This window comes from Zingiber officinale, chromosome 8A, assembly GCF_018446385.1.
Source record: "Zingiber officinale cultivar Zhangliang chromosome 8A, Zo_v1.1, whole genome shotgun sequence".
Lineage (NCBI taxonomy): Eukaryota > Viridiplantae > Streptophyta > Magnoliopsida > Zingiberales > Zingiberaceae > Zingiber > Zingiber officinale.
The window spans coordinates 22,963,687-23,035,775 of NC_056000.1; the positions used below are offsets into that span (position 1 = coordinate 22,963,687).

The 72,089-nt window shown below is 38.8% G+C and overlaps 1 protein-coding gene and 1 pseudogene across 2 annotated transcripts; both read right to left on the reverse strand.

Annotated features, from left to right (window-relative positions):
- Nucleotides 1-11,937: 11,937 nt before the first annotated feature.
- LOC122007979 (STE20/SPS1-related proline-alanine-rich protein kinase-like) lies at nt 11,938-41,260 on the reverse strand. Of its 2 annotated transcripts, XM_042563529.1 has the most exons (23): nt 40,883-41,260; nt 38,464-38,718; nt 38,262-38,386; nt 38,112-38,156; nt 35,552-35,633; nt 32,916-32,984; nt 32,639-32,809; nt 32,485-32,550; nt 23,810-23,878; nt 23,388-23,459; nt 23,199-23,260; nt 19,552-19,650; nt 19,369-19,470; nt 18,978-19,114; nt 18,771-18,865; nt 18,660-18,698; nt 18,499-18,558; nt 15,449-15,655; nt 15,281-15,332; nt 15,148-15,185; nt 14,332-14,396; nt 13,252-13,303; nt 11,938-12,510 (listed from the first exon to the last, which is right to left on the reverse strand). In XM_042563529.1, exons 1-23 carry the CDS (start codon nt 41,054-41,056, stop codon nt 12,439-12,441), a joined length of 2,208 nt encoding a protein of 735 aa, XP_042419463.1. In that variant the 5' UTR covers nt 41,057-41,260; the 3' UTR covers nt 11,938-12,438. The 2 variants fall into 2 exon arrangements, with proteins under 2 accessions (XP_042419463.1, XP_042419462.1); XM_042563528.1 differs by having other exon boundaries at nt 19,369-19,650; nt 40,883-41,259.
- Nucleotides 41,261-64,415: 23,155 nt separating this feature from the next.
- Nucleotides 64,416-65,229, reverse strand: LOC122008139 (annotated as a pseudogene).
- Between the last annotated feature and the right edge of the window lie 6,860 nt (nt 65,230-72,089).

The window sequence follows — 72,089 nt, forward strand, 5'->3', positions numbered from 1 at the left end:
TGTTTAGTGAGCTTTTCATCTTCCTTGGATTAACAACCTCCCCGGTTGTAACCAAATAAAATCTTTGTGTCTCTTCTTTCTTTGATTAGTTTTCTTTTAGACAAGTGTTTATGTTAATATAGCTATAAAGTCGAGAAGGGTTTATTTTTATTGTGCAAGTTATTCACCCTCTCTAGTCAGTTGTCAAGGGATCAACAAGTGGTATCAGAGCGAGGTCGTTTCAGAAGGACTAACCGCCGACTAAAGCACAAGAAATGGCCGGTGCAAGCATCTACCCACAGTGTTCAAGGGGGAGTTCACATTTTGGAGACATCGAATTGAGGTATATTTTAAACTGATTTCAATAGTTTACTAACGATAAAATATGGCTTTGATATGCCCAAAAGCGAAGAAAGAAAAGACCTTGAGGAGCATCGATGGACTGAAAAGCAGCGCAACGATTGCATGGCAAATGGTAAGGCTGAGTTCCACCTTCTGAGTGTTTTGCCTGCCAAGGATCTTGACAAAATTGGTAAATACAAGAGTGTAAAAGAACTTTGGGAAAAATTTTTGAAGCTCTACGAAGAACCAGAAGAAGCTGAATCCAACTCCTCAATAGACACCGAGTCGTCATCAGAAGAACCCGAGACCGAGAAAATTATCGGAACAACTCTCATAGCCGAATATCTACCTGGAGACAAAGAAAGCTCATCCAAGATAAGCATCGATGAAGGGGGAAAGACCTCGGAAAAAAGCAGCAACGAAGGGGGAGCATCGGACAACGAAATAACGGTAAGTAAGGCACCTTCCCAATCCCTTAAAGAACTATTTAAGTTTATCAAAATACATTCTAAAAGTATGGCTTATTTTAAAAAAGAAAACACAAAGCTAAAATTGACTTTAGCAAATGTATGCAGACTAGAAGATTTTGATAAGTTGAAAATTGAAAATAAAAAATTAATAGCACAAATAGTCAAATTGAAAAATGACTATGCATGTTCGAATATTCCACAAAATTTCAAAGATCATCGAAAGCTTAACTGGTATTTTAGATATCATAAGGGTCAAATTGTAAAAGTAGATAAATAATTAATTCTTAAAAAATTTTTAATAGACTCAGTTTGAAGGAACATATATTAGGTTCCAAAATCTTGTTTAAATTAATTCTTTTTGCATATTGAACTTTAAATTGATTTATTTTTGTTACTTGCTTAGAATTATCAAATACATTGTTTTACATAATATCTATAGAAATTAATTGGAAATTGATTTTTACGAGAAAGAGAATTTTTTTCATCACTCATCTATAAGAAAAAATTTAAATTTTTCTGACAGTTAAATTATTTTTTATAAATTTTTTTTTACAAAAATTATAGTTAACAATTTAAAATAATTTACAAAGTAATTTTTTTTGCAAACTTTATTTTTTTGTGAACACTTATCATGTTATCAACCAAATGGAAGAATTTTGAATTTTTTTCAGTGTATTATTTTTTATGATTTTTACAAAATCATATTTTAAAAATAAAAAAAAATATTTTTGTTTAATTTTTGAAAAAAAAAATCTGTAAAAATACTTGCTCTATTACTTCTTCAGAAAATTTCCCACAATTTTTTTAGGCTAGAAAGTATTTTTAAATATTTTTTTTTGAATTTTTTTTAGAAAATAACTTATTACTGATTAGATCAACTTCATAATTTCGTAAAAAAAAATTTACATCATTGGATATTTCTGCTTCACTGTTGAAAAAAACTTTTCAAAATTTTTTTTTGAACAATTAATATAATTCTAAAATTATTTTTTCTAAAAATTAGTGTATATATTGTACAAATCCAGATTTTTCAAAATTTAAATAGCTGAATTTTCTGGATAATAGTCATAATAATGTTTTCCCTTAAACTTTTTATTTTAGACTTTTCAAGTAGTATTTTTAAGTACCTTATTTTTAATGTGATCAAAGGTAGAGTAGTGAAGATTAAGTCTAGGGGGAGGGTAGTATAATTTTTTTATAATTTTTGTACTTACAAATATTTATAAACTGTTATTTGTTTGTAATTTACCCTAACTTAACTTAGAATTGCTCACATCAAAAAGAGAGAGATTGTTAATATCCCAAGGTAGTTTTGATGCAATCAACCAAGTCAGGTTAAGTCCTGTTGGTATTTAACTCATGTGTGTAAGTGTGTAGGAACTTAGGAGCACAGGAAGTCGAGCGAAAGACGCAACTAGCGAGAAGAACGGCACGTGAGAGAGTCGACGGGCTCGGTACATCCGAGGTACGAGGTGCTATGGAAGAGTACACGGGCAGACAAGAAAGAGACGCGCGACGTTTCCAAAGGATGAGAAGTTGGAGCGGAAGTTTGCTCAACAAGGCCGGAAGTTGGGTTCGAGTGAGCTCTATTTCAGATGGCCGAAATCACCCAAGGGAGTGGAACCAGAGTGGAAGATCTAGACCAATGCGTGCGGAACCGGAACAAAAGATCGAGATTGAAAAGTCAACATCAGCTTGACTTTTTGGTCCATGCGCCTAGACCGCTCCGGGACAGCCCGGGCCGCCTTGTTTCAGAGGCTTCGCAGAGTATGTTTCAGTCGGTCCGGTGCCCGAAACTAGTCTAGGCGCTCGGATCGAAAAAGTTATTGACACGCCAGGTGTCACGAGCTTTTACTGTTGGTTGCTACTCGAAATATCGTCCTAGTTCCCCTATACAAAAATTTGTACAAGCATAAAACTATCCTAGCTACCAATGTGTTCTACTAAAGTTAAATTTGGATTGCAAACGATGCTTAACATTATTAATCCAAATTTTCCCTTTAGAAGTTAAACTTGATTTGGGAACGAAACTTAACATTCTTACTTCAAGTTCAACCAATGTGATCTTCCTAAATTAAACCATATTTGTAACGCCCGAAAATTCTCAAATTAATTTTAGAAATATTCTATGATTTTTCTGAAATTTTAGAATATTTTTATGAAATTTTTAGAATGGCCGAAGTAGCAAAATTAAATAAAAACGTAAAATAGCCTAAGCGGGAATCGAACCCGAAACCTACTAGACTCTACACCTTATATATGACTCTAGTAACCAAGGGGCCCCAGCAGGGGTGTGCTGAAAGGAAAGGAGAACAATTATACTTAAGGTTTAGTAGGGGGTATTAATCACTTAATATAAATAGGGAATTTAAGTGGGGAGTTATTATTTTTCCAAACGACAACTCTCTTTTCCCTCACCCTCACCCGGCGCCTCTCTCCTTCCACACCCTCTCGGCACGCTAACCTCAAGGAGACCTAGGGTTCAATCCTTAGGGTCGTAGGAACACTTTCCGGCGACAACTCCGGCACGAGAGCGTTCCCCTCGCGAGAAGGAAGCATAGACGCAAGAGGATCGCCAAAACGGTCATCTTCTCCGGAAACCTAGCGATCGGATCGTAAGAAAAATTAGCGCAGGATGTAAGTAACCCCTCACCTACAGTATAAGTAGCTAACTGTATGTTTCTATGCCCTTAGTTCGTATTTATGTTCTCAGTTTAGCCATATCCAGAATTAGAGCACACTAAGTGCTCGATAAGATGCCTAGAATCGTTAAATGCTAAAGTAAGCATTTTCATAGCTCAGTTAAATGCCCTAGATGCATTTTAATTAGCAAATATAGCCTTCCTTCAGTGATAAAGGACTACGGTCCAAAGGGTGGGCTCCCATAGTCGCCTCTAGGTTCAGATAACCTAGCTCTAGGTTTAGATAACCTAGTAAAAGCAAGATATGATAAATCAGTTTATAAACAGTATTTTACTTTATCAGTGGCACTGTACTGGACTTCAGTTGTCCTTGGGTTGGGCTCCCATAGTCGTCCCTAGGTTTAGATAACCTAGTACCCTACTAGATTCGAGACTTGCTACCTCGGGCCTAGTAAGGGATGTGCGCACAGCAAGTACAGTTGTCGGGCCCATCAGCAGCATGTTTAGTATTTTTACCTATTTATGAAAATAGTTTTCAAACTTCACAAAACAGATAAGTGAATTCAGCTTAGCTTCAGTTCAGTTTTCTATTGATATAGCAGATAGCTCTATGTTTAGTTCTTGATTGCCATGATTTACATGTTCATGTGCCATGTTTTAGCATTTCTAGTATGATTCTCAGCTTACATATCAGCATAGCATCTTTAAAAAAAAACATGATTTCTGCAAATGCATGTTTTTGTGAGGTAGATGGTTTCTTACTAAGCTCCCAAGCTTACAGTTGCATTTTCCTTATACTGCAGATAAAGGTAAAGGGAAGATGGAATAGCGGAGGCTGGAGGCAATGTGATGAAGGTGTGTGTGGGCAGGAACTTGGAATGAAGATCCTTGGGGGAAACTAGCAAATTAAGAACTTAGTATTTCTTATAGTATTACTTTTCTGCACTTTTGGATGTTAAGTGTCTTGATTCATGAGAGTATGCACTATGTTATGCTTAGATTGTTATTTGTCATGATAGTAGATAGCTAACCATGAGTAATGGCATGCCCAGTAGTAGTGTGGTGGTTGTAGTTTAATTTCTGAAAATTCTGTATGAGGTCGGATCTGATTTCTACAGAAATCAGAAACCCAATCGATCAGCAATCGATTGAGCAGTCCTCAATCGATCAGCCGATCGATTGGGAGAAGTCCTCGCGTACAGAACACTAGTGAATCGATTAGTTGATCGATTGGGGAGCCCCGATCGATCAGCCGATCGATCGAAGCGCAATCTGTCGCGAACAGAGAGCTTCTGAATCGATTGACCAGATTGGATCAATCAGCCGATCGATCCAATTTTGACCCCGTGCACAGTAGCGAGTTGAATCCAACAATGGATCGATCAGACAACTCCAATCAATCAACCGATCGATTGGAATGTCTGATTTCAGCCAAAAGTGCCAAAAATTCAGATTTTGACCAAATAGAAAGTTAAGTCTCCTCCTTTAGCATGTGTACAACTTTAGAAGTATACTCTAAGAATAATTTCCAGAGTTCATAGTAAATAGTGGAGACTTTTAATTAGTGCAGTCTTTTCCTTTTCCGCACAAGAATAGTTAGCATAATGTAACCCCCGGCCTTACAGCTTAGTCAGTAGGAAGCGGGGCGTTACAATATTACAGAAGTTGATCAAATATCTATTTCAATGATCAGCTTCCATGTCAAACGTGGCGAGGCACTAGGCCTTCTTGGGTATGGAATCTTCCACCACTGCCTAGACAAAGCCTTTTAAAGAAATCGGATATTTAAACTTCTCACGGTAAACAAGGTTTAACAATAGAGACCTCAATAGAAACACATTATCGAAACATGAAATCGAAACGAAAATCGATAACAAAAATGATAATTAAAATTGATAACCTCTTGTGTTTGGTTTTTCAAGATCTATACAAAAGATGGACTCGTTATGATACGGAAACTAATAACTAGTTATACCTCTTGTAACTTATAGACCTATTGATCTTCTATTGTATTCCTTTTCTTATCTCGGACGTCGTGTGGGCGACGATCTACCAAGACGAGAATCCACCCAAGCCTTCTTCTTCCTTTCAAGTTTCGGTCACCAACTTTCTCTAAGAGATGATGAAGTTCGGCCACCAACTTTCCTCCAAGGGATGCTAGACAAGAGAACCTCCTTCTCTTCTTCTTCTCCTTCAAGCAACCTACCATCAATGGATCTCCACACCAATATGCCGTCGGCCACCAAGAGGGAAAACAAAGGAGAAGAGAGAAAGAGTAAGGGCCGGCCACCACCAAGGAAGAGGGGAGAGGAATAGAAGATGTATTGTTGTGAGGTGAAGCACCTCTACCCTCTCTTTTATATTCCTTGGTCTTGGCAAATAAGGAAAGTTTTAAATATAATTAAAACTTCCTTATATTCCTTGCCAATGACTAAAAAGGAAAGTTTTAAAACAAAAAAAAATTAAAACTTCCTTTTCTTCTTGTCATAGCCGGCCACATGCTTATTCTCCAAGCAAGGAAAGATTTTAAACAAAAATTAAAATCTCTCTTTTAAAAATCTCTTTTGTGGATAGTTCTAAAAGAAATGTTTATAAATTAAAATCTATCTCTTTTAAATCCTTTTATGGATATCTATAAAAGATAAGATTTAAAATAAAACATGGTTTCAAGAAAGAAAAGTTTTATCAAAAATTTAAAATCTTTCTTTCACATTATAGATAACTACAAATAAGGAAAGATTTCAAATCTCTCTTTTATTTCTTTGTAGAAAGCTATAAAAGGAAATATTTTAAAATTTAAAACTCTCTTTTAAAACCAACATAAAAGGAAAGTTTTCAACAAAATAAAAACTTCCTTATATTTCCTTTTATGACCGATCTAAAAAAGGAAAGTATTATATTAAAATCATCCTTTTAAATTCTTTTAATGGATCTCTATAAAAGGAAAGATTTTACAAAAAAAACTTCCTTTTGAATTCAATGTGGCCGGCCACCCTTGCTTGGGCTCCAAGTTAGGGTCGGGCACAACTTGAACCCATCTAACCTTGGTTTGGCCGACCACCTTAAGGTGGGTAAGAAGTTGGATTTGGGTGGATATAAGACTTTATAAATAAGAGGCTACAATAGGGACCGAGAGGAGGAATTGGTTTTGGTCTCCCGATAAGCTTGAGCTTCCCGTGTTCGCCCCGAACACCCAACTCAAGTTCATCAATAATATCTCATTCCACTAAAGAGTTATTATTGCACTACCGCACCAATCCCATATTACTATATGGGCTCCTTATTATCATGAGTGTGTTAGTCTCCCTGTATTTAAGATATTGAATGTCCACTAATTAAATGAGTTACTGACAACTCACATAATTAATATCTAGCTCCAAGAGTAGTACCACTCAACCTTATCGTCATGTCGGACTAAGTCCACCTGCAGGGTTTACATGGAAATTCTTATGAGCTCCTCAAGGGGACATCATCAACCTAGATTACTAGGACATAGTTTCATTCTATAATCAAAAACACACCATATAAATAATAACATTTCCCAACTTATCGGGTCTATTGATTTAACGAGCTAAATGGCACCCTTTGATAAATCAAAGAAATAAATACTAAGTATATGTGCTTGTTATTATATCATGATTAAGAATACACACTTCCATAATAACAATGGTATTATTATTTTATATAGTCAGTATAAAAAGATACTATCTCAATTGGTCCTGCTCAATACACTCATAGTGTACTAGTGTAATTTATTAGTCAAGATAAACTAATACCTAATTACACTACAACCACTCCAATGGTTTGTCCCATTCAATCTTGGTTGTGAGCAACTGTTTATAATTTATAAGGATCTAATAATATGATCTTCTGTGTGTCTCCTCACACCATGTTATCTACAATATAAATTAAATATGCAACTACACTTAGCATAAATGTAGGCATTTGACCAATGTGATTGTTATATGTTCATACAAAAAACTAGACTTTTAGTATACACTCTAACATTTACGACGGGGATAAAAGTTTATCCTCCTCCAGGTGCCTGAAACCTTTCCAGGCACCCCGACCAGGGCTATAAATATAGCCCTGGTCATAGAAGGTCAGAACAACACTTGTAATTGTTTATTCTTTAGTCTTATTTTGTAATTGAGTGTTTCAACTGCTTTAAAAGACTTCTCCGCCTAAAGGAGATTGTTTAGTGAGCTTTTCATCTTCCTTGGATTAAAAACCTCCTTAATTGTAACCAAGTAAAATCTCTGGGCCTCTTCTTTTTTTGATTAGTTTTCTTTTGTACAAATGTTTATGTTAATATAGTTATAAAGTTGAGAAGAGTTTGTTTTTATTGTGTAGGTCATTTACTCTCCTCTAGTCGGTCGTTAAGGGACAATAGGCTACCCATGACTAACCAATCTTGGGGTAGATACATACCAAATGGAGCTAGGACGACGTTACTTGGATTAGTCAAAAATTTTTTAAGAATTTTGGGAATTTGAGAAATTTGAAGGATATTGCGGAACATATGAAATATTTTAAAATTTTGGAAGGTATTGTGTGTGAGAGAAAATATGAGGATATTGAATATTTTGAGTAATATGAGTACTTTAAGAAGATGTATTTGCTTCCGTATTTGAAGAATTTAAAAGATTTGTAAATGAGGTATTGAGATTTTCATCCATCTCGAATATAAATATGGAATGAAAGGAAGGAATAAGTAGAGAGCAAAGATAACAATGGGATGAATGAAAAAAATGAAATCAACCCTATATTTATAGATTTTTTTTAAATTAAAAAAAAATAAATTTTAACCATTGAACAACAGATAAAAATTAACCATTTTTCAATAGCAAACAACGACTATTGTCTGTTCTCTATTTTTTTACAATTATTAAAAAATATATCTTAATATAAAAAAAAGTTGAAGAAGCAGCTCCGTGATTACGGAGCCGCTTTAATTAAATCGAAAAACCTCCCTTTACTATGGGAGGGAGATTTTTAAAGAGATGTCAACTCACAGTGGGAGCTCTTAGCACTAACATTCTCAATGTGTTGACTAGTCTCCCGACGTTCTCCTTATCTCTAGCCCTGCGCTAGTAGTTGAGTCTTACAAAGAGTTCTATATCAGGCATCTCAATTACGTGACAACATGAGATTATCAACTCAAGTTATACCGACAAATAAGTTCGTCATCAATTTTATATAATTTCAATTTAACACACTTTCTTGTAGTTACCTTCCTATCTCACTTGAGCAAGTCACAATAACATACAATCCACATTCATCAAAAAGAGACAAGTTTCAAACAGAGACATCCCTAAATACAAAGGCAAGAAACACACAAGATAACCAAAAATAGTTGCTAATAAATGATGAAATAAAATTAAAAGAGTTGTAAGGACATCTCCAATAATTAGAATTTTACAAAAGTTTTTTTTTATGATCTCAATATGTCACATCATGCCACACAACATTCTAAAAACCTATTGAAACATCTCCAATAGTTAAAGATTTAAATGATTTTTTGTATACTCCATTTTATAATATGTAATTACATCAATTGCAACACAAAAAAAAAACAGCTTTAAAATTTCACTACTGTTATTTAACAATAAACTTTAAACCTTACATCCACAATCGTTAGAACTTTTTTATTTAACTTTTTTATTTTACAAACCTCTTTAAAAATCTTACATTGGAGATGCTCCAAGAGTTGGGAGGTTCTTTTAATCTGCCTTCTTGGAGTCAAGAAGCTCATCCTAGACTTATTGCAGGCTTAAATAGGAAATATTCGCTCCTCTGGGTATTAGCATTTTTTAACACATTGGCTGAGGGCACTCATGAACCCATGCATTAACATGTCATTGGTTCTATTAGACAATGGCTCATAAAATTCAGGTGAGGTCAGAAAGATTTTCTTTTGTTCTGTTAACTGACTTTCCACATCTTCTGTATAGTCACTTATCTCTTTCTGAGCGGCTTCCAATTATGTGTTCATGGCCCTCTCTTTCTCTACAGCAATTCCTAACTCCAACACCATTTGAAACTTAAGGGCCTCTAGTTCAGAAGTCATCTTCATTTCAGGCCTCTGGCTTCGGCTAGTTCTAGCGCCCATTTCTCCTTGGCTAGTGTCTCGGAATGAAGATCACTTTAGAGATGTAGTATTTGAGCTTCTGCAGTAGTGGACCTCGCCATTGAAAGACAAGAGGGAGAAGTTACTAGACAACCCATCAATTTTCGAGACAATGCATGCGTTACCATTGGATACAGAAATTGAAAAAAGAGCACCGACTCACCCATCATCAAATCTAGGATTGCATCAGTAGCATCCTAGTCACACACCACCGCAATAATTGCGGCAAGGCGCGCCTGCAGCCCGAGGCAAATATCACACATCGTTTATTATACGGTGGTACGATGGTCCAATTAGCAGTAAGATATGCAACTTAGCGTATCATGTTCATTTAATGTCCTCTCTCCTTAGAGAAACCAAGCAACTGTACCGAGGGATTACTAACACCTCAACCCAACATTCGGGGTAGAAAATAAAAAAATAACATAACACAGTCTAATCAACCAGACTACACCTCTTTCAATTAGATTTAAAGGAAATGTGTGATACAGTATGATGTAATACCCACATATCCGGGTCTAGAATCATACAAACTATCAATCAAAGTCAAGCTGACTCTCAAAAGCATCAAACTGGGCCTAGATGAGATCCAAGTCTCATCACACTCGCTTGTTTCCCAAAGATTCATGTTTGATGCAAAGGTAGGTCTCAATGACCCCTTTTTTCAAGTGGCCTCCAATAATTATAGGTCTTGGCAACCCTTTCCATTCTAAGGCGCATGCCCCTCTCAGTGATCTCTCATAATCTTGGATCTCAGCAACCTCTCGACATCTTAGTCTCAACGACCTCTTAACATCTTGGGTCTCAACAACCTCTCAGTGTCTTGGGTCATACCGACCTCTCAACATCTAGGGTCTCAATGACCTCTCTTAGATATGGGTCTCAGAACTTAACATTATTTATTCTAAGGTCACTCCACATCCACTTCATCTTTGTTCACCCTAGGACGTCCTACACAGGCCTAGTTGATAGTGACTACAAATATTTTGGGACAAGTTGTAATCCGAGAATAGAGGAGCGGTTAAGAGGTTGTCAAATCTGATCTCCTAGATACTTCCCTATTGACACGTTGCGATGGATAATTGGGGAGGTGCCAACGATTGTTGGATCTAGTCTCTGTTTTAGCTCTCACAATGATAGTTTTCTAGTTGACGTGGAGATACTTTCTGGACGACCATATAAGCACCCACCAAGGTAACGACAAAGGAGGATTTTTTTTTTCTCTCAATTTTTGGTTAACTCCACAGGATTCTATCTCCTTTTTCATTTTTTCACACATCATCTTTAGTAAACCCTAACTTGATTCGTCCCACGGTAATCTAACTCTCCATCTGAGTGTATTTCAAGTCCTCTCATTTCCTTCCTTTCGATCCCCAAAGAGTATGTGCATGTGTCAGCATGTTCGATTGATTGATAACTTGACCGTCTGAACAAAGACTTTTACTAAAACCAGTCAAGTGGAGCATCTAGATGTCTGTTTTGACAACTTGTTATTGTCTGAACAATATATTTGAAGAAATAAAAAAGTTTGTGGATCAACTAGTTTAATTTGGCTAAACTGTCCAGAGTTCGATCCAAGTGTGTCGAGAATGAACTAATTGATGGCGGGTTAGGCCATTTTGGTGTTAGTAAACACTTTCAATCCAAGCAAAATGCAAAATTCTTCAATGTTTCAAATAATTTCTAGTTCACTTCTTCCCTTCGGTTCTACATTCAAATGATTAAACATCTTCCTTCTTAATTAAGTAGCTTTTTATGAACCTCTAGTTCCTTTTAGGATCTCAAGACTTCAGTGAGATGACTCAAATACTATTATAATAATAATAATAAACATCCAGCAAAGTTTAGTGGCGATGCTGATGCTTGATTATCAATATACAGCCATCGAATCTGATTCTAGATATTAAAAAATTTCTTGCAGGGCCAAAAAAGTAGATCCACATGCACTGCACATATTTGCACAGCAGGCTCAATTGTACTTGTTCATCATACAGCGTGGTGCTTTGGATTGACTCGTTATCAATGCTCAAGGATGGGTTCCCATCAACATGATACTTCAGCTTGTCATCTTGTACTTGGTATATGATAAAAGTCCTCACTTTCGATGGGATTTTGATTGATTTTTTTTTCTGAGTGATATATATTTGTATGGCTTTCAGTCTCTGATAGGTAGGTGATCAATTAATTGAAAAGTAGCATCACAAATACTTGTGTGGACGCCTGTAGTGATGTGTACATGAGGCCTTGTCTTCCAGCAACAGCCAGCAGTGGTGTAGGTGCTAAGTTAGTGATTGGCATTGGAGAGACGATGTCATTGAGTTGAAGAGAAAGTTGAGAGATGAACAGAGTAACACAGTTCTTTGCAAATTCGACAAGGCAAACGAATATGAATATGATTATTATGATAGCATTAAGTTTGAATACAATAAATAGGAGTTGCGAGAGCAGCTTCATCTGCTTGTTGATTTTCAAACTCCTTCGGAAAACAATGCACATACAGCCAAAGCATCAAAGAACCTGAACCAAGAAAAGGAGCCTTGCGGCACGGTGCAAATACAAGTAGACGCCAAGCATGCCAGCAACAGAGGTGGTAACTACAAAATCTAACAGCTTAAATTGTACATCATGATCATGATCATGATCGGTTTGTAGCGTTGAACAGAAGAAATGTCTGGATTGCGTTAGTGACAATATGATCTCCCAACTATCCGAGCAATATGCCATTGTGAGAACTGAGAAATCGATATCTCAGTTAGCTCCTTTCCATTAGATCTTCTTAGAGGGGTAACAAGAAAGTACGTGGAAGATCTCAGACAGGAATATCTATATTTCTGGCATGACAATGATCTAGAATCTCTAGAAAGTAGGAACTAGATCAAGATTCTGCTATTTCTTCATTCCTCTTGTTTTCTTCTCGGCTATACAATCCATTTAACTCTTGTTGTAACTGAAATATGAAGGAAATAGATTGGTTAAGCTAAGCAAAATATAAATATATATAAGCATCCCATCACAGGCTCTGCTTTCCTCTTGTCATATTATGCTACAATTCTTAAAATTCATTCATTAAAAGTAGCTATATGCACGGCCAGAATAGGCAATCATAAAACTGACTTATAAACCAAATCTGGATCACTAATAATGGTAAGTTTAAGTGGTACAAACAGAAACTGCCCTTTGTCTAGAAATGCAACTCTCAACATTTTCCTGAAATCTAGAATTGTAATTTCTTCTGCAATGTACTAAGAATCGGAGAAGAAACACGCTGACATTACATTATTGGAGATATGGCATCCCTGTTTAGTTCTATGACCTGTTAAACTGGCTTGCTTGGTGCTAGATCTCAAGATATATATTAGTGTTCCTACAATTTTGCTTTCTAGAAGGTAGAAAGAGTATTGAGAAAGAAAAATTACTTCTATAACCTTGTTTCTAAGCATCCACTTCTCTTCTTGATGGAATCAAACCAATAAAATAATATAAAACCAGTAAACATAACTACAATCTATTTTCAGGTACTTTTTCATAAGTGACAGCAATAACTATACTATTTAGCCTTATAGCCAACATGGATTGGTAAAAATTGCAAGAACAGGACTTTAGGTAAAATAAAAATGATTAGATATGTGTATTAGCATTATCAACTCGTTCCTAACATCTTATTGTAGTATCAAACAGTTTCGCTTGCCTGAATATGTTGCAGCTTTGCTGCAGTAAGCTCATCAGTTAGAGTAATCATCCTGCAACAGGAAGAGATAAATTAACTGGTTACAAGGCACCTCAGAAGTACAACACTACTATCGAATTTTTTTAATGCATATACCAGCTTAGCATTCAAAACATATATAAATTTATGAATGTGAAACCGACTTTTCCAGTAACATGCGCCTCTTTAAATAAGGTCTGAATTGAAACCTAAATGATAGGCATAGTGGTTAGGTTTGGTAGACAATTCAATAATGCAGTATATAGCAAGTCCACGTTATCTGAAGGGACATGCATCATAAATTATCTTTCCACTATGTCCCATGTGTTTGTTAATGGATAATTTGATCATTTAATCAATTAAAATGATAACAATGATCAGTATTTACTGGCCATTTCCACTTGAGCTAAAGCATAAATATTTGTTAACAATGCAAAGTCTACAACTATTAACAATGCAAGTGAGAAATACATTTGTTATGCTTCTTGATAAACATCATTAAGTTGCAATGCAAAAGTAAATATTTGTTAACAATGCATGTCTACAACTATTGAAATTTGGAAAATATGTACCGTACATAACCTACCTGAGATGGTTAATGAAACATATTTAGCCAAGGAAGATATTGATAGAAATTAATAAAAAAGAATCTCAGATTCTGTTACCGATTCAAGCAGAAATATCTCCACACAAGCACAATGTGTGACAAATTAGGTGCCTAAATAGCCAGAGTATTTAACAAAAGGTGTCTCTGATAATCTGAAAATTAGAGAAGTCGGTAGGGAGTACCTCTTTGTTTTTTCTAATTCAATAAAAAAACGCTTTTAATTTAGCTACACAAACAGCGGCACAAACATTGATTATCCATGAGGTCCATAATAAAATATTGGGTTCAGTTGCATATGATTTTTGAAAATCACGATTTTTTTTAATTTCGGTTTAAAAATGAAATCATAATTCATCATTGATATTGGAGCATTTGACTATGTTTTTGTAAGTCCAGCGCTGGTTGTTGATAAATGTCTTTGATTTATAATAACCTACACTGGAGAGAAATATTACCTGGCTTGCAGCTCTGAGATTTTAATCAGTAGTATACGTTCTCTTTCACTGTTCACAGCATCCAGCTATTAAAAAAAAAATCTCACTCAGTAGTAGACCATACTTTACATTATTTCTACTCAATTGAAAGTGAGAAAGGGATGATCAAGTCCTAAATTAACAGCAAAAGAATAGTATGATTCATGAGTATGCCTCCAGTATAACCAGAATGAATCGTCATTTATCTGTATATAGTGATAGATTATTTATTATATCTCTCGATCTCTATTTTAAGAGATTTATTCCCCAACATAATGAAGAAAAATGAGTATGCTGCCAGTAGAGGAATAAAATTTAGCCTAGCAAAATAAGTCACCATAGAATTTCTCTTTTCTTTCCTCTCTTCAATCTTTCTTGTGATTCCCACACTAAAGGTGGTAGGGAAGTAAGTTGGCCATAAATAGACAAGATTTGTTGGCTTTACATTTTGTTCAAAGTAACTGCAATTCTGTAATAGCAACTGCATTTGCAATGAATTATCAAATGTAAAATTTTAGTAAACTAGTAATTTTGTTATTTACCCAAAAACCATGTTCTCCGGCAAGATTAACATAGTTGGATCAGGAGATAACCCAAATGTTTCTCCTGGAATCTGATAAACACACAACTATTTGACATAATAATACTAAAGTTGATATAACCCGAATGTTTCTCTTGAAATCCAATAAACACAACTATTCAACATAATAATACCAGAGTTGACACTCAAAGGTCAATATAGGCCAGCAGCATATAATCATGCAGATAGAAGAGTATGAAGTATTGCATACTACTTACCAAGTTCTCATTCCTCATATTTTGAGTTAGGTAAGGCACTGTAGGAAAAGAAAAGGAAAAGAAAAGCTCAATATAATTTTTCTACTTGACATTGATCTTCCCAAATACACAACCGGAATAGTTTTAAACTCACAATCAATTGTCTCCCTTTGCTGCAAACTATTCAACAGATTCATAATGAGATCCTGACAATTAAAACCACTAGCAGTGTTATAAACAACTTTAAACATTGTTGTTAGATTTCACTCAAGGACGCATGAATTTGTGAAGGAATGGAGGTAATTGAGGAGGATCACGAAACCTGTTGAAAAGATGTTTGCTGAAAAAGATTTTCAAGATGTGGCTTGAGAATGTGTGCAGGCACTGTACTGTTAACTTCCTTCATATTGTTATTGCCATCTCCATTTGGAGGTTTGACTTCCTTCATATTGTTATTGCCATCTCCATTTGGAGGTTTGACTTCCTTCAGATTGTTGTTGCCATCTCCATTTGGAGGTTGGCCCAGTGACTGAAAGTAGAGAAATACAAGTACCTAAGACCTATACCAACTAATAGAGAGATGGAATAGGCAAAATTACAGGAAAATATGGATGCATCTATTGTTAGTTTCAACAAGGAATGGCCAACAATGATTGCATCATGAGACCTCTGCATCTAATGTGATTATTTCAGACAGATATAAATATCTAATTTGAGTTACAGAAAGCATTAAAACTTGATTTTCATATACAAAAACAACACTAGAAGAGGCAGGTTTGAAAAGAATTGTCATACGCATACTTCTAATACTCCTAAATCCTAATTAAAAGATGGTGCACCATATGAAGGAAATCAACTATTTAAAGTGATAGATGAAAAGCTGACTGAAAAATATAAAAGAATAGAAGAAATATTGCATATAGTTGTATGCATGCATAAGATTTAGAATTAAAATAGTGAAAATAATGCACGTACATTATTAGCAAAGAAGTCAGCTTGTTCAACGATCACGTGGTGCAAACTTCATAGTAGAAAAGGCTTGCATTGTTAGTAATTTCATTCCCTTCATTGAAGTTCCTTTTATTTAAATTAGTTGGCTTAGTTAATATAAGTGTATTTGTCTTTTCTCACACATCTATTATTGCTTTTAAAAAAGCATAACAACAGCCTTTATATATATATATATATATATATATATAATCACCCTTATTTGTTTAATGATACTTTTATAATTTTCATTACTTGATAAACCTCCATATTGACTATGACAAGAGCTCACATTGTCATACAAGGTAGGTGAGAGATAACAGAACACAAGCTTAGGACCCTTTGAAATAGAGAGAAAAAGCAGTCCGATGCACAAAGCTTCCGCTAATGCGGGTCCCGGAGAAAGGTCTATTATACGCAGCCTTACCCTACTTTGCAAGAGATGGTTTCCGAACCCTTTGAAATAGAGAGGATGACCTAAAATCTTTAAAGACTGCTACAAATATAATCAACAAATTGGAAAAGGTTGTCAGATGCAACCTAACTCAGCTCACTCCTTAAATCAAGCACATTATAGATAGTGAGAAGGTGCTAGTCCTTCACTGCAACAGTCAGAAGCACCTAGTTCATTGAAGAGGACTTTCAAACACCAATAATACTTGGTTACTGAGGACGAGCTTCAGCACCTTGCTCCCAAGTTACTTGAAGAAATGGAACACAATCAACCAACCCATCTACAAAGGCGTCCCCCACTTGGCACCTACATGAGATACCACGAACCTTAATCTCGCCATTTGATAGAGTCAAGCACTTCATTATGAAGGAGAATGGCATAGTCTAAGGTTTTATTTTAATTTTGTTACTTGTAAATAACAAAAGGTTGTTCATAATTATTAGGGAGTTGTTAGAATTTTTAAAATATATTTTTACATCGAAAAGGTCTTGTTTTATTTCAAGTCTACAAAATGGGTTAGGATCTCATGTATTAGGGTATCTTCAGCTTAATAATATTTTCCCCTTGAAGTTGAGTTCAAAATTTTTTGAGTGGCGTGATTAGTTTATTCCGCGTCATCAAGTCTAAGTAGCTATATTCATTATTGTATTCGAATCTCGACAAAGCCGAGGAAAAAAAAACGCTTCCCGCACTAGCCAACTACAGCTTCCCAATTTACCTCCTCACGGATGGTTGTGGGGTCGACCGTGTGGGGCTGCTAGGATGACGGATTCCACCTATTGCTACCATATATTCATTATTGTATCCAACTAGCTGTGATGTTGTGATTACATTCCCACTGAATGCTCATTAAGGGGTTCTTTGTGAACCAAAATCTATTACAGTTGAGATCACCAACCCAGATACAAATTTGTAAATAGTTATAGTTGTTTATTTTATATATATATATATAGATCATTTTTCATTTACTTAAAAGGAGTGGTGTACGACTTTATTCATGATTAATTATGTAATTCTGTTTTGTTTGCAAATACTTTATTGTTGATTTAGTTTTCTAAGTGGCAATTCTTCCACCAAGAGAGACGATAGAATTTTTATTATTGATAAAATTATCTCAAACAATAGATTAGGCTTCTCATATAAGTTTTTATTATAGACAAGCAGACTAAGTTCATTAAAATAAAGTGCAATAAGATAATATTATTTTTATTTGGACCAAGATCATTTTATGTAAGCCACATTAATTTATTTTTAGCACCATCTCCATGACAAGTAGACTAAGATCAACAAAAAAAAGGTGCAACAAGATAACGTTAACCTATGGTACTCGACCTCTTTATTTACGCCTTTCGTATTTGTGTCAGATACCAACACTCAGACATCAATCCTTCAAATGGACACTTAATATTTTTATTGTTCACATGTAAAAATTTTTAGAAATAATCATGTCACACATTTTAATCCACACCCGTGCCCAATATTCATAGTTGAGTCAGTAAAATAATTATTATCTGAAGGCTTGTTTATTTTATTTGACCCTAGACCATTACATGTCAGCCACATTATTTTTAGCATCATTTCTATCATACCATAAGAGATAACTATATCATGAAAGGATATCTGCTTCTTAAGCATTCTACAGTAGATTTCCAGAAATTCCAGATTGTTTGGATGCTCTCTTTGATATATGCATCATGTTGAAAGAAATGTCTTAATATAAAATCACTTGATGCTAATGTTTTAAGGGTGTGAAGTACTACTACTAAGAACAGTGGAATCTTTTCTTGCTGCCACATAAATTGCAGCTTTGCTTAATAAGAAAAACGTCATGATATGCCATGAGTAAACAACATCTCCATGGAATATGTATCTACCATAAACTGAAAGATGCTATGAAATAAAAAAAACAGAATAGAACAGTGAAGGCATACCACTGGCTTTGGATTAATTACCCAGTCACCCACACTGGCAGATTTTCGTAAGGGGGATTCCTGAAGAAAGGAAGAAGAAACAACAAAATGACCTGTCAAGGTTAAATGCAGATGACTACAAAATTGCATTATTTCATAGAATATGATTTACAAATTTTTACCTGGGTTGACCTTCTTGAAATGTTACATAATGGCAAGTCCTAAATGTACAGAGCCTTCAATGTTAAGTCAAACCATGCAAATTAGAATAAATAGTTTTCAGAAGCCTCTACCTTCACAAGATCCACATTTTCTGATGTAACTGAGAATCGGCCTTTTATTTGAACCACATTAGGCTTGATCTTATCCTCCAATGAGTCTCCACATCCTGTAAGTGTGCAAAAACAAATAGGAAGAGTACAGTCATACATTTGGGGAAATTTCATAAAAGGACTTAAAAGATAAGCTTGTGGATAAATGTATACCCAACTAATACAAACCTGTTGATGAACGCATAGGAGCAGATAAGCTGTTAGCTGAAGCACGGTTTGGAAGCATTAGTGGACCACTGAGATTTGCAACTTTACGTGTATCACGTATGTATCTCTCAGCTCCTTGCTGATTGTCATTATCAACCCTAGGAGATAGAGGAAGGACTATTCATATTTTTGCATGAGCATATGATTTGTTAACCAACACAGTTATTTTAATCAGGAAACCAAAAAGAAAATCAATAGTAGTAAATCTTCACAAAACAACAACAATCAACTAGGGAAGATTATAGCTCCATTTATCAGCAGTAAAAAAGAATGAGAAACTTCTGTCAAAGCATCCACCTTGATCATTGAATATTATTGGTAATCAACTCAATAGAGCAAGCTAAAGATGAACCTTTCCACGGAATGCACTCTTTCTGACACTGAGGTGGTAGGCATGCCTGACAGTGCAAGTGGGCCACTATAAGTTTGACATCTTTTTCCAACTTCAACTTTCCTATGATTCGTAAGTGCATCAGGCTTTGATGTTGATGGTGCTAAATCACCTTTCAGTCTGCGGCTGTCATACTGATCTAACCTTTCCTGATTACTAGCATCTGAAGACTCTGCTTGCAATATTTCATCCCTTGTATTTGAGCATTTTGTCTCCAAGGATTCTGCACACGGTATACTTCCTCTGCAGAAGAAAAAAAAGAAAAGAACCTAAGAAAAAGAAGATTTCAATTAACATAACATGGTTTTTATTAGAATGATAAGCTTTGTGATACATTTGATGTTCAAAGTGCTAGAGGATTCTCTCTAACTGCCTTAGCAAGAGGGGAAAAAAGAGCCTTTGCCTCAAAAGAAAATTTTGACTAAACAAATGTTGTTTTATTAGAATGACTAGCTCTGTATCAATTTGATTTTTGTGAACGTTAAGGATTCATTCCAACTTCCATAAGGCAAGCAAGGTGAGTAGCAGCAACACCGTAAGACATGACTTAGGTTTGATAAGCAAGAAGGGTCAAACAGATGATAATATGGATCAATAATCCATACATCAATAGAACAAATATACATTCAGTGTAAGAATTTAGAAAAATTATAATTCCATGAAACATAACAACCACCTGTGCATGTTCAAATGTAAAACATATTAAGTTGTGTTAGGCATTAATAGCATAAAATATGTAAATAAATTGCACTCAATGACAATAATGCAGTAGTCACTACACAGAAAGTTCTGCAATAATTCTCAAGTATATTAATTAATGCAATCTTTCACTACTCGCCTCCGTTATCTCAACCTTGTTCCTTGAGGATTGAAAGGAAAGAAATAAATGGAAAAGCTTCACCTATGTCATAGAGTTAATGTGAAAAGTGTAAGGATATCTGTGCAAGTCAAATTCCATAATGTCTCATGCAAGAGATGGGCTACATTGAGAGTAAAACATGATATAGTTGCACATGCTTGGCAGAAGTCATGGCTCACTTGTTGTGCCAATCACCTATTAGAGGCAGGGAGAATGGATTGGTGCAAGCAGAAAAATCTCTGCATTGAGAGTACTCTTAATATATGAGCACATTTCTGCTATTTGTACAAAATACCAATAATAATCTCTGAAAAAAAATCTGTTCTTAGAAAGGGACAAGATTTCACATGGGCATAAAACATAAAACAAAGAGAATGCCCCCTGAGGATTCGTTAATGTTGATGAAGGTAAGCAGGTGAAGAGTATATACGGCAGCGATATGCTGGGCGCCCCGCGTGCGCGCCCACACTGGGCGCCTGAGTGCATGCGGGGCGCCCCACTGCACTTAGGTTCCCAGCGTGGGCACCCACAGGAATGATGAATTGAGTGAGCAAACTACGAATCATGTCAGTCCTAATTTAGCATAGATGATATCCCACATCCATTGACCTCTTTGTGAGACTGCACTAAGTAATATTTAGGTGGCGTTTGGTTTAGAGGTTTGGGAATGAGGGAATGGATTCATTCCCAAACCTTGTGTTTGGTTAATGGGAATGGAATCAAGATTTTGGAATGAAATCCAAAAATTTAGGTATGGATGAAACTCACCCCCTCCCTTGGGTTTTGATGGAATGGGAATAAGAATTAAGTTTTGGATGAAAATACCCTTGTATATTTGTTCAATTTTTCTTTGATTAAACTCTCTCTCCTTGTTCTCTCTCATCATACTTTCTCTCTCCTCATTCTATCATCACATTTTCTCTCAACATACTTTCTCTCTCCTTATTTTCTCTCATCACATATTCTCTACCATTTTCTCTCTATATCCTCTCTCATCACACACTCTCTCTCATTATTTTCTCTCTTCATTCTCTCTTCATTTTTCATCATACTTTCTTTCTCTCTCCTCAATCTCTCTTACCATACTCTCTCTATATTTTATCTTATCACACTTTCTCTCTCTTCATTCACTTCCATCACACTCTCTCCTCATTCTCTCTCATCACACATTCTCTATCATTTTCTCTCTGTATTCTCTCTTATCACACTCTTTCTCTCATTATTTTCTCTCTCTTCATTCTCTCCTTATTTGTTCATCATACTTTCTCTCTCCTCAATCTCTTTTACCATACTCTCTCTCCATATTTTCTCTCATCATACTTTCTCTCTCTTTATTCTCTTCTATCACACTCTCTCTCCTCATTTTCTCTCATCACACTTTCTCTCTCTTTATTCTCTTCTATCACACTCTCTCTCCTCATTTTCTCTCATCACACTTTCCCTCTCTTCATTTTTTCCTATCACACTTTCTCTCTCATCACATTTTCTCATCATACTTTCTCTCCTCAATCTCTCATTTTCTCTTATCACACTTTCTCTCTCTTTATTTTTTCCCATCACTCTTTCTCTCTCAACACACTTTCTCTCTCATAATACTTTTTCTCTTCTCAATCTCTCCTATCACGCTCTCTCTCCTCATTTTCTCTCATCACACTTTCCCTCTCTTCATTTTTTCCCATCATACTTTCTCTCTCATCATATGTTTCTCTCACATCCAACTTTATCTTCCATCTAATTTTTTCTCTTATTTTCCTCTAAGGGTAAAAAAGGAAATTTAAGTTCATTCCGATTGAAAATATTCAACTAACCAAACATTATTTTTAGGAATGATACCCAAGTTCATACCCATTTCTATTCCACAATACTATGATACTCATTCTCATTCTCATTCCTAGGAGAGAACCAAACGCCACCTTAGATCTTTAGAAAACAAAGTAGTAGGAAACCACCCAAACGTGAAATATGTTAAATATAAGCTTCATATCACTCCTCTGGCCCCAGGACGTAGCACAGACGGTGGGCACATGACATCTCTGGCGTAATTGTCAGGGGTTGATTCTCAGGAACTAACGACCTGAGGTTTACCCCACCATATGCCTAGCGCCTGTATACCTGCATGTACCTCCCTCTATATCCGTGGGGCCGGCACTAGAGGAGCCGTTAATGTAGCGGATCTACATTTTTTCATATCACTCCTCTAAATCCAGATGATTACTAACTTGACAAGTGGATTAAAGTGCAAAGAAATGTTAAAAGCATTAGCCAAGCTTTGTGAACCACTTAAGTACTTTTTTGCATCATAAAATATTAAATTATAAAGTTTATTTAGGGTTTAGAAGGGTTAATTAAGGGTAAATTGTTGAAATTATAAGTTCTACAACTGAGCCGAGATGTTTAGACGTTGATTTAGTGGTTTTTGGACCAATCTTGTTTCAATGTGATGTTCAATAACTATTTAATGGCTGGACTAGATCATATTTGATTAAAATTTGTTATGAGTTTACACCGGGGTCAAACTCTTGGATGAGCTATAGCTGAGCCAGTGTCAAACCTAGTTTGACCTGGTTGGGCTCAAATTGAGCCACCAAGATAGGTTAATTGCCTCAGATAAACTCATTCTGCTCATTTCCCTCTTATTAAAACTCACAAGCTTTCCCCCTTCTCTCCCACATGAAACCCTCTCCCTCTTCTTTCTCTTGCGACTTCACATTGGAGGCCCTGTGCTCGTTATCATCTGGAGCCCCTGTGCTCGTTTGTCACCTCCCACATAAAACCTTAATACAATCAAGACTAAATCAAATGCAATTATTTACTCCTCTTCACTGGTTACTGAAGCCAGAGTTAATCACTGGCAAGGTCAAGAATTACAAATAGAAAGTTGGAAAAAAAAAATGAAAAGAAACATTTGCCTTCATAAGATAATAAAACTCACCTTGAGTTGGTTTTATCATTAATTGGTGACTTTTCACAACTGGATCTCGGTGTCGAAGGATCCTAAAATACAAAAAGCTTGGAATAATTTATTTTACGGAAGAAGTGGAGCAGCATATATATCAATTTTGACAATCGATTAAAAGAAATGAAAGTAATTACTAGCTCAAAAAAAAGGAGTTAGATCAACCTTGCTGGAAACAAAATTTTTGATAGTTTCTTCATCTTCCTTCATTTCAGAAAGGTCATCATCATCTTGAATCTGTGAACAAAAAATAGCAGTTTAGAGGTGTATAAGATGAACTCTAAAGCAGTTTTATGGGGGAAGTGAACATGATGATATGACAGCAGTTTAGAGGTGTATAAGATGAACTCTAAAGCAGTTTTATGGGGGAAGTGAACATGATGATATGACAGCAGTTTAGAGGTGTATAAGATGAACTCTAAAGCAGTTTTATGGGGGAAGTGAACATGATGATATGACAGCAGTTTAGAGGTGTATAAGATGAACTCTAAAGCAGTTTTATGGGGGAAGTGAACATGATGATATGACAGCAATTAAAAGGGGAAGAAACTTTCTTATCACAACAGAGCAGGCAATATTAGAAATACCAGTGATGCTTGAGCCTTGAGATCCTCAATGTCAAAGTTCCATGCACTGACACCTCTCTGATATTCACTCTGTAAACATAGAATATAGCTGAAGATGATCAAAGCTTGATAATAACTAAATGTCATACTTGAGACTTAATGAATAATGTCATTCTTATGTATTTCAAAAGGAAGACATCCATCTTTGAGTTTTCTATGGTATATCCTACATAATGATTCTTGCTACAAAAGAAATATTACTTTGATTGTATATATGTATTACGATTCAAAGTAGACAAAAGTAAAATCAAGATATAATAATACTTAAGAATGCAGATTGCAGTGAATGCCCCTTGTACAATACATTGACCAGCATTATTGACCCTTTTGACGACCAAACAGTTTTAACTTTGGGTTTTGAACCACATGGGAGAATGTGCTAACTCTTCCTTGACATATGTAAAGGGAAACTTTGCTCCTATAATTTTGTTCATGTCCAAATACTAGTTGGTGTAGACAATCACAAGAATTTTAAATTTTAATTGATTTGGTAATGTTTTATTTAGGATTTGGTATCTTTTTTGGTACTAGTTTTTAATTAGTATAAGCATTGATTAGAATTTTATATTTTATATTTTAATTGATTTTGGTAATATTCTATTTTCAGATTAGGTAATCAATGTCTTTTGATTTAATTCAGTATGTATGCAGATTATTATATTTTCTAATTAGTGGTATTTTTTTCTATTTTGGTTTGTATTTAGTATATTACAATATCTTATCACTATGTATTTTTCATCTTTTAAGTAATAAAATTCCTTTTCAATTATCTATTCTAAGCTCTATGAAATGTTCTTTTTCTCAGTATGAGATACTTATCTCCATCAATTTTGTCTTTAATTTTTTATGTGATTTGAGAATTTGATTTTTGTGGCATAAATTTGATATCAGAGCATTTTTTGTACTTCATCAATTTGGTACTGAAGTCGATTCCTAATTTGGTATTTGATACTTCACCATCCACCACCTTAAGTTCTTTCCGATGCATCCACCCATTCACCACCTCCAAATCAATGCCACTTTATTCACCCCATAATTCTCTTTGTTGCTTCATTTTCCATCTTCGCACCATGCCACTATAGTAGCACCTTGTCAATCAAACAACAACATTGTCTCATTGCACTACTAACCACTTCCCTCTGCAAAACATCCCCCAATGAATCCCACTGTTCATCATCCTCGCCAAAAAAAGAATGGAGCTCCCTTGAGATGCTAAGACCCAACCCATTTTATCATCGTCCGCCCTTTTAATCATTCGTCAATCACTCATCCAACATTACCATTCCTCTATTAGAATCTTGGAGTCATAATTGTAATTATAAATGTCTAATGTCATCAATTAAATAAGTCATAAATTAATGTAGTCAAATTTAGAATTAGAGATTGACCTAAGAGCTTCATTGTGATAAATATAATAGTGTGGATACATGTGTAATTTTTGATTTGTCGAGGGACCAAATTAGAAATAAGCAATCTTAGGTCATTATAAATATAGGTTATGGTCCCAGTTTGCAATACGACAACCATGTTTTGTATCCGCAAAACTCTCTAGCTATTAAGAAAATCTGCAAATTGAAGATCATGGCCCAAAATCGACTGCAAACTATAGATTTTGGCACGTTTCCACAATACTGATTAGTATATTTGTGATTTCTTAAGAATTGAATAGAGATTAGGGTTTTGTGTTTAAATTTCTCAACCCATTTATTTATCAATTGGTATCACAGCAATCTATTTTCAATACTTACGAAGTTATTCTGTTTTGGTTGTCATACGCCTATTATTTTGTCTTTCTCGTTCATCGTCGGAATCGGAAAAATTCGATTTTTTTGGATAGGGTTGCCTGCTAGAATATGGAAATCAGTCAAATTCACTGTCGATTTTTGGCAGCATACAGTGACCCATGTCAAGGTGACCATGTGGAGACGAGTGCATGCAGGAAACTACCGTAGAATGGCCAAAACTAGTGGCTACCGGAAACCGCTACAAAAGGGCTAAAAAAAAAAAATCAGCCTCTTTCGGCAGATTGGAGGTTGGCGACGCCACGACGTTGGTCGTTTCCTTGTGGATTGCCATCAGTTGGCGGTGGTTTGGCTAGAAGGAGCAGCGGTGACAGCGGATCGGAAGGCTGTCATTGGTTGGTAGTGGTTTCTTCCCCTTACACGTTGCGTCGTTTTATGAAGGAGATGAACAGTTGCGTCGAAACAATTTCAAAAGTTAGGTGGTTTTGGAAATTTTGATAATTCAAACAAAAAAAACTAACGCAACGTTTAGGGGAAAGCATAGAACAGAAAGCCATGTTTGGTTATCAATTTCATTTTTTTGAATTTTAGCATTTTTCAAAAAATGACATAATTGCCCTTATAAAGTCCCCATTAATAACAATCCATTAATTTTAATTATTTGGGTAAAATAATTTAATTAAATTATTTTCTAATATTAATTTAAATTTAAATTTAAATTTTTATTGAATTGTATGGGTTATATTAATATCTATTATTTTAAATTAAATTAAATTTGAATTATATGTCACCAAATTGACCTCTATTATTTGAATTTAATTTTATTTGAAATATTGAGATATTACTTAGGTATTAATGAAGGTGTAAATGGGTATGTTTATGTGAGTATTAGTTGGCTCAAAGGAAGATTTATACTTAACAAAATTATGCATTTATTTGTGATAATAAATATGTAACAATTATAAGATTTTATTTGTTATTTTTCATGGATATAATAAATCGATCCAAAGATAGGTTTATTATTTGTCATGCATTATTGTTAGTGTTTGATTATTAAAATAAGAGTACCACTTGCAAATAATATTTTTATCCAAAGACTTGATATTGTTGTTGCATTAGGTATCTTTAGATAAGATTTACCATTTATTTTAATTTATTCGAAATGAGCATGTTATTTATGTTATTATTCTTGTGTTCTCTTTTCTGTAAATATTGCTACTATTTCTGCTAACTTAAGTTCAGTGTCAATCCGTTATGGTATTAATTTTAAGGATTGGAAGGAGAACATTCTTATTGTTCTTGGCTGCATGGATCTAGATCTTATGATTAGGACTGAGCAACCTACTCCTACAGATTCTAGCTCCTCTGAACAGATGAATAAATATGAAAAGTGGAATCTCTCTAACTATATGAGTCTTATAATCATCAAGAACGGCATACTTGAGGCTTTTAGGGGTGCGATGTCTGATAGTGTCACCAAAGCTAAGGAATATCTCGATGTGATTAAGAAGCACTTTCCCAAAGGCAATAAGACGGAAACAAGAACAATTCTGAAGAGCTTGATTTCTATGAAGTATAAAGGCACGGGAAATGTTCAGGAATATATCATGGAAATGCCCCATCTTGCATCAAAAAATTGAAGGCACTTAACCTTGAATTATCGGACAGCATGCTTGTGCATTTAGTGGTTCTTTCTCTTCTAAACCACTTCAGTCAATTCCAAATCAATTATAATTGTCAAAGGGAGAAATGGACTCTTAATGAACTCATTTCATTTCATACTATGTTCAAGAGGACAAGAGGTTGAAGCAAAACAAGGCTGAAAGTGCCTATTTAGCAAACACGCCTAAAGATAGGGCAAGAAAAGAACGAATGAGGCTACTAAAGGTCCTTATGTGAAGAAACAAAAGGTACATTTTTCAATTTGGTTTGTTCTGAAGTAAATTTAGATTCAGTACCTAGAAACACTTGGTGATTGGACTCCAGTGCTACCCGAAAGCCAAGTGATGCTAAAAGATGCATTAATGTAGGTGATAGCAAGTGGGTCGAAGTGAAAGCCATAGGGCATTTTAAATTGTTGTTAAGCACTAGTTATTATTTAGACTTAATAGATACTTTTGTTGTATCGTCCTTTAGATGGAATTTGGTTTCTGTTTCTAATTTGGACAAATTAGGTAATTGTTGTTCGTTTGAAAAAGATCAGTTCAGTTTATCTGTTGTTGGAACTGGTTCACTTATAATTTATGACAATCTATATATGCTTGATCTAAATGCTTCTTATATTAAAACTCTAAATGTGGAATCACGTGATACTAAGCGTAAATTTAATACTGAAAACTCAAGTGCATTATAGTACAAACGTCTAGGACACATGTCTAGAAATAGAGTTGAATGACTTGTATCAGATGGAATTTTACACTCTATTGATTTTACAAACCTACATATTTGTGTTGAATGCATTAAGGGGACCAAAAGAAAGAAAGATGGTGCATATAGAGCTACAAAAGTATTGGAATTGATACATACAGATTTTGCGGACCATTTCCAACACCTTCTTGGAATGGTCAACAATATTGTGTATCATTCATTTATGATTATTCTAAATATGCATGTCTGTTTCTTATATACGAAAAGGCTCAAACATGGGATGTTTTCAAATCATTTAAGGTTGAAGTCGAGAATCAACTCGATAAAAGAATTAATTGTCTATGTAATTGTCATGAATACAATAGTGTGGATACCACATGTGCAATTTTTGATTTGTTGAGGGGCCAATATAGGTTATGGTCCCAGTTTGCAGTACGACAATTATGTTTTGTATCCACAAAACTCTCTAGCTATTAAGAAAATCTACAAATTGAAGATCATGGCCCAAAATCAACTGCAAACTATGGATTTTGGTACGCTTCCGCAATACTGGTTATTATATTGGTGATTTCTTAAGAATTGAATAGAATTTAGGGTTTTGCGTTGGGAATTCTCAACCCATTTATTCATCATCCTCCGCTACCACCCATCAATTGCATCTCCACCACCAAACTCCACCCAATCGGTCATTCCAAGTGTTGCAACCTCGCCTTCTTCTAACCGTCACCTTCTGCACGAGAAGCGCATAAGCACTCTACAAATCCTCCAACTCTACTGCCACCAATATGCCTCATCTTGGAATCATCTTCTCCAACATGAGAGTCATTACCTCTCACTCCATGTCGACTCAATAACACTTGGCCAATTTCTCACTTTTCATCACCTTCTCGAACACTTACAAAAAAAAAAGTAGCCAGACTGAGTTGCACCACCTCATCTCTACACCGCCCTACACCATAACCTCTCTCTGTCCTTGGCCTTCTGCACTAACGCAACAACACCAATTGTTGAGTCTAGGGAAGAATTGTGCATCTCAACCAACTTTCTTATACTCTAAAGAGGGCATCGTCACATGTTGCCTTTGTCACTGGCCACCTCTATTGTCATTACCATTGAGTTGAAACCCTCCGATGGAGAGATCAAAATTGCAATCAAGAGGACCACGACAAGAAGAGATGAAATCCTTATTGTCAACAAAAGAAGAAAAAAAAAGTAAGAGGAATTTAAGAGATGGATCAAAGCTTTGGGAGTTGTACAAGGCTAAATATTGTCTACCTGTAAGGTAAAATAGCGGTGTTATGGGCCTATATATAATTGTGTAAACTATCTGGATGTATCTATAATATTTCATAGCCATTAATGTCATATACAGATAAATAGATAGATAGTGGGGAGCTATCTAGGGCATCTTGTGTGTGTGTGCACGCGCGTAATATTGGCTCTTTTCCTCTTCGCACAAGGTTCTTCATCACCATATTGTTTGTGCCATGTTCACCTAACATGGTGTGAACCTCCCGTAGTTGCACATCCCTTAAACTGAATGTCTCGCCTCTTGCCAATTGCAATGAGGTCAGTCATTTGGCATTCTCTTAATTGTGCAACACCCCTGCACCTTTTCATCCCGACGAAGACAAAGCTAGCACAAAGATCCATTAAGTGCTCCCATACACATTTGCATTTATAGAAAGGCATCATTGTTATACTCCCCTAAGTTAAATTGAGCTTTTGTTTCAGCTATAGAAACATATATTAGTCCACCTTTTATCCATTTGGTCTACTACCATGTGTGCTTCAGTTGGGCTACTTCATATACCTAATTTATTGTCTACACCATCTACCACACCAAAACAATTGACACCAAAAACTCAAGCATAATGTGTAGGACCGGTGAGGCCGGCTAGAGGGCGAATAGTCTGCAATAGAATTTTAGCACTTCTCTTGTTACTTACTTAGCAAGGACACGACATAGGTTAATTAAAAACAATAAAAAGCATGAATTAAAGAAGATGTAGAGATTTACTTGGTTTGCAACCGGGGAGGTTGCTAATCCAAGACAATGAAAGCTCCAATAAAAGATGTCCTTAGAAGCAGGCGGAGTAATCTCTTAGAGACGTTGAAAGCACAAACTTAAAAAAGAATAACAAAATGAAAAGAGTAAGTGTTGTACAAAACTTCGAGGACCAAGGTTCTATTTATAGTCCACTGGCCGAAATTAGTCGTTGGCTGACGTGGCAACTCCGGGCGCCTGGACCTGCTTCGGGCGCCTGGACTTGGTCGCTTCAATCCACTCTGCAACGACTTCTTTCCAATAGATCTTTGCTTCCCGGACGCCTGGACCTGGTCCAAGCACCTAGAGTCGACTGGTGTGGACTCCAATGTTGGTCCTCGCTGCAACGGCTCGCTGATCTGGCCAAGACAACCCGAGCGCCTGGACCTGGTCCATCCGAACGCATGGACCTGGTCCGTCCGGGCGCCTAGACCTGGTCCGTCCGAGCGCCTCGACCTGGTCCATCCGGGCGCCTGGACCTAGCCCGGGTGCCTGGACAAAGTCAACTCAGCTGTTGATTTGTCTGGTCACTTAGGTGATTCTCTGGCCTTCTAGAGTTGAGCTCATTCGAACCCAACTCCAACCTTCTTCTCGAGCAATCTTCCTCCTGGCTTCTTGTCCCTTAGAAGTGTCGCGCGCGTCCTCGTCCGCCGGTGTACTCTTCCGTAGCTCCTCGTCTTTCGGATGCACCGAGCTCGTCGACTCGCTTCCCATGTCATCATTCTCGCTAACTACATCTTCCACTCGACTTCTTGTATTCCTAAGTCCCTGCACACTTAGACAAATCAAACCGCATAGCCTAACTTAACTCGATTAATCATGTCAAAACTCATCCAGGGTACTTACATAATGGACCTAAAGCAAGCAACTATCATCTGAACCTATTACAGTTCATCCTCAAAAACTCTTTTGCCTCACCACAATGCTCCAAGTCTACCAACTAAAACCCTGTTTCCCATTACTAATCTTATTCATCCTTATCAACAATGTAATTTTCCATTCATGCTTTCATTTCAGTTCCAAACTATTGAAAGTAAAATGAAAGCGGTGCACTCCAATGCATATAGAACTAGTCACTCTTTCTTCATGTAAGCTTCCTATTTAATACAAGTTTCATAGGGTCAAAGTTCAATTGATGGCAAAAAGGCACAGAGGGATATATGGTGTTGATTTTATGAATACAAGCCTCTTAATGTGCTGCCCCGAGCACCAACAGTAATAATGGAAATACTAGGATTTGAGCTTCGGACAAGCATCATGGAGGAGAAAAGGCATTTATATGAGAGTTTATAGGAAAAATATGACAATAACTTCAACAAAACAACGAAAATGAAGCATGCAATCTCCTGCTCCATAAAAAGATCACATTGCTGAAATGACCATGGTCTTGGAAATGGAAGCTTGTGAGGAGGCATTTGATACAGCAATACCATAAGGATGTGCTTTTGTGAGACTTCAACAATGTCTCTCTTGAGCTGGGTTACTGACCTTACAAAAAGAGATTCATCGATTCAGGAAAAAGCAATGGTTGAAATGGCAATCAAGTCAAACAACTCAAACCTCAAAATTAGGATGTTGGATAATCCATAATTGTGACATTGAATCTGCCATATTGTTTTTAAGCAAAATACGTAAACAGAAGAATGGCAAGGTTAATGTACCATCCTTAGAGTTGCAATCTGGAGATGAATTTAGATGGTTTTTATTCCTTTAATACTATTTCCATTTACTTCTAAAAATAAAATTATAGCAATTGAATAATCAATTGAATTTTTATTGCATTAGACCTACTGTTATTTGGCATACTTCAACATGTGTTAGAGCATGCCGAAATAAATTTAGATGTGTTTCTAATTTAATTTACTTTTACTTAGATTTTTTATTTTCTTTTACTTTTAATATATCAATTAGATAGTCGCATTGAAAATGAGTTTCCTCTTTTTTTACTTCAATACGTGTCGATATGAATAGATATAAATTTAAATATTAGTGTTCCAAGACTTAGCTTGTTTAGTTTTGAAAAATAGTAATATAATAATTAATAATCAATTGAATTAAGTATAAAATTATAGCAATTAGATAATGAATTGAATTAGAGTTTTGAAAAATCAAGATATAAAAAATAACAAACATTGACATGAGTCACCGGGTGTTGAGTCTCAACAGAGTATGATTCTAAGAACATAGGATAAGATTACCCATGTCAATGAGTAGTGGATTTTGATAATTTACTAGAATGGTAGATTCCGATCATGTCAATTGCCACAACATGAGTTTTCAAATCATGAAATTGGCAACCTATTAATCAGATTTATGAATTGAATTTGTATGTTGTATTGTCCAGACAAATTAAGTTGGATATGCATTCAATCCAGTTTTACACATTCCTATTAAATTTTAAACATGATGAAAATTGCTCAAAACTAGAAAGGATTCAAAGATGTAAACTAATAACAAAATTTACTAAAAGAAGCAGAAACCTGTGATAGTGCCTCCTGTTCAGATGATGGCATTTTCTTGAGAACTAGCTGCGCAGCATCCTTTAACTGAACAAGCGAATGAGTTTATGTTCATATCATGCCATCCAGGGGAGCAAAAGGAGTAGTCACGATATAAAAGAGCATTAACAGTTACCTGGAGTGCCTTCACACAATCCCAAAGAGGAGGAAGGTCACTTAAAATGCTCTTCAACAATATCTCAGGAGGCTTCGCATGCTTAAAAAGAGAGTGCTTCAACAATTTTTCTGCAGTTGGTCTCTTTGTTTGATCTTTCACCAAACACATTGCTATCATCTCTTTAAAGGACTGAGTACAACTGATTATTGTTTGTTAGAAGATTTGCCAAAATACAATGTAAAACTATTCCATCAAAAATTCACAGGTATCCATTATCAAAAGGGACCTTTAATACCTTTGAGAACTTTTTATCCCGATCATAATCAAGTCCTGGAGGTGCGTTTTGGAGAGTCATCAAGAGAACCTACAGCATGCAGGTATGTATAGATCAGAAATGTATGTAATAAATTAATACTATAATTCCAGCTTAAACAAGTAATTTAGAGGCACTTGAACATATTAACTATCACAAAAGACTTCCAGATTGTACTGAGTTGTCCATAATTCTGAGTATATTTAAACAGTAATGTACAAGAAACATAGAAATCCATATAAATACTAAATAAACCACTACTATCTCACAAACACGTTAATCCATTATGCTGTACAATAAAAACCACATAGAATGTTCAAAGTTATGATGGATTCATCATGACATTGAAGTTCATGCAAAGAGTTGAGATTTATCCTCATGGTAAAAGATGTTTGAAGGGGTGGAGACTAATTTAGTTTAACATTGATAGCTAATTAGAAGGGGAAACCCTGTCACATTAGCACCCTAACAATGATAACATACCTACAAAATGCAGAGGTGTAAATTGGCTTCACTACCATATACTGGAGCTCAATTCAACCCAAAATAATCAACCAAATCGGTGAGAGAAACTCCCTCATATAACCACTCAAAGGATCACCTGCTTTGGTGCTCCTGATGGAAGCAAAGTTTACTTTGTCCTCCAATCCAACCCAAAATCACTAGCACCAATGGGAAGGGCACTCCAATATATGACCGCCCAAAGAATCATCTGACTCAGTGTTCACCACAGACAAGCAAAATTTAGTTTGCTATAACATTTTATGGCCTGCCAACCCATGTTTTAGTGTCATGTACCAATGAGATTCTAAACTAGAATAATTGAGATTTTCTCCCGGTCATATTTTTCACATTTGTGGTTGGTTAAGTTGTCCATAAGACAACTAAGTATCATATCAAGTTGTCCAAGGTTATACAAACTCCCATTGTTCCCTAAATGTTATATTCTCAATTAGCTTCATAGCTATCATTATCAATCAAAATTATAGATTAGCAAGTCACAACCAGAATAATATGACAACCAAGATTAAAAATCTTGAGCCATGCTGAACTTTCAATCTCTAACCAAAATGACAATTTCAATAACATATAATGTCATGCTGATTGAAGGGGAGCCTTGGTGCAACGGTAAAGTTGTTGCTTTGTGACCAAAAAGGTCACGGGTTCGAATCCTGGAAACAGCCTCTTGCAAAAAGCAGGGTAAGGCTGCATACAATGGATCCTTCCCCGGGACCCCGCATAGCGGGAGCTTCGTGCACCGGGCTGTCCTTTTTTTTTTATAATGTCGTGCTGATACGGTTTCAGCCATTTTTAATTGAATTATTAATGATAGCGTCATTAATTTTACTTAGAATAATATTAAATTGTGACTTTAGTTACCTATTTATTTGTAATTAATTAATTAATAATTAATTAGATTGTTAATGCATGTTTATTCTTTTATTTATGGTTGCTTATTAATTTGGTAGCATTAGTACTCAACCTTAAAATGTTTGTACTCGATTAAGTTTTAATATTTAGCTTTAATGACTTGTGAACTATATACATACTTCTTTCATTCTATATGATTATACAACTTTTGCACATAGAACGTTGGAATGAGCAATGAAAAAAATGAGACATTCTTTACTCTATAAATAGGGGCATGTTTTACTTTCAGATTCTACAACATTAGAGTAATTCCAGATTTGAAGGCCCAAAAGACCTTCATTATTGAGGATGTTAATTAACAATGTTTTTAATTTTTTCTAAGTAATTTTCTAACATTTCAGTAAAAACTTAAGTTCATAGTCACTACAAATTGTAAAATGAAGGTACATTTTTATGGGTTCATGTGATTGTGTTTGAAATTTATTTATAAGCATTTGATAACAATTTTGATAGTTAAACATTACTTTGTTTGCTAAAACCTAAACAAACTTTTGGAATTTATTTAGTCAGTTAAGGACTCAACCAAATATTTATATAAGATAATTAAGTTTCGTGGTATTTAATTTAGTGCTAATTTTTGGAAAGTCATTTATATTTCCCCTTTCTCTCTATGTACTCTCATTAAACCTGCCCCCCCCCCCTCGGGCACTTCTCTTCCTCTACCTAGCGCGCCACCATTTGCATGATGCCTAAGTGTCATTCACTAGCAACCACCAATCCCCTTCTCCTCTCTCCATAGCCCTTCTCTCTCCCAACTTGTATCTATATTTCCACCACACATCGTCGTCATTCAAGATGAGTTGCAAAGTGAGGTCATGAAGCTCCATGTCGGTATCAAAGATGTCTCGCATGTCGATCGACAGATGAAATGTTGTTCATGACAACTAGCATGGCTTGGCACTTTAGTCTATGGTGTCAACATAGTTAACCACAAATGGATCGAGTAATAAATTGAAACTGACCTTAATCAAAATTCACATATTAGCTGAAACTATGGTTAATATAGTTGACCATGGACTGATTGACAATGCACCTTTCCCAAATGAACAGTTCTTATGGCATGTATAGTGATCAAGCAAAAGTAAAAAATACATATAATTCCACTTATTCAGTGAGCATGTAATAATAAGCAACAGCAACAAATAGGAATAAGCATACAACAAGGTATCATCAGGGACTAATTAGACCTTCATCGGAGGGTATTTTGAAAATGGAGCATGGCCATGTGCCAATTCTAGTGCAGTTATTCCAAATGACCAAATGTCAGCTCTGCAGAAAGAAAAGGTACCAGTCATATAGCAGAAACCAAATCAAAACAGTTACAAGAAAAATCCAGTTTTGTATTTTACCTATATCCACTACTTCTAGTTTGATTCAAGAATCATCTTTCCATCTTTCATGGGAAATCATAAAATCTTATGTTTAGTTATCTTCATTCATTGAATTACGTGGCTTGAAATTCTAGGTAAAAGATTAAAAAAACACCAAGACGTGAGTTGTAACTTTTCAGACTGAGTATTGAATATTATTAGTATATCCCATAGAACAATCATTCACTATTATTATATTAGGCCTTGTTGTCGCATCAAGATGGTGCTTCTTCTAAGTGAATTGTATATCAATACTTGCTTATGCTATTATTGCCCCCGGGCGTAGCGCAGTGGCGCATGACATCCCGAACGTAATGATCAGGGGTCGATTCTCAGGAACTTACGACCTAGGGTTTACTCCACCATGCGCCTAATACCTATGTACCTGCATTTACCTCCCTCCATATCTGTGCGGCTGACACTAGGGGGTCATTAAGATAGCGGATATACCTTTTTTTGTTTATGTTGTTATTGGTCTTAGTGATTTGTTTGAAGAATTCTAATAAAAATTTAAGTTTATAATTAATTTTTTGATAATTTTGTATGGAGAGAGCCCTTGAAATCTTGGGTAATCATTGTGTGTCCTATATACTTATTGTATAAGGTTGTGTGAGTGTTGAGCTATGAGCAAGCAGCAACTAAAAAAAGTTAGTATAGCAATATAAAAATACTTAAATGTATGTGTGGGGTTAAAGGAAAGCATAATATTATATATATATATATATATCCAAAAGCAGGTATAGCTCTATTTGATGATAAAATGAGAAAAAAAAAATAGATTAATATAGCTAGGACATAATCATAAATTTTATAGTTAAAAGTCTTGAATCAATTAGAATGGAAGATATAAAGGGTAGAGAGATTAAAAAAACATTAGTCGTATAACAAAAAAAATAATTGAATATTACTTTGGTCGAAAATCAAAAATAAGTCAAAGCTATTTGCCCTTACCTCGATAGAAAATGTCTAAGGATGAATATCTTACATGGCCTAACTTTGAGGAAATTTTTTAAGAAATTTAAGATTAGGATTGTCATGGTTAGGGTTGATTTTGTGATTATGGATGATTACCTATTCAAGGATCCATGCTTGTGCATTCTAAAGATATCACGTAGAACTTTCTCGTTTGGGAATTACACAAGTGCTCTTGTTGGGCACTTTAGGAAAGATAACAATATTGTCTCTGCACACATTTTTACAATTCTGTGTGAGATCGTTTACTTTGTGTTCTACAGTTCTACCTCAAATAGTTTGGTCTAGTTCAAGCATGTCTGCAATTGTTATTGTTAAATGCTCAAGTTGTCCTCAACCAATAAATTATACCTTCAATAGTACAACTTAAGAAACATAATTCTTGTCATTTAATTTCTCTGTAGGGACAGTCATAGGGCCTAAGAGGCTCAAGGAAGAAGCGGATGCAAAAGACGTTGAAATGTTTAGGATCCTATTTTTTAGGAAGGCAGCTTTGAGGAGTAGAAATTAAACCCTATAATAACCATATGACAAAGGCATAGGATTCAATTGGAATATGCTATCGATTGGGGCTGCTGAAGAAGATCCATAAAATTGGCTCACTACAGGAAGCCAAAACATTGTAGGAAGAAGAATTGGAAGACTGAAGTTTGTTGATAGCACATAGACATTATTAATCCCCCAAAATGAGCATCGGCGAGTCAAGAACCATGCAGCAGAACATAATAACAATTAACCTGGAATTCCAGTAGCACAGTAGAATATCAAGATTGGATTTATTAGAAGTTGAAGAGGCATGAAAGGAGTAGATGAAAGAAAGGGTACCATGGACAAGCAGGTATGCTGCTCAATGGAAGCTATGAAAATGAAAAATCTTTGGCATCAAAGACAACAGCAAAGGGTGAAGTGCATACCATGCAAGAAAAAAAAAGGAGAAGCTTAGACCAATGAAAAGCTCCAACATGTAGGTGGAATAAAGGCCAGTGATGATGAAGAAACTCATCTAGATCAAAAGAATCCCTTAATGTGCAGAGAATTGAAGATTCACAGACAAGCCAAACAAACACCACCTCATTCTCACGCAACTCAATAAAGTCAGAGTAGAAGCACTAAGTTCAAAGATTACTTGAGGAAAGCTCAATGACTCAATAAGTCATGCAGATGCAATTGAGCATGAGATTCAAAATCAAGTAGGAGGAGAGTAGATACTCTATACTATGTTATTTTTTATTTTTTGGGGGAGGGGGGGTTAGGGTGAACTTTCCTGTAGATCTTATGTCACCCCATTGTAACTTTGCACATACATCTCTGTGTTTTTCCCTACATATAAGTAAGCCCCTAACTATTACAAATAGGTACAAAACGTGCAGTCTGTAAATGTTTGGTTACCGGATATATTACTTACTTAAAATCATACCCACTTCCAGGCTGTAACACCTCTGGAGCCATCCTACACAAAAGAATCTCATCAAAAATTTTGCCAGCATCTAACCATCAATCAAAAAACAATTACTAACATTAAATATATGTAATAAATTTAAATTTGATTTCTCACCAGCATGGTGTTCCAACAAAAGTATTTCTTGAACGTTGTCTGTCACATTTATCAAACATGCAGGCTGAAACACCAAAGTCTCCCAGTTTCACCACGCCAGAACTATCAAGGAGGATATTCCCAGCCTGTAGCCAAATCCACTTTTTCAGAAAGGAAAAGGTCTCATGTATAATTTCTAAAAAGAATCCAGCATAAAGGCAACCTTGACATCACGATGTATATGCCCATGTCGATGAAGGTACTCTAAAGCCTTTAGTGTTTCTTTAAGTATTGAGCATATGACAGGTTCTTCAAATCCATCTGGATATGCAATCTTCATCAGATGCAAGCACGAGCCTCCAGCCATAAATGGCATAACAACCCAAAGGTATTGCTCAACAACAAATGAACAATATGCTCTTATTACATTTGGATGGTCTATTAAGCTCATTGTTTGGGCTTCCCTTCGTATGTCATCCTAGATAAAGTAGCTTATCAGAATTTCCATTACAACAACACAAAGAAGCATAGCAGAATTTTCATGAGCATTTCATAATATAATACAATAAGTCTCCTCAAATTCAGTATGACAAAGTAAAAAAGCATTTTGGAGGAAAAAAAAAAAGAGATAGTTCAGAATCTGTACCATAGAAATCTACAATGATGGTAGCATATGATCAATATCATAGATGTATTAAATGGAGTGGCTTGTTATAAAGAAAGTAACCATCTTCGATACCCAGAAGAACAGTGCCCTTTTCATCTCTTTCTCTAACACCATATATATGGTAACTAAAAATCACCATGGCGGATGGAATAATGTGAATGCTAGTTGATTGTGTCAACTGTAGAATCTACTTCAAACTTAGGAATAGATAAAGGATCATGCTAGTAGTTTGCTTAGAAAAAACATTTGAATTGTGTACATAACATTCAGTAGCATATATTCTGTTTGTCCTAAGGGAAAGAGATTAATCAAATGCAAAAAACAAAACAAAACAAAAAACAGAAATAAGATAAATGTATTAGAGGGGATAAAAAAGGTATGCATTAGAACTGTTATTTAGAAATAAATATATAAACCAAATATATAGTAGCATCTTCTCATACAGAAAAAAGTGTGATTCATAGAACACGCATTTGTTCGCTATGAAATAATGCAACAGCACCTTAAGATAGCCAAAAATCTATTTAAACATGATTTGCCTAGCACTTATGCTCTTACAGCTTATAGACTTGTTGGGTAAAGATACACTAGAGATTGTGACATAATTCAGGTTTCACTGGACCCATATTTAAAATTTATGATATGGAGATGGTGATTATCTAAATTCACAAATGAGCAATTCAATGCATGATAGTCCTCATAAGATCTTCATTGGAGGAGAACACACCCGCCGCCGCCGCCCCCCCCCCCCAACCCCAACCCCCACCTTCTTTCTCTCACTCACTCTCTCAATTTGGGAATTCTAAATTGCAACTTCAAATATTCTCCCTCAAATTTTTATGAGGCGTGCTAATATCAACATTGCCCACCCCAACTAAGATGCATGCTTCAAGAATACCATCATATTATTAATTGTAGCAATTAACAACTGAGCAAAAGAATTGATTTCCCAAATTCTTACAATTTAGGGAAAGTTTATGACCTAATTTTGCTATTTAAGATTTGGTTAGTCAAATAATGATCAAAGAAGCTAAATCCAAGGACCACACAGCAGAGGATTGAATAAAGAGAATATTACAATAAATAGAGGGTAGGTTAAATATAGCTTGATGGTAGAAAAAAATGGACAGCAATGTAGGTATCGATAACCAAACAGAATTAACCTAGAAGCATTATCAATGCCTATTACTCCATTATGTCCTCCTAGTTTAGTATAGATGCCTCTGGCACCATCCTACTTAGCACCTAGTATTTGCTACAAGTAAATTGTTTAAATTCGGAGAGTTATTCATCCAAGAAGAATAAAGTACTTATGACATGGTAGTCAAGGAGAAGAGGAAACCATAATTATAGTGATTCAAATCATGTAATATGCATCCTAAACACCACCTGGTTGCTGGAAACAAAAGAATTACAGATGTTAAGGATATTTGCTCTAGAACATAAGATAGTTGCAAATGATAAATAGTAGAGGTCCATCCAGCAAAATTAACTTCCAAACAGAAACAAACATAAAAATTTTAAATTTACAATCGCAAGTTGACTAGATTCAAGCGAATTCAGTGCAGCAGGCCCTAAACATGTTTCCTACAGTATATGGTCCGTAGCAAACTAAGAAAGCAAAAGCATCGTCAAAACAAGTCATGAACATGGGAATTCGTTACTACTTCACTAATTATCTTCAAATATCCAAATACCAGCTCTCTATTCAACCCTTAAATTCCATAGGAACAGTCTAAGAAGCGAAAGTTGCACTGTTTAGAAAGTGTACAGCCCTCGTACAATACCATCTAGGAAATCAAGAATGAACGTTGGCGAGCAAAAAAGTTACAAAATTTCAATAACATCTCAGATTTCCAAAAGCGACCTTCCCGATTGCCTCGATCCAATCTTCTCATGAGGGCCAATTGCTGGTCCGAAACCTCGGCGAGAAACAAAAGTTGAACCTGGTAAAGAAGGAGAGGTGCTAACTCACGAGGTTACTGTTGCATCGATCGAGATCCAGGCGCTTGACAGCGACGAACTCGTTGGAGGGGAGGTAAATCGCCCGGTAGACAGTCGCACTGGCCCCGTACCCGACTTCCTCAAGCAGTTTGTAGTCGTTTGGCGATGCCGAGTAGCTCCGCCTCACGCTTCCGTTCCTCCCCATCCTCCCCCGATCGCCCACCGACGCCCGCTTCGCACCCCGTTGACTGCCGTTTTCAAAAGAAGAAGCCGCACCAACACCGAAGGACGCGGACAAGAAGACGAAGCAGGGAAGCCGTCCGATCGAGAACTGAGGAGGCGATGGTCGGCGGGTTGTCGTCCGTACGAGCTGCAGGACGGCGGAAAGCAATCCCAAAAGAGGGCAGGCACGCAATAGCAGCTGGAAGGTTTGCGGGTCGGGTTTCGTCGGCTCATAACATACTCCGCTCTTCGTGCTCTCCAAGCGTTCACACCGCGAAATCTACCAGGTTCAGCTTGGGAGGATCTCCAAGATCCGAAGCGGGTAAGATATGAGTGTGATCGTGTGGGGGAAATGAACCCAGGCCATTTGACCTGCCGCCTGCCATTATTGATGTTGGACCCGCTTGGCAGTCTCGGGTCTAGGAATACTAACGCTATGCGGGTACGACTTACGAGTAGGGTACAAGAGTGCGGATGGATGTTGCCGGTGAAGGCTCTGCTAAGTTCTATTTTTCTTGACGGTTCTCGCCAGTTGCTGAGCTGTCGACTAGTAATATGAATAGATGAGAATTTTTATGGTTCTTACGTATCGAGTTACTTGTAGGTTAATTATTAGGGTCTCATATTCAATTTCGTTATTAGTGGTCTGATAATTTAGTTGCATGAAGAGTTACATTTTATCCCCCCGTGAGGATATTAATAAAATTTTGATCCCACTATCTTGCCGAGTGGATGAACCGTCCATGTATATCCTCCATGTCACCTTCGGTTCAGTATTATGGACCTCCATAGCAAAATTGGTTAAGGCTTGAGCTTTTATCATCGTTCGGGGTTGGTATTATATGTCGAATTCACTTAGCTCGGTGGTCCACTTGATCAACCAACCAGGCACTTCAAGGTTGAACAGGACTTTCCTGAATGTACTATTAGTCAATACTACGATCAGATGTGCGAGGAAGTAGGGCCACAACCTCTGGGCGGTTAGGACCAGCCTGTATGCTAACTTTTCGAGACAAGTATATCGACACTCGACATCTTTTGATAGATGATTTAAGAAGAACACCGGTTGTTGTTCGGAGCTGTTTTGTCATACCAACGTTGGGTCGACCGTTCACTCTATAGATGATAAGTAAATCCAGAGTGGCTCGCCTACGATGAGTTTTGCTAATATAGGAAGAGAAGAAAGGTACTCCTTCAACTCTTCCAGCGCTTTGTCACATTCGGCGTTCCATTGAAACTTGGTAGCTCAGCGCAGTATCTTAAAGAAGTGATGACTCCGATCGGACGACTTTGAAATAAACCCTGACAGCGTTGTGATTCATCCTGTCAACCGCTGAGCTTCCTTAAGGTTGCGAGGTGGGGGCATATTTTGAAGGGCCTTTACCTTGCTCGGGTTTGCTTCTATCCCCCGCTCGGTGACAATGTAGCCAGGAAGCGTTTGCTCCTCACCCCCGAATAGGCACTTGCCCGGGTTCAGCTTTATTTCATACCTCCTTACGGTTCGACAGGTTTCCTCTACGTTTAAGCAGAGGTCAGTACCTCGGACAACCTTTATTAATATGTGCCCCCAGAATACTTTGTTCATCAACCTTTGATAAGTCAAGCTAGCATTCTTTAGCCTGAACGACATGACGTTGTAACAGTATGTCCCGTCAGTCGTGATGAAGCTAACCTTCTCCTGGTCTTCCTTGGCGATCGGGACTTGGTGATAGTCTCAATACTCATCGAGCATGGAAATGAGCTCGCAACAAGCTATCGAGTCCACCATTTGGTCGATTCGCGGCAAAGGATAGAAGTCTTTTGGGCAGGCCTTATTCAGGTCACAGAAATTGATGCACACCCGTCATTTGTTGCCTGGCTTGGAAACCAGTACTACATTGACAAGCTAGCTCGGGAACTATACTTCACGAATGTGGTCAACTTCAAGTAATTTCTCGACCTCTGCCCGAATTATCTAGTTCTGCTCCGAGCTAAAGTCGCACTTCCTTTGCTTGACCGGGTGGGCATTTGGTCGGACATGCAGCTCGTGCTGAGCCACACTCGGCGATATTCCTGGAAGCTCGTGGGTCAACCAGGTAAATGTCGGTGCAGTCGACTTCTAGAGTTTCAATGTTTGACAATATACCTAAATATGGTCAGTTTGATCAAGGGTTGATCTAACCAAGACTTGATGTTTGAAAGAAAGAAGTCTAGTCAGGACTAGATGACTAGCAAATGCACCTAACCAAAGGATATGCATGTGAGAAGTCTACTGAGTGACTAGTCCTAACTGTAGGTTAGGCACGGTGGAAGTCTTGATGAGTGAAGCCAGACCCTAGTGAGTGAAGCTAGGTGGTGGAAGTCATGATGAGTGAAGTCATGCTCTAGTGAGCGAAGCTAGTGGAAGTCCTGGTGAGTGAAGTTAGGTCCTAATGAGTGAAGCTAGGTGGTGGAAGTCCTAGTGAGTAAAGTCAGACCCTAGTGAGTGAAGCTAGGTTGTAGAAGTCCTGGTGAGTGAAGTCGGACCCTAGTGAGTGAAGCTAGGTGGAGGAAGTCCTGGTGAGTGAAGCCAGGCAATGGAAGTCCTAGTGAGTAAAGCTAGGCAACCCTACGGGGAGATAATCCTATGTTATATTTGAATTATGTTAACATTATTTTGCCTTATCTATTGTGCTAACTCAGTGTTGTAGGGAAGTTTAACTAGGCCGACGGGCTGACCAGGTAGCTGGCAAGAAGACCAAATAGGTCGATGGGCTGATCGGATGTCTGACAGGTAAGTTAAGGTAAGTCACTAGAGGGGAGTGACTTGGTGATGGCGCGTTCTCCGTTCGAGGGAACAGTAGGCGTCGATCCAACTTAAATCCATTTCGGAAGTCTAAGTTGAGATCTTGACTAGATTCTGGTCTCGGAGAGACAGAATCTAATTACTACTCCGTTCGAATATAATTGTGCTAACACTTTGTTTTACGGGGTAGTATAAATTGTATTTTTGTCTTGAACTAACATTTTCTTACAGAAAAATGTTTTTCTAGAAAATGGTGGTCCGGGCGCCTAGAGTTGGTCCGAGTGCCCGAAACTGGTCTGAGCGCCCAGAAGGCAAAACTCATCCTCGTCACAACGTGGAGCACGTTGATTGGCTGGGCCAACGTCATGATCCAGGCGTCCGGAAGAGCTCCGGGCGCTCGGAGCACTCCTATAAAAGGAGCCTTCCTCTAGAGCTACGAATAACAACTTTTGCTACGATTTCTCTACTGCACACTACTCTTGCGACGCTACGAAGCTCTTCCGATAACATGCGGCTTAAGTTCTTATTGTTGTTGTCGGTATTTCTTTTTATATAATTCTTGTACTCAATCGTATAACATTTTACGAATTATTAGTGATTGCCCAATGAAAGCATTAAACGAGTTCGGGACTTGGAGTAGGAGTCGACGAAGGCTCCGAACCAAGTAAAATTGGTTTGTGTTAGCGTTGTGCCTTTCGTATTTCCGCTGCGTACTCGATTCGAATTTTTTGATCGCTATTCATCCCCCCCCCCCCCTCTAGCGACTTTCATGATCTAACAGTGAAGATGTGGTGGTTTTGCCTAAGGCACTCAATCAAGTCGACCTTCTTCTCCCGAGGCAGATCGGCAGCCACGAAGGTTGTTGCATCCGGTCGACTTGGGTGGATCCGGACCTCCTCCTTTTCGTCGTAAACCAGCGTGGGAGGTTCTTAGAGGATTGCATTCACTTCTAGACGCTGTGCCTTCTATGCGGCTTTCGTCTCTGACTTGACCATCTCGACATAACATTATCGAGCGGCCAGCTGGTCTCCTTTGACCTCTCCGAGAACATTGTCCACCGAGAATTTGATCTTTTAGCAAAAGGTGGAGATGACTGCCCGGAATTCATTCAGGGCCAGTTGGCCCAGTATGACGTTATACAATGATGGCACATCTACGACAATGGAGTTCGTAGTACTCGTCCTTTTCAGCGGCTCTTCTCTAAGTGATATGGCCAGTCGTGCCTGACCGATCAGCAACACTTCAACTTTTACTCCCTCCCAGTCCTAGGGACCAAAGTGTTGGGACCTTGACGCCCGCTAGACGGGGGGAGGGGGGGGGGAGAGAATAACATCTCACCCAAAACCCTATAATAGTTAGTACGCACAACGGAATACAAAAACAAATACTAACAATAGAAAGTAAACCTAACACATTGATTTAACGTGGTTTGGAGATAAAGCTCCTACTCCACGGTTGTCCGTAAGGTGGACGATCCTGATCCGTCGGTGGATGATATCTCGGAGAACTTTCGGCTAGCTCGCGTATCTCCTTGTGGGTGGTGTTGGTGCGGGAAGCATCCGATGATCGAACTCGTGTTTTGATAATGGCAAAGGATTCAAAGTTAAGATGTTTTGTGATTTAACAAGTCTGCTTGAGTATTTCAGGAAAGTCCTAACTGCGGTTAGGCAAAGGGAAAACCCTAGGGGTGGTAACCCTAGGTCATAGGGGGTGGTAACCCTATGCGCAAAGTCTTGGTAGGTCAATGACTTCAGTCAAAAGTCCTAGGGGGTGGTAACCCTAGGTGGAAAGTCCTGGTGTCGCGAACCAGGTGAAAGACTGGACTAGCCGGGAAGGGGATGCCCAGCAGAAAGTCCGGAAGCGTCGAGTGCTGAGCAAAAGTCCAGTTGATCTGGAGGATCGCACTGGCAACAGGAAAATCTCCTGAGGGGAGTAGGTGAGGACGCGTTCCCCGTAGAGGGAACAGTAGGCGTCGGGTCGACTTAGGGTTTCCGGTTGGAAATCCGAAGTCAGACCCGGACAGTCTGGAGACTGTCATTATCATATCTATTATGTTTTATGTGCTAACTTTGTGTTGCAGGGTATATTTGGGATTAATGTATCTTGCAGGGACCAAAGTGTGAAGAATAGCCTCGGATGAACAGTGTCCGAGGCGCCTCCATGGAGCTTGGAGGCGCCTCGGGGTGCTAAAGTGACCTGGCTGCGCAGACCCGCTGGAGGCGCCTTTAGAGTGCGCGAAGGCGCCTTGGATGCTCCATTGGAGGCGCATTCAAGGCGATAAGCGCAGAATGGTCAGCGCTCATCTGCACGGTGGACTCGGAGCTGTGGAGGCGCCTTCGGAGGCTTTCAAGGCGCCTTGGATGCCCTTTATAAGGGGTCTTCGAGCAGCAGTGAAGAACAATAACTTCCAAGCGATTCTTTTGCATTCAACGGCTAACGAACTCATTCTGAAGTGCTGCAACTCTACACCGACGACCTGGAGCTTCAATTTAGCATTTTAGTTGTCGGTATAAAAGTTTATTTACGTTCTTTATTTTGCTTCTTGTACTTAAACTTGTAAATCTATTCGAGCTTATAGTTGTTGCCCACAGTAAGCGATCAAAGATCGCGGACCTTCGAGTAGGAGTCGTCACAGGCTCTGAACGAAGTAAATCCTTCGTGTCTTTATTATTTACTTTCCGCTGCGTTATTTCTGAACGAGTTTTTACGATTTCGATAATCGAACGAAATAGCCACGAGCGCTATTCACCCCCCCTCTAGCACATCTCGATCCAACAATTGGTATCAGAGCGGGGTCGCGTTGATATGGTGCAACCACCAATCACGCATTTTTTGTGGTTATTTTCTGTTTTTTCGGAGTCAATTAGAATTAGCTAATTAGCTACATTCTAATTATCTTACGAATCAGTTTTTACTCGAAGCTGGTGCAACACCATTCGAGTTCATTATTTTTTATCCTTATCTTCCCGCACTGCTAATCCAAGACCTAGTCTTGGCACATTTCTTTTGTTTTTGTTTTACATATATTGTCGATATTACATATGGCCTAACAAGAAGGGTTCAACACCGTTCGCCCTCCACTTTTCTCCGGAGAAGACTTCGGATATTGGAAGGGGCGAATGGAAACCTTCCTGAAGACACAATTCGATACGTGGATGATAATCAAGACAGGACTACTACTCACATCCGACGAAGACGGCAAGGCGACACCCTGCGAAAAATGGGAATCTACCACAATCAAGAAGGTGGAAGCTAATGCCAAAGCGACCTGCATCCTCCAGTGTGGACTGACCAAGGAGGAGCTCAACAGAGTTGGTCCATTCTCAACGGCAAAGGAGCTTTGGGAAAAGCTGATCGAACTCCACGAGGGCACCTCGGAAACCAAGGTAAGTAAGCGTGACTTATTATTTAATAAACTGTACAATCTAAAAATGCAGGACGGAGAGACGGCGAGTTAGCTCTACGCACGGATTCAAGACATCCTCAACTCTCTTCATGCGATCGGGCAGAAAGTCGAGAATCGAGACGTCATAAGGTATGCTCTAAACTCATTTCCGAGGAGTACATTGTGGGCATCAAAGGTAGATGCCTACAAAGTCTCCAAGGACTTGTCTTGTTTAAAATTAGATGAGTTATTTTCTGAGTTTGAACTTCACGAGCAGACTAATGCACAGCCAACCGAGAAAAGGGTTGCTTTGGTTGCAGGTACCAGTCGAACACGGGAACCGAGATCACGGCGAAAAATTGAACCGGAATCAAAAGACAAACCCGACTCAGAAGATGAAGAAGACGAACTGACCAGCGAACTCGTAAACCTCGTGAAGAAGCTCTACAAGAAGAAGAAGGGCTTCAACAAGAAAGACATGAAGAAGGTGGTACAATCCAAGGAGGTCCAACTGAGTTCTAAGGTAAAATTTGAAGTAATCTGCTACGGATGCAACCAGAAGGGGCACATCAAAGCCAACTGCCCCAACCAAAAGGAAGCAAAAAAGCAAAGAAGGAAGAAGGCCCTGAAGGCGACGTGGGATGAATCTTCTTCGGAGGAGGACGACGACTAACTCGATCAGACGAGTTTACTCGCGTTGATGGCCCTGGACCAGATCGACGAATCCGAGAGCGAGAGCGAGTCAGAGGCCGAGTCCGAGCGAAGCCACGGATCCGCATCCGTTTCCGAAGGGCCAGACTCCACTGTAAGTATTCCTGGACTTAATAATTTAGTCAATTATTTATTACGCAAGTTAGCTAAGTCAAACCTTAAGATTAAGTCACTTCTAAAGGAAGTAGCAGCCCTTAAAGAAGTGACTAACTCTAAATCCTTACCTGATCAAGTTCAGACTGGAAATTCAACTAAAGTTCAAAAACTTGAGGAAGAAAATTCAAGTTTGAAAAATCAGGTCAAGGATTTAAAAAATACCTTAGAATGGTTTTCTTTAGGCTCCAAGAATCTTGACCTAATTCTTGGGACACAAAGAGCCGTCTACAATAAAACTGGGCTAGGATATAAAACCAAAAAGAAATATAAATCTTATTTATCTTTAATAAACAAACCAAATAGTAAATCAGTCAAAGCATGGGTCCCCAAGTCCAAATTAGTCAATCAAGTTAGACTTGGTCAATACTGGGTCCTGAAGGATCAAATACACTACCTCGATAGGCCATATCGAGGCTATGATCCAGGGGGAGTTAACAGAAAAACCATTAAAATTAAACGAAATTAAAATTAAAATTCAAAATTCAAAATTCAAAATTTAAAATTAAAATTCAAAATTAAAATTCAAAATTCAAAATTAAATTAAAAATTCGAAATTAAATTAAAATTCAAAATTAAATTAAAAATTCGAAATTAAATTAAAATTCAAAATTTAAAATTAAAATTCAAAATTCAAAATTAAATTAAAAATTTAAAATTAAAATTTAAAATTCAAAATTAAAATTCAAAATTCAAAATTAAATTAATTAAAATTCAAAATTCAAAATTCAATCAAGTAAAAATTTAGAAGGAGGATCCAGAATAGCTGGCACCCCTAACTAAACTACCCGACTGGGTAACCGAACTTAATCTACTCGAAATGGGTAAACAAGAGTAGACTACCCGACAGGGTAATTAAGATTAGAAAAAATGGGCTAGGTTTAACTTGACCCACGGTACTGGTAAAGTTTTTGGATGATAGTACGTTAAGGAAGCTTGGGCATAGCATGTCTAGGAAGATATGACGTCAACCTGGTGCATTTGACCAAGTGGAACTGACCGAAGCTACCCTTAAATGAATCCTAACCAGTTAGACCAAGGTTTAGTATTAAGTTCAATGGGTAGAACTATTTGGAAAACTTCGAAGGCATGGTTACTTTAATGAGCTCCTTGTGACTCACCATAGCCCAGAAGTTTATCCAAAGAATGCTTACTTGTTAAACCCAAAGCTAAACCTGAATCTAACACAAAGTTAAACCAGACCCTAAAAATCAACCTCAATTTATCTCACGAAAATTATAGAATTACCTGATTGAAAATTTAGATCGGATGAGATGACTAAGTAATTAAAATCAAATTGATAATTAATTCAAATTCAAATTGATTTCAAAATCTTTAAAAAAAACTTTTAAAAATTATTTTAAAAAACTTTAAAACTTAATTTCAAAATTCTTTTAAAAAAAAACTTTTAAAAATTATTTTAAAAATCTTTAAAACTTAATTTCAAAATTCCTTTAAAAAATCTTTTAAAAATTATTTTAAAAATCTTTAAAACTTAATTTCAAAATTCCTTTAAAAATCTTTTAAAAATTATTTTAAAAATCTTTAAAACTTAATTTCGAAATTCCTTTAATAATCTTTTAAAAATTAATTTCAAAATCCTTTTAAAAACTTAATTTCAAAATTCCTTTAAAAATCTTTTAAAAATGTTTTAAAACTTAATTTCAAAATTCCTTTAAAAATCTTTTAAAAAACTATTTTAAAAATGTTTTAAAACTTAATTTCAAAATTCCTTTAAAAATCTTTTAAAAATTAATTTCAAAATCCTTTTAAAAACTTAATTTCAAAATTATTTTTAATTTCAAACTTCTTTTAAAAATCGGTTCAAAATATTACAAAATCATTTTAAATCGTTTAAAATTTATTTAAAATCAATTTCAAAATTAATTAACTTATTTTTTAAAATTAATTTAATTAAAATTATTTTTCACAAATTAACTTAAAATTATTTTTATCAAAATTTAATTAACCTAAAATATGTATTAACTTAAAACTAATTAAACTCATATTATAATTTTTTTTTTTTTAAAAAAACGTGGCGCCTGAATGAAGGCGCCTCCCACACGAGGGAGGCGCCCTCAACAGCGGCGGGAAATTTCCCGCCGCCTATCTAAGGCGCCTTAAGGAACCCTTAAGGCGCCTCCAAAGGCGCCTTAACGAGCCCTTAAGGCGCCTTCACTCATCCCTTTTGTCACGAACAGAAGTTCTTCCTTCTGTTCGTGTTCTGTCGAAACACAACTCCATCCGATTCTTCCCAACCAAGGTGCCTGCAACCCATCTCTTCCTCCTTTAATCCTAGCTATGCCTCCAAGGTATAATCTAAACTCTTCTCAATCATCTATTACCTAAATTTCTTTCTAGTTTTTGCTATTTTTCTTGTATAATGTCAACAATAGGAAGCGTCGTATTGTGGATCCTACGCCGGTTAGGGCCCCTTCCACGGACCCTAGATTCCCCTCGGAACAGCATAGGATAGATTTCGCTAGGTTCACCTTTGAGTCTATTAAATCTAGATATATTGGTCGGGAATTTTTATCCCAAAATTGTCAACCCGCGATCTAGATGATAAACTACTATCATCTAGATAAATTGGTTGACTGTACACAACAGTCAACCAAGACCTGTGTGCCCAGTTCTATCACAACCTTGAAAAGGTTGATGATAGTACCTATTCCACCAGAGTTGGTGGTACTGACCTTCAGTTTACTCCCTCCCTACTTCGCACCAGCTTAGAGCTTAGGGAGTCCCAGTGTACATTCTTATGTTACCCGAGTAGGGAGCTACCTTTTGGTGATCCCTATTCCCACATTACCTTAGATGACATCTACATGCATTTTTTTGGGGAGGAGAGACCCTTGGGCCTGACCGAGTTCAGATCCACTCCTCTTCATGTTCAGGACTATGTTATGTACAGAGTCATGATAGCTTGCATCCTACCCATCTCATCTCGAGACGTCTCGAAGATGCGACCGTCCCACTCGTTCTTTCTGTACGCCCTCAGCCAGCGCCTAGATATAGACATAGCCCTCCATATGTTTCATAACATCATTCTTGCATCTAGTACAGTTACATCTGGAGTGATTCATATGCCTTACTGCCATATCTTGACCCAGATATTCTCCAGCTCTAGGATAGACATCACTAGAGGGGTACTCATCCCACTTACCATTTATGATGAGTTAGGCCAGCGTAGCCTTAGATTAGCGGGGGCAGAGGTCACTACAGAGGGGATTCTGGCCTGGAAGGGCCGACCACCACCAGCTGCTACCCCTGGTGCTCTAGAGGCCGAGGACATACCAAATGCGGATGAGGAGTGGCCCGATTTCCTGGCAGAGGACTTTTTCACAGATCCTTCCACCTCTGCCGGACCCTCCACATCAGCCGGGCCTTCATCTGTGACACCACTCTCTGTCGAGGATAGACTCACTCGGCTCGAGATCCAGTCCACTCAGACGCGGCGAGCTGTGCTAGATAGCCATCGCTTCCTTCGATCTATGCGATCTGAGATGGCTGCTGGTTTCGCATCTCTCCGAGGCGAGATTCGGCGTCAGGGACAGCCTCAGCCGCCACTCGAGCAGCCTCTAGCCGATCCTCCAGCTAACGATCCTCTTGCTTGATTCTATCTTTTAGACTGTCTGGATATGTCACTCACTTCTTAGATTTGGCTATCTTACTCATCTTTTGGATTGTATCATGGAGTTGGTTATCTGATATTTAGCTGCCTTATATTGAGTACTTAGATGTTTCTTTTTACTTAATCATCTTGCTTTTACATGTTTTTTTTTCAAAATCACTTTTAAATTGGTTTTAAAAGTATAGGAAAAATATTTATTTCAAAATCCCAATTTATTAGATTTTTTCAAAAGTTGGACTTAAGCCTAGGCTTTCCCCCTAGAAATCATGTTCCCCTAGACTTAAGCCAGAGCATCTCACAAACACTTAGATATACCTTGCTTGTGCTTGTAAGACATAGAACGACGTGAGATGCATAGGGTATAGCCTGGACTCAAGTATGCTTATATCTGTGCATCAATATGAGTCTGGGCGTTAAACACGTAATATACATCAATCAAGTCAAGTTTTCCAGCTCTAGTCAAATCTATCTGGACCAAATTGACTTAACTTGACTAACCAAGTGAAAGTTGTTGCCCTCTAGGCAATCAGCAAGTAGCTAAAGGTTGGACAGTTGGTAAAGGATACTCAGTTTTCTGGTTAAGCATGTTTGATCTTTAGGGCTCTGATACCTCTTAAAGTAAAACTGGATAATTTGAAATCTATTGAACTTGACTCATGCTTGGACTTAAGGACCAATTGACTTTGAATAAATAACCTAAACCAAATTTTTAGCTACTCCACTCCCTCCTTGTCCTAAAATTTAATAAGTATTGTTTAAAATTAAGTTAAGTTTTTTTTTTTGCAAAGAGCTTAGCTAACTTTTATCTACATAGCTATTTTCAAAATTTTAAAACTTAGCCCACTTTTAAATCTAACTTTGTAAATTCTTGCTTTCCTAAGTAAAGCATAGTTTTGCAAAATTTAACTCATTGCTTTAAAAAATTTCTACTAAGAAAAGAAAATTATAAAATATTAAGTATCCCTCTCTATAAATTGAATGACTATTTTGATTATTTTTTATATATGGCAAAGGGGGAGAGTAGCAAATTCAAATACTCAAATAATTATCAAATTCAAATTCAAAAATGAGAGTAGCAAATTCAAATTGATGAATAACAAAATATTAAAGGGGGAGTAATAGTTAAGGGGGAGCCTAAACTTGATGCCATACCTTAAATTCATGGAGTCTACTTTAGCAAAATATTCATTAATGCTATGCTTGCTTTAAATGTTTTTACTTGCATCTATTCTTTATTTGATATCTGTTTACTTAACTTTGAATTTGAGTTGTCATAATCAAAATGGGGGAGATTGTTGGTGCGGGAAGCATCCGACGATCGAACTCGTGTTTTGATAATGGCAAAGGATTCAAAGTTAAGATGTTTTGTGATTTAACAAGTCTGCTTGAGTATTTCAGGAAAGTTCTAGCTGCGGTTAGGCAAAGAAAAAATCCTAGGGGTGGTAACCCTAGGTCATAGGGAGTGGTAACCCAATTCGGAAAGTCTTGGCAGGTCGATGGCTTCAGGCAAAAGTCCTAGGGGGTGGTAACCCTAGGTGGAAAGTCTTGGTGTCGCGAACCAAGTGAAAGACTGGACTAGCCGGGAAGCGGATGTCCAGCAGAAAGTTCGGAAGCGTCGAGTGCTGAGCAAAAGTCCAGTCGATCTGGAGGATCGCACTGGCAACAGGTAAATCTCCTGAGGGGAGTAGGTGAGGACGCGTTCCCCGTAAAGGGAACAGTAGGCGTCGGGTCGACCTAGGGTTTCCGGTCGGAAACCCGAAGTCAGACCCGGACAGTCCGGAGACTGTTATTATCATATCTATTATGTTTTATGTGCTAACTTTGTGATGCAGGGTATATTTGGGATTAATGTATCTTACAGGGACCAAAGTGTGAAGAATAGCCTCGGATGAACAGTGTCCGAGACGCCTCCATGGAGCTTGGAGGCGCCTCGGGGTGCTAAAGTGACCTGGCTGCGCAGACCCGCTGGAGGCACCTTCAGAGTGCGCGAAGGTGCCTTGGATGCTCCATTGGAGGCGCCGTAAGGATGGATGAAGGCGCCTTCAAGGCGATAAGCACAGAATGGTCAGCGCTCATCTGCATGGTGGACTCGGAGCTGTGGAGGCGCCTTCGGAGACTTTCAAGGCGCCTTGGATGCCCTTTATAAGGGGTCTTCGAGCAGCAGTGAAGAACAACAACTTTCAAGTGATTCTTTTGCATTCAACGGCTAACGAACTCATTCCGAAGTGCTGCAACTCTACACCGATGACCTGGAGCTTCAATTTAGCATTTTAGTTGTCGGTATAAAAGTTTATTTACGTTCTTTATTTTGCTTCTTGTACTTAAACTTGTAAATCTATTCGAGCCTATAGTTGTTGCCCACAGTAAGCGATCAAGGATCGCGGGCCTTCGAGTAGGAGTCGTCACAGGCTCCGAACGAAGTAAATCCTTCGTGTCTTTATTATTTACTTTCCGTTGCGTTATTTCTGAACGAGTTTTTATGATTTCGATAATTGAACGAAATAGCCATGAATGCTATTCACCCCCCCTCTAGCGCATCTCGATCCAACAGGTGGAGAAACCTCACCACAACCTCATACAAGCACGCTAAATCACTTGGGCACTTGGAGACTCTAATTAGGGTTAACCACCACTAATTTCGTCAATCATGGCCAAGCACCCCGAGCTCTATTAAATAAAGCTCAGGAGGAAAACACTACTGTTTTCGCCGTCGCCAGTCGACTGGTACAACCACCAGTTGATTGGTCCTAAGTGATCGACGGTCGGCTACCAGTCGACTGATGAAAACACCAGTCGACTGCTACAGTACTGCTACAGTAACACTGCATTACTGCTGCAGTGACACTACATTTAACTCCTAATCCTAGGATTTAACCCCCAAGTATATTCACTCAACACTCATCCTCGTCCGACCAACCTAGACCTAGCCTTCTAGCCTCCTCCATCAGCCTTACGTCTCTCGGATGCCTCCTCATCCTTCACGTCTTGCCATCTGGAGCTTCCATCGATCTTGTCATTGTTGTCGGGTTTTCCTTTGCCAAGAGGTTGCACCTCCAAGACTTCATTGATTGCCAAGTCACACTTGGATTTATGTTGCCAAGACTACATACTTGGACTTCCACCACCAAGATTCATCCTTAGACTTTCCTCCTTTGCCAAGATCACACTTGGACTTTCCTTGTTGTACCTATATCCTGCACATTCACAATGCATATCAAATACAACAATAAACTTAACTTAAACCTTTGCTCAAACATTAAAACCTAGGGCACCTAGATTGCTCTAATAATCTCCCTTTTTTTTATGTTTGATAACCCGTTTATGTTAGGGAAGCAATATAGCAATACATATACAAATAAACATACAATCTACACATGCATAAGTTATGAAACCTAACCCTAGGCTCCCCTTTCACCTAAGCTCCCTTTGAGCTAGAATTTCCTGTAAAAGTAAACTTCTCCCCCTCTGCCAATAAATGAGAAATCGCTCCCCCTTTACCTAAACTCCCCCATTGAGTTAGGATTTCTTACAAAGGTGTGTAGGTTTCTCACTTAAACCTAAACTTCTCACCCTTTGCCATACATCAAAAAGAGCTCCAATAATATCCCAATTATTGGATTCTTTGACCTCTAATGATCATAAGCATCATGTATTAATCCCCCATAAGATTACATACATGTTCATTACTCTTTTGGCTATTTTCTAATGTTGAAAAATATTTTCAGATTGTATCAGTCGAGTGTCATAAGTCCTAGTCGACTGTTATCATCAAAACGAGCTTACAGAGACATTTTGTGCTCATGAACAGTATTACCAGTCGACTGGTATAACCCCTAGTCGACTGCCCTTGTCAAAATGAGCTCATAGAGACCTTTTGTGCTCAAAAACACTGTTACCAGTCGACTGGTACACTATTTCAGTAAAAATCAACCTTTTTTTACCCAACTTCAGAAATGCACTAAAAATTCCACAAACCTCCAAAAAAATCTCAAATTTTGTAGAGAGGTCTATTTTATCCATGTCTATTTGGGAAACATATATATATAAATATATTTATTACAGATCTCAAGATTGAGACAAAATTCAAAATGATTTAAATGGTTCAATTGAACCTTAATCTAAAGTCCTAGTTTTGACTTCCTCTTGATATATTTGTCCATACTAAACCACAATGCATCCCTAGCATTGGTTTATATGACATATATACATCCAAAACTAATTTTCATGCAATATGAAATCTTTTTCATATTTTCATGCATGATATTCAACCCAATTGTGTCAATTTCTTGGATTTGAGACTCAAGTCTGTCTCTAAACCACTTTGGCATATTTGATGACCCATTTTGAGTCCCAAGCATGGTCCGCTTGAGATTCATTTACCATATATTCCAAAGACTCTTTGAGCTCCCTAGAGCTCTTAGTCTTATCCACCTCTCTAGGTGACTCATCCACTATGGTTAGGCCACTTCGGTGCACCATAGGTGACACTTGGTCTACAAACTTGACTTTCTTAACCTTAAACACCTTGTCTTTGGTTAATTTCTTCTTGTCCTTCATCTTGGACACCTCATCCTTGCTATAATTATATGTCACCCTAGCATATTCCTTCTTATTGGCCTTAGATGACTCTCCCTTGTCCTTTGTCATACCTCCCTTAGTAATGCCATGTGTCACCCTAGTACTTAACCTCCACTTAGCATAGGAGGGACCCAATTTGACACTTTTGGATCTTTGACCACCCAAACACATGACAAGTCCTCTAGATCCAACAGTGAACCTATCTAGGACTTTCTCCATTTCTTCAAGCCTTACCTTCAATGCTTGATTTTCTAATTCTAGGGTTCTAACCCTTGAATCAATATGTCCACCTTGGACATCCCTAGACCTACCCACCTTTCTAGGCATATGTCTCCCTTTCTTGGGATTAATGCTTAGGTTTTCACCTACTTTTCTTCCCTTTAGCAAAGTGGTTTGAGTCTTATTAGGTCTACTCTTACTAGATTTAGCATAAATAGGTCTCCTAGGGTTATCTCCTACATTAACTCTATTCCTATTATTATATCTAAATCCATGATTATACTTGGGTAAATAATGAAAATTATTTCTAGCATACATGAAAGAATTTAAATTTGAACTTGAATTCAAATTAGGGTTTACCTCCCTTACCCTTGAAGCTCTCTTCTTCTCCTACTTTTTAAAGTGTGTCAATTTCATGATCTCTCCTTTCCTTGGGCACTTTGTGTAGTAGTGACCATACTCACTACACGTGAAGTATCTAATATGCTTATTCTCCTTCTTCTTCCTACAACTCATATTAATTTCTAAATTAACTTTAGTGAGTGATCCTGTCCGAGTGCTGAGTCGACGGTTGCTGGGGACGTGGTGCTCTCGTTGACTCCGCGCAGCCCTGTGAGTGATGTAGACCTCCGGCGAGAACCTGCAAGCACGAAATCGAGCCGGGAAGGGGTTCCCGGCGACGGCCCTCCGACGCTCAAGTCAGCCTCCGACAATAAGAAATCGAAGTAGAATGACAAGAACTGTAGCTACAGTGATGAATCGCGCATACCTCCGTTGGAGTCTGAAGGCCCTTATATAGGGCTTCTTAGGGGTGCGTACATGCTCCCTAAGACGTGCACGATCCTCAAAGCATACCTGGAATAGGTATGTCAGAAAAGCGTATCTATTCCCATACCTCAATAGCATGAGCATATCTCTGAAATGACAACAGAAGCTTCCACCGTACGATTCTCTGCTGCTAACCGTGCCTCCTGTAGACGACACTGGTTCCTAGGAAGATATCGATACTTGCTCCCTTTGTCCTTTACCGGGCCGGGCGGACGGGCCGTTCGACCAAACACCCTCCTCGGGCTGAGCGGAGGCCACCTTAGCTGGGCTGAGCTCAGCCTATCGGGCGAGTGTGCTTTGATTGCCGAGCCGATGTTTCATCTACCGTCGGTTGAGCGACATGCCCGCTCGTCGGTTATCCTCTCCCATCTTGCTTTAAGAGCGTCGGAAGCTCGGCGTCGAGCCGAGCTATCGAGAAGCCGGGTCGGCACTCCTCCAGCCGATCGAGGGGTAATTTGTCGACCAAGCGCTTGCAGGGCGTTAACCACCTTGACCTCCTACTGGATGGGCCCCCTTCCCTTACCACCGGATCACATACCTTCTCTTCAAGTCTAGTTGAAATTCCGACTGACCAGACCAACAGTCTGGCGCGAGGTTGGCTGGTCGGCTAATGGGTGAGCCAAAATCCCGTTCGGTTAATGTCGAACGGGCTCCTCTCCCCCTAACGGACCCTTTTCCACCGGTCGACGCTTTGTGCCTTTGTACTTAGATCATTTTGGATACTCTTCCTCACCGTTGTCGAGCGGGCCGATCGGCTACTGCTAACGTCGTCCGAATCTCCTCGTGATACGTACATATCGCTTCCATTAAGGCCGAGCACGCGCCCATTAAATGCTGACGCGTGGGGGGATGCCATGTGTCGCTGGCGCAGTCGCCACACATCCGAGATGACAGCTACTGATATGACGTTTGGCCGTTTGAATTCAATGGCAAGATATGCACTTTGATCCTTGTGCCCTAAATCGGACGGCTCAGCTCGGTCGTGCCCATCTTTATAATGCTTTGGCATCGCCGCTTCCTCAGTGCTCTGTTTCCGCTTCTCCCTCGTTTGCTCCAGCGACTTCGCTTGCCTCCAGTGCTCCGGCGACTTCGTTTGCCTCCAGTGCTCCGGCGCCTCTTAGCTTTCTTCTCCGACACTTCATTTTCCTGTAAGCTCTAACTTCCGCTTCTTTTCCTTTGGCTGCCATCGCCCTTCGATATTCCGTCAATTCTATTTATCGAACTTGTTGTCGATCCTGCCTTATCCTTCCGTCGACTTCTTTAGCCAATCCCTCCACCTGTGTTTTTTGGCTATGGCCAGCTCCTCTCAGCCAGTTAACTCGGCCCCTGGTCCTTGGTATACCACCATGGCGACCAGGTTTAATGCCGACGACGTGACACATCTTATAAATGCCTTCAACCTCCCGTCCGACCACGAGCTTGTCCTGGCCGAACCGTCCGATCGACCACACAACCCATCGACCGACACTGTTTGTTTCTTTCGAGACCAGTTCGTGGCCAGTCTCCGGTTCCCTATCCATCCCTTCATAACCGAAGTCTGCAATTTTTTCTGCATCCCGTTCGCCCAGCTCGTCCCTAATTCTTTCCGTCTGCTATGCGGCGTGGTGGTGTTGTTCAGAGTGCACAACATCCCACTGACTCCTCAGGTCTTCCACTACTTTTACTATCCCAAACAATCCGAGCTGGGCATATATCTCTTCCAATCCCGGATCGGCTTAGTGTTTTTTGATAGAATGTCCTCCTCCAACAAGCACTGGAAGGAGTACTTCTTCTACATCAAATTACCCGAGCGGCCTTGCTTCCGCACCCGATGGCAGACCGCTCTGCCACCTCCGCCTGAACTGAAGAGGTACAAGACCCAGCTAGATTACCTCCATGCCGCTAACATGTTGGCCGGTCTGAAGTTTGATATCCATAAATTGCTTCCAGAGGGGGTAATGTACATCTTTGGGTTGAGTCCGAGCCCAGTGAAGCTCTCGAGCAACTTAGGTAAAAAATATCTTGAACCTTCCTCCTTTGAGTCTAACTGATTCTGTCTTTCCTTTGTAGCTGACATTATGATGCGAGCCCGAGCTGTCGGTATAATGAAGGCCAAGCAGGCCGAAATTGAGGCAGCTGCAGGCAAGGAGATGGACCGACTTGGCTTGACCCCGGTCGGCTCGCAGGAGGTCACGGCTGGGAAAACTGCCACTGCGGGCGAGGGGACCGCCGAACAGACGCTAAGCGTGGGCGGGACTATGGACCCAGGGGTGGCCCAAGAGGTGCCCCCCGCCATTCGAGCTGAGGGATCAGGGTCCTCGGGTGACGATGTGTCGCTCACCCACAAGAGACGCCGAGCCGAGGTGCCCTCCTGGTCCGCCATGTCGGTCGTGTAAACTTCCACGGGAGGCATCCCATCTATAGCCCCCACCACAGTGGAGGCCACATCCTCCGATCGAACCCCCTCATTGGCCGAGCTGCAGGAGCCACTTTCCGTGCAGCCACTTACCTCCCTTCCTCCGGCTGGGAGGAGGATAACTCGCTCGACCATTCATCATGTTCGCACTACCCAGTCCTCCGGCCCATCCGCCTCTGCCCAATCAACACTGAGTGGGAGACGATTCGTCACCGCCACCCTTCGTCTACCAACCGAAGACCTTCGCACGCCAGGTGACCAGGCCGAACCTCCCCAACATCAGGTCTACTTCCGGGGTCGGCTCGGCAGCGTATGGTAAGAGGCGAGGGCACGAGCGGCTCTGCAGTCCCCGAGCGCGTTGGCAGACAGTCATTTGGAGATGTCCACGGGGGTTAGTTCTCTTAGCTACCATTTTGTGAATTGTCTCTGATTGGCATTGATGTTTGTTTGCAGTACTGGGTGGAGAGCATCGCCATGTGCCAGCGGCTGGCGCAAGTGGAGGACGAGCTAAAGAAGCTCAAACTCTCCCGGGGAGGCTTCTTCTTCTCAAGGACCATCGGTTGGTCGTCTGAAGGCCGATCTGGAGAGGTCTCAACAACTCCTATCTGAGAAGCAACATAAATCGGCCGAGCAAGCCAATAGACTGGGTCAAATAGAGGCACAGCTGAAGACCTATGATAGGAAGTTGGAGCTGGCCTCCACGAGGAAGCAGCGGGCTGTCGCCGACCTAGAAGAAAAGAACAAGCAAGCTAGGCAACTGGCTTAGAAGCTGAAGGAGGCGAAGGACTCCCTGGTCGCCGAGCGGGAGAGCCGCTTGGCCAAAGAGACTGAACTACAGGGCCATGTGAAGCGCCTGGAAGATGAGTTGATGGCGTCACATGCTGCTTTGAAGACCTATCAGGAAACTGAGCCGACCCGCTTTGCTGCCATGAAGCATTAATACCTTCACTCGGCGCCCTTTCTGGAGAAGGCAATGGACCGTATTGTCCGTTCGTTCGAGCTAGCCATTACTGCCACGCTTTCCCAACTGCAGGTGAACGACCACCTCCCTGAAGGTTTTTTCGACTGGGATGTTAATCGAGTCCAGCTCCTGGAGGGTATCCCTAACGAGGCGTTCGAATATATCGAGTGAGCGAGCGGTTAGTAGAGTTTTTTTGTTGAGTCTTAGTGTAATCCTGCCGCTCGGCAGCGCCGATTAATGAAATCATTTTGCGTCCTCCTTTATGTGCTGCTTGCTTTACCAAGAATTCGGATGCGTAGTTCTGTTCGGCTGTGAAACCCATGCCCTCAATGAAGTATTCGCCTAGGATCATACCTCCGGGGTTTAGAGTAGCCGCTCAACTTCCCTTAGCGTATGCGTTGGATTATTTTCCAAGGCTGGGCTTTAACGTCGTCGCTCGACGGTCTTCACACTACAACAAAAATATTAAAAGACAACGGTTAAAAACCATTGTCGTAGGCTCTTTAAACCGTTGTAATTGACAGTGTTGCTAAATGTGCAGTAAAAGACAACGATTTTAAACCGTTGTCTTTGACCACATTAGGCAACAGTCATGCAATGAATTTAAAGCGTTGTCTTTTTAATACCAAAGACAACAGTTATGCAACATATAAAACCGTTGTAATTGCCAGTTTTGCAATAATTTGGATCGCATGCAGATATGCTTTTGACAACAAATACAGTACTGTTGTCTTTCTTCCAATTTAGTTTAAAAACCATTGATCCTTTGCATACTTTTCACAACGGTTAGAAAATTGTTGTCTATATACATTCACAAAACCGTATATACATTCACAAAAATCGTTGTCAACATAATTTTTTTACACACAAACCTGTACAACATATATATATACATTAGCAAAAACCGTTGTGAACATATATATATATTAAGTTATCTTTTATACATCTTGTCTCAACAAAAAACTGGTACAACATATATGTACATTCACTTAAGTTTATAAACTTCTACAATTACTACAAGCTATCCCAACATTACCACAAGTTCATGACCACCACAAAAGATGAGACCACAAAATTAAGTTTATCATACCACAACCATGCAAATTAACTTGTCCTTTTCTGAATAGATCAAGTGATCAGGATGTGCAACAATCTTCACGTACTGGTCCTTTTTCTGCATACAGAATTTCATAGACTTAGCTTGCAAACCCAGTTTTCTCCCTTTTCTGAAAATAAAATATAGTTAAAGCCATAGAAAAAAGTAGAAACATGCATATATAAACTGATAATCATTGCAAACTGATAATTGAAACGGATAAATCTAATAAATCACTATAAACTAAATTGATAATTGAAACAAATAAGCCCCAAAAGTAGAAAACTTATCAACATGTATAAATAATTATAAACTTCTTGCAGCTTTGTATCTTTTGTACAGTAGAAACCAAATTGTGAAGTATGTACATAAATCTGGACCTTCTGAAATGTTGAAGTAAAAGAATGACCAAATAAGCACGAGAAACATTGTCGCTTCACATTTCATGAGTAGTCAAGCAAGTGAGCATGAAAAAAGTTGATGAATATATAACTTAACATTATATCTTAAACCATGTATTATATGAAAGCAGCTAGATCGAATAGCTAACAGCAGCAACAGAAAGAAGGAATTATAGAGGAAGTCATGTACCTTATGTCTCAACATTACAGCAGCAACACTCTAGTAAGATCTCAAAGCTTGAGGATGTGCAGTTTGCATAAAAACCACAAAGCAGTATACGAAACTAGTTTCAACATTATTTCTAAAAAAAAGCAAGAACAAACTAATCCATTAAACCATCTAAACTGTTAATCAATTTATGCAATCCAGAATATGATTTTCTAAACTGATAATCACTACCACCTAAACTTACAATCACTACAAACTTAATTAACTGATAATTTGACAAGCGTGTTAGTCCTATAGAAATGTGTTTACCAGCAAATGATATATATGTTTGAACATCTCAAAATCTTAAGATGTTGGAAATCACTTCATTCATTCTAGAATAAGAATAATAATAATAATAAAATAGAGATGTTCTACCTGGATGTCCTACACACTAAAGTTTTAATAATCATGATGTTTCCAGGGGCATATCTGTTAGGATTAGATTATGTAATTTGCATTATATGCAAATACTTTTCGAATAGATCAAGTCATTGTATGATTTTACATACCTAGTCATAAATATAGTCTTGTATGTATTCTGCCCACTCGGAATGCACTTCATCAATTTCTTCTCTAGAGTACTGCGTTTTGATGAACTGTGATCAAAGACATAGATTAGATTAGTAAAAAATAATCAAAAGATGATAAGTGCAAAATGATAAACACACAAATATTTAAGAAGATTGAGAATTGAATGTCAAATATTACTATTGATCGAAGTGAATTTCTCTTGATAGTTTTCACTTCTTCAATAATATCTCTCATATATCTCATCACATAAAAAACCATACTATTTCGAATCTGGTTGACGATGACCCTATGTTAGAAACAAATTGTAAATGTCTAATATACATGTTTAATTATTTATAATTTAATCATAAGTAGACATGCATACCTTTATTACTTCCCATGTAACATGTTTTTTCCTTTTTTTTTCTTTGTTTGAATTAAACAATCTTATGCTCCTTTATACATAAAAAAGAATAGGCATATGAGAGTTTTACTGATTAAAAAAATGCTTAATAAAATTAAAATATGTACTCACATATCCACTACGTATTTCCAGTCCTCGTCACGAATGTGGTGACTAAGCGAATCCAACAAATAAACTGTCTCCTTAGATGGATCAATGACAGTGAGAATACAATGATAACTATACACAAATCACATAATTATTGCATGCATATTTCTCGAAACAATAAATTAAAACTGATATTATAAGTCTTACTTACCCAACATTATGTGGCACTAAAATTAATTGATTTCTTGATGTTTGACTCAGCTTATCTGCCAAAACACTAGCTCTTTCATTCAAGTGCTCGATTTTACTGTTTTTGTCCAGTCAAGTCACACATGGCACATATGGGATAATGTGTGGATTCACAAATCTAATTTTGTGGATATTGTTATATGTTTTTAGCTTTTTATAAAGATACCTACCATTTCAAAATGAAGAATGTTACAATGCTAAATTAATAAAGTTTATACAATTTATATGGTAAACAAATAGAATAAAAAGACTTACCACATGTAAATTACTATACAATTTACAGTTATGGGATCCAAATGATAAAAAGGAATGATATCTTCAAGGTGCACAAGGATTTCATAATCATTGTCAAAGAAACCATGCTCACAAATCATTGATATATTTGTTTCATCATTTAGAGCATGCTTACAATAACAGTATAGTAGATGTAATGACTTTGACACACTTGATGAAATAATTGGGTTATTTCTTTGGACAACACTTCTTTTCCTTTGAGGATTCTAAAAATTGCAAATGTACACATGTTAGGTGCAACACTAATGACTAATCTTTGTTGGACAATTTAACTATAAATATAATATGACATTTACCTCATCTAGCATAACTACCAAGTTAGCCAGCCATCCCACATATGTTCCTATAGCATCACCAATTGTATCACATTGATTTAGAATTGGAAATGACAAATGTGTTAATTCATCCACAACCTTATCAATGGATGAATTAACTAAGTTTACTAGGTTGAACGCCACATATATTGCTTCCATGAGTCGCTCCCTGCTTCTCGACCACCTCCAGTGGCCTTTTCACCACCGAAAGCTCCACCAACTTCGGCACCATTAGTAGGTATGTTCACGTTGACAAAACCACAGTCGCTGCCATGAGGTCTGCATCATAAAGGCACACCGTTTGGAAAGAACTATAGAAACTAACTGTATATTAACAGAGAAAAAAAAGCTGGAAAACTAGAAACCATATCGTGATAAAGCTGAAAGACTTTTCTACACTTACAATCTTTAGAATCTTATCACAAAACGACAAATAAACTTTTTGAAGCACGAACATAGTGCATAAACATATGTGTGAAAATAATAATAATGAAGGTCCATAGTGCCTCTGCACCACCACTTTGGTCCAATGCCTTCACTACCACCATAAATCCCCAAAATCTCATAAATAAAGTTGCACCATGAGCTTTTCGGGATAGATCCAACATAATTCGGATCATAAACTCTAACATGTCCAAATTTGGAGGCTGTCAAAATCATTTAACAAGTTGAAAGATGGTTTTTACCCAATCCACTTGAAGATAATCTCAGGCTTGCGTGTGAAGATAGAACTGCTCAGACCTTATGGTACCGAGTTGTTTATTTCAATTGCCTCATTTAAAGTCTGTATAAGACATAGCAAATTAGAAATCTAGAGCTGAGAAGCAAAACAATAATATTAGATCCTGCCCATTAATTTCTTAAATGAAAAGGATGACAACAAAAGTTAATAGATAAACCAAATTCAAGAACTACCTGAAATTTCATTACATATAATACAGGACCAAACAGTTCTACTTTAACTACTTGTGCACTAGGTGCAATCTCGACAATACTAGGTTGAACAAAGTTTCCTTCAGAGTCAATAACAGACCCTCCAAAGAGGATTTTCCCACCCTGCAGAAAGAAAACATGGTGAAACAAAAAAGGGGGGAAAAATAGAGAGCACAAAATTTACAGATGAATCAGTCTTCTTCCTTCTCTGACACATAGTCATGTTAATTGTTCACCTCATGGTTTTCTTAGCAGATATAGTTGTTGTGCATATTTACAGAGATGGGTTTAATTTTGTCTTGAAGAAACATTTAACCATAAATATGTTGATATTAACCACTTTTGTAGGCTAAACAGTATCATCAACAAATCAAGCACAGGTGTTAGAGTTTGCAACAATACCATGTTAAAAGTATAAACCTTAATTAATAAATCTTGTTGAAGATGGTATCTCTCTATATATAAATCCATTGATAGAGTGGGAGTTTGGATGAATTAGGCACCAAAATCAAGTCGGAAACAAATCAGATCTGTGCATCAAAACACGAATCAAGATAGAGTTCAAAAAAGTTAAGCTTGCTTAAGCAAGAACAGATTTTCAAAGAGTGATTCTCCATATCCTAGGGATGGACAAACCGGTGACGATGACAGTCTGCTTGGAAGCGTCGATGCCCTCATGACCTGCTCGGATGTGGAACTGATGCCGAATCCGGTTGGGCTGGGCAGTCGGGTGAGGCTCCTGAAGAATCCCATGCCGCCTCTCGCTTGATCGCCGAGGAAACCGCCAAGAGAGTGAGAGACGAGTCGACAGGAGAAAAGGATGAGCCACGAGAGGGTTAGTCTGAGAGGAGTTTGAAGGAGAGGGGTTCGTCGGAGATGTTCAGCGAGAGAGGTTTAGGCAGAGAGGAGTTTTGAGGATAGGGGTTCGTGAAAAGGGGTGGAAGGCAAAAATATGTGAGGAGTGGAGAAGATTGTGTGAGGAGATCGGGAAGAGGAGATTGTGTGAGGAGATCAGGAAGAGGAGATTGTGTGAGGAGAGGGAACGTGAAGAGATCGTGTGATGAGGAGAGGAGAAAGACACAATTATGCCTAGGGTTCCCGAAGACTAAGGGGAGGGAAAACACGCGCCAAAGAATTTTTCGGAGAGGGAAAGCATTAAACCTCTAAAAATGCGCTTAAAAACAACGGTTTTAGAAAACCGTTGTAAAATGTGTTGTTGATTAGAAAACAATTCGCTCCACAACAACGATTTTTACAAAACTGTTGTCTTTTATTTTTTTTTTAAAGCTCAAAGACAACGGTTTTGCTAAAAACCGTTGTCTTTTATCAAATTAACAACGGTTCCTTCAAAAACCGTTGTCTTTATAGTGTTGTCTTTTACATATTTGTTGTAGTGTCAAGGCGGAGTATTTATGGTCACCGCTCCGACCCTGGGGTTTAATGTCGTCGCTCGACGGTCTTCAGGCCGGGTATTTATAGCCGTCAGTTCGGCTCTTGCGTTTAACGTCACCGCTCGATGGTCTTCAGGCGGGGTATTTATGGTCACCGCTCCAACCCTGGCGTTTAACGTCGTCGCTCGATGGTCTTCAGACGGGGTATTTATGGTCGCCGCTTCGACCCTGGCGTTTAACGTCGCTGCTCGATGGTCTTCAGGTCGGGTATTTATAGTCGCCGGTTCGGCTCTGGCATTTAATATCGCCACTCGACGGTCTTCAGGCAGGGTATTTATGGTCGCCGCTCCGACCCCGGTTCAGCTCTGGCGTTTAACATCGCTGCTCGATGGTCTTCAGGCCGAGTATTTATAGCCACCGGTTCGGCTCTGGCGTCTAACGTCGCCGCTCGACGGTCTTATGAGTTGCCCAGCCGTTCAACAATGATCTTGCAATCCTTTACTTTTCGATTTTAACCCTGCAGTCAAAAGGCGTAGGGTAAAGAATAGATACACGTCACTAAATACATCGGCGCACCTTTCACCCAGCTCGGTACGCCTGGAGATGGTTCGCGCTCCATGGTCATTCCAGTCACCGTTCGTCTTCATCTTCTAAATACTAAGCTCCCGAGTGGAGCTTCTCCACGATCTTGAACGGTCCAACCCACGGAGCCTCTAGCTTGCCAACGTCGCCGACCGATTTCACTTTTCTCCATACTAGGTCGCTGACTTGAAAGGATCGGGGGATTGCCCGCCGGTTGTAGCTTTGCCTCATTCTTTGCCTATAGACAGTCAGCCGAGCGGCCGCATTGACGCGCATCTCATCCACCAAGTCAAGCTCCAGTTGTCTCCGCTCGTCATTGTCCGCATCGTACTGCTGCACTCGGTCGAAATCTATTCCGACTTCGACGAGAACGACTACCTCGTCCCAGTATACCAAGTGGAAAGGCGTGACACCCGTCCCCTCCTTTGGCGTCGTTTGGATTGCCCATAATACGCCTGGAAGCGTGTCCACCCAGCTGCCCCCGACGTGGTCGAGTCAAACTCGGAGGATCCGCAGGATCTCTCGATTGGCTACTTCGACTTGCCCATTGTTTTGGGGGTAAGCCACTGAGGTGAAGGCCTGCTGGATGTCGTATCCTTCGCACCACTCTTTGAGCTGCTGAACGACAAATTGTCATCCATTGTCTGAGATGAGTCGGCGCGGGATGCCGAACCGACAAATAAGGTGTTGCCAGATAAACTTCTTGACCATCTGCTCGGTAATCCTAGCCAGCGGCTCAGCCTCTACCCACTTGGAGAAGTAATCAACGGTTACGATAAAAAACTTCCGTTGACCGGTTGCCATGGGGAAGGGCTCCACTATGTCCATGCCCCACTGGTCGAACGGGCAGGATACCGCGGGCGTCTTCATTTCCGTCGTCGAGCGGTGTGAGAGATTGTGGTATTTTTGGCAGGACAGGCAAGTGGATACGGTCCGAGTGGCGTCCTCCTGAAGGGTCGGCCAAAATTATCCAGCCAGCAAAATTTTCCTTGCTAGTGAACGACCGCCCGGGTGTCCACCACAGGAGCCTTGGTGTACCTCCTGCAGTATGTAGTCGATGTCTTCCGGCCCGACGCACTTGAGAAGCGGTCGGGAGAAAGCTTTCTTGTACAGTTGATCTCCGATTAATGTGAATCTGTCCGCTTGCCTTCTCAGCAGTTGAGCCTCTTCCCGATCGGAAGGCGTAGCTCCTGCTCGCAGAAACTCTATCAGTGCAGTTCTCCAGTAGCTGGGAAAGGTGAGTCCCTCCATCCGATCGATATGGGCCACGAGAGACACTTGGTCGATCGGCTGCTGAATGACGATTGGCGATATGGAGCTGGCTAGTTTCTCCAGTTCATCCGCCACTTGATTCTCCGCTCGGGGAACATTCTTTATGACCACCTCTTGGAAATTGGCTTTCAACTTTTCGAAAGCCTCGGCATAGAGCCTGAGTCGAGCGCTATTGATCTCAAACGTTCCGGAGAGCTGCTAGGCGGCTAACCGTGAGTCCGAATGAATCAGAACTTTGATGGCGCCCACGTGCCGAGCGGCTTGCAGCCCGGCTATGAGAGCCTCGTACTCGGCCTCATTGTTGGTTACTCGGTAGTCCAGCCGAAAAGACAGCTGCATCCGCTCTTCATTGGGGGAGATCAGTAGTATTCCCACCCCACTCCCTTGCCGAGTGGAAGACCCATCCACATACACCTTCCAGGTGACTTCGTGCTCGAGGTCTTGCACCTCGGTGATGAAGTTCGCCAGAGATTGTGTCTTTATGGCTGCCCAGGGCTGATATTGAATATCAAACTCATTGAGCTCCATGGTCCATTTGATCAGCCGCCCTGATGCTTCTGGATTGAGGAGGACCCTGTGATAACCATGATTTTGGCTATATTATTTTGAATCATAATGCATGTTTTTATTGGTTTATTCATAGTTTAATCTCACATTAGCATCATATCTCAATATTGCATTTGATTTTTGACCTAATTGCAAATTAGCTAATTTTCATGGTATTTAGTGCTAATATTTAATTCTTATTTTGTAAGCATCAAAAGGGTCATGGACCCGATCAGATCAGGCTGTATTTGGGCTCAAATCAAGGGCTAATCAAGTCGATCAAGCCTCAGAGTATTATAGACCGTTCATCCAAGATTGAGCAGATCTGAGCCATCCGTTGAAGATCCGGCTCATCCAACCTAATGAGGGATAGATCTGAGCCATAGATGAGGATCCAGAGGTTTTAATCCAGATCTGAAGACATCACAGCCGTTGATCAAGCCAGAAATGACCTGGATCGTCCGATCAGATCTGAGGAGTTTAAAAGGCTTCGTGTGAGAAGCTACAATTGAGCTCGGTTCGCGATTTCTTGCTACTATTCACCGTCTTCAACCTCTGCGACGCCGGCACTCCCGTCCACAATTCAAGATACATTTTGGTTCAGCCATCGCCAGCAATCGATCCTAGAACCAATGATCATCTTCCAAACATCAGATCACAGTAGAGGGAGTTCTTCTCTGCTGCGATCACCATATCACACTATTCACGGGAAAACCAGATCGAGGGAGTTTTCTTGATCCGGAAGATCCTATCAGAGAAGGAGCTTCGGAGGATTTTTTCCAGAGTTCCTGTCTACATTCCATCCATCAAGGACTCACGTTTTCAGATCGGAGCCGATCAACCGATTTGGGATTGCGACGCCGTTTCCTCTGCTTATCAGACAATGAATAACTGATGTGATTGCAAGCTCGTAGGGAGGTTTCTGCTAGTTTCAATTCTCATAAACTTTAGTTACCGAATTTGATCATTGCTGTGATTGTTCAAGGGAGTTTTCTTGAATTTCTCTGTGAGATTGCAGGGAGGCAGAGTTTAAGTGTGCTTGAATTTGTGGATGTTCCTTAATTGCATTTCTTCTTAGTTTTGAGTGTTAGATCAATTGTTTCCATTTGTTTTCCTTTTCATTGCAAGAAAAACCCTTTTGAAAGCGGTTCTATCCATTACGATTTTGTTATGGTGTATGGATGAGTTTGAAAGTGTAATCAGAAATAAGAGTTAGGGTTCCAATTCATAAGTAAGTTTCAACTTTTGATTCAGATTTTAGATACAATTCTGCTAGTGAAGTTACTAATTCCTAGATCTTAATTAGTTTAGATTTGTTGTTGAGTTTTGTTTCCTTAAACTGATTCGACTAAAATTCATTAATGCTTCAAGTTCTAATTTCTACAGAATTTGCAATTTAGTTCATGTAGTTTTCAAGTGATTTGTATTAGTTTACTTAGGTTTTATTAGAGTTCAAGTTTAAGTTTGGTTGTTATTAGTTCATGTGGAATTAGGTTAGTTTTATTTCGGGCAGAAAGTAACTTGATCAGAACCAATAAAAAGAAACAAACAAATAAAAATAATATCTAGTCATTTACACTTACTAGTTATTCCTTGAAAAAAAAATACGACTTGGGACTCATTGATACAATGCTTGTATTAATTTTAATGAGTTTCAATTTTAATTAATTTGATGTGCCACGTGACATGCAATATGGTTAACACCACCCTGCTCAGCGGGCTGTTGGTCATTACTATGATGGTATATGTAAGAAAGTACGGACGGAGCCTTCGAGCGACAAGGACCAGTGCAAAGGCGAGTTTCTCAAGACCTGTGTAGCGGGATTCAGCATCTTTTAATATATGGCTCAAGAAGTATACAGGTTGTTCCTCGCTGTCCGACCTTACTAGGGTCGAGCCGACCGTGTGATCAGTCGAGGATAGGTAAACTTTGAGGGGTTCATCAGCTATTGGCTTGGCTAGCACTGGTAAGGAGTTGAGATAGACTTTGAGCTCCTCGAACGCCCGATCACACTCCTCGTCCCACTAGAACTTAGTGGCTCGGCGCAGGATCTTGAAAAACGGTAGGCTCCGGTCAGCAGACTTTGAAATGAACCTTGATAAAGTTGTTATTCAGTCGGTAAGACGTTGCGCTTCCCTTAGGTTCCTTGGTGGTAGCATATCTTGTAGCGCTTTCACCTTGCTGGGATTAGCCTCAATGCCCCGCTCGGTCATAATGTATCCCAGGAAACGTCCGCTCTTGGCACCGAATAGACATTTCTGGGGGTTGAGCTTGATTCCATACGTCCGTAGCGTATGGCAGGTCTCCTTTATATCTGCACAGAGATCGACAGTCCGGAGTGATTTAATCAATATATCATCTACATACACCTCCATATTGCGCCCGATCTGCCGCCTGAATACTTTGTTCATAAGACGCTGGTAAGTGGCCCCAGTGTTCTTCAAGCCGAACGACATCACGTTGTAGCAGTAGGTGCCGTCCACCGTGATGAAGCTAACCTTCTCCTGGTCCTCGCGGGCAAGCGGCACCTGGTGGTATCCCTGGTATGCATCCAACATGCATATTAACTCGTAACCGGCAGTTGAATCTACCATCTGATCGATTCTGGACAGAGGATAAAAGTCATTCGGGCATGCTTTGTTCAGGTCCCGAAAGTCGATGCAGACTCTCCATTTGTTGTTCGGCTTGGAAATGAGTACTATGTTCGCGAGCCAGCTCGGGAATTGCACCTCGCGTATGTGGCCGACCTCCAGGAGCTTCTCAACCTCCGCTCGGATTATTTGATTCTGTTCGACACTGAAGTCTCTCTTCCGTTGCTTCACTGGTCGGGCGTCCGGTCGGACGTGGAGCTCGTGCTGAGCTACGCTTGGGGAAATGTCAGGCAGTTTGTGCGTTGACCATGCGAAGACATCGTGGTTTTGTTGGAGGCATTTGATGAGCTCTTTCCTTTATTCCCCCTCCAAGTCAGATGCTATGAAGGTGGTGGCCTCCGGTCGGCAAGGATGAATATGCACTTCCTCATTTTCCTCATAAACTAAAGTAGGAGGTTTTTTGGTTATAGAGTTTATCTCGATCCG

Bases quoted from the DNA above. Each gene is read 5' to 3' on its own strand.
- LOC122007979 (XM_042563528.1), bottom strand. From the start codon at position 41,056: ATGGGGAGGAACGGAAGCGTGAGGCGGAGCTACTCGGCATCGCCAAAC. The intron at 32,985-35,551 runs GTCTAATTAGTC...TGCATGCTGTAG, and splicing joins CAAAATACCCTCCGATGAAG to GTTCTCTTGATGACTCTCCA. The intron at 15,186-15,280 runs GTGAGTTTAAAA...CTTTTCCTACAG, and splicing joins GCAAAGGGAGACAATTGATT to TGCCTTACCTAACTCAAAAT.